This window comes from Gadus macrocephalus, chromosome 2 (genome assembly GCF_031168955.1).
Source record: "Gadus macrocephalus chromosome 2, ASM3116895v1".
Classification (NCBI taxonomy): domain Eukaryota; kingdom Metazoa; phylum Chordata; class Actinopteri; order Gadiformes; family Gadidae; genus Gadus; species Gadus macrocephalus.
The window spans coordinates 9,827,687-9,899,775 of NC_082383.1; the positions used below are offsets into that span (position 1 = coordinate 9,827,687).

Consider the following 72,089-nt stretch of genomic DNA (forward strand, 5'->3'; position numbering starts at 1 on the left):
TGATTCCTGTGCCTTAGCCTTTAGGCTTGAATAAAGTGCCGTTTCCTGAAACCGTCTGCGTTTGGGTCCTACCTGCCTGCTTGCACCCGCAGTCCCCTAACAGAATGACAGCACCACTATGGGACCCAGCGGACGCTCAATTTGGCCGTAAGTTGGAGGATTTTCTAGTCATGTTAAATAAGGCAATAGATCGCTGGGAGTGTTTAGGGAACCACCTGGTTCCTCCTGGTACTCCAGCTCCCGCACCGACTCCGGTCCCCGAGCCCTGTCCTGTTCCTGAGCCCACTCCTAGCCTTCCAGAGGGGGACCGGCCTCTTCGCCTGCTTGAGGTGGTCCGCCCTCCGCTCCTGCCTGAGGGGGCCCGCCCTCCAGACCGTCCAGGGGAGGCACGCCCTCCGCTCCTGCCTGTGGGGGTCCTCCTCCACTCCTTCCCGAGGGGGGTTCCCCTTCAAGGCCTTCCACCAGAGGGGACCCGCCCTCTACCCTGTCCACCAGAGGGGACCCGCCCTCTACCTGGCCTGCCTCCTGAGGGGACCCGCCCTCTACCTGGCCTTCCTCCTGAGGGGACCCGCCCTCTACCTGGCCTGCCTCCTGAGGGGACCCGCCCTCTACCTGGCCTTCCTCCTGAGAGGACCCGCCCTCTACCTGGCCTGCCTCCTGAGGGGACCCGCCCTCTACCTGGCCTTCCTCCTGAGGGGACCCGCCCTCTACCTGGCCTTCCTCCTGAGGGGACCCGCCCTCTACCTGGCCTTCCTCCTGAGGGGACCCGCCCTCTACCTGGCCTTCCTCCTGAGGGGACCCGCCCTCTACCTGGCCTTCCTCCTGAGGGGACCCGCCCTCTACCTGGCCTTCCTCCTGAGGGGACCCGCCCTCTACCTGGCCTTCCTCCTGAGGGGACCCGCCCTCTACCTGGCCTCCCTCTTGAGGGGACCCGCCCTCTACCTGGCCTGCCTCCTGAGGGGACCCGCCCTCTACCGGGCCTTCCTCCTGAGGGGACCCGCCCTCTACCGGGCCTCCCTCTTGAGGGGACCCGCCCTCTACCTCGCCTTCGCCGGCCTCCTGAAGGGTTCCGCCTTCACCGCTGCCGGCCTTCTGAGGGGGTTCTGTGCCACTGCAGGTCTCCTGAGGGACTGAGCCCTCATCGTCCTTACCGCCGGCCTCCTGAAGGGTTCCGCCTTCACTCTGCCTCTGCTTGCCCCCCAGGCCGTCCGCCTGAGGCTCCCTGCCATGCCCTGGGGCAGTTTTCTGGCCGCCCGCCTGACGTCCCTCGGCTCTGCCGCAGTCCATTTTTTTTGATTCCCCCCTCCTGGCGCCCCTCCACCCACCCGTTTTGGGTTTGACTTTCTTTGCTGGTCGTGGGTCGCCTGGGAGTCGACCCTTAAGGGGGGGGTACTGTCAGGGTGTGGGTGTTTCCCTGTGTTTCCCTCCTGTGTTGATTGCTGTTCCCTCCCCTAATGTGTCTCAGCTGTTCCTCGTTGTGTTTGTTATTTAAGCCCTCGTCTTCCTTTGTTCCTTGTGCTGTCATTGTGGTTTGCTGTGGTTGTTGGTGGTGGCTAGTCCTGCGTGTTCCGTGTTCCCTGTCGTCTCCCGAGTTCCCTGTAGTCTCCCGAGTTCCGAGTTGTCTCCCGAGTTCCCTGATTCCTGTGCCTTAGCCTTTAGGCTTGAATAAAGTGCCGTTTCCTGAAACCGTCTGCGTTTGGGTCCTACCTGCCTGCTTGCACCCGCAGTTCCTTAACATCTTCTTAACTTCTAATTTGAAAATGTGCAATGTACTCTGCTCTGATCGCCACTCTCTCCCTGTCCCCCAATCTTCCCTGTCTCACTATCTCCTCTCTCTGTTTCTTTATCTCGTCGGTATCCCTATCTCCTCTGCCTCCCTCTCTGTCTCTCTATTTCCTGAGTCTCTCTGTCTCCCTATCTCATCCCCCTGTCTCCCCATCTCCTCAACTCTCTTTATGTCTTTCTCAGTATCCCCTTTGTCAATCGGCCCCCCTATCTCCTCTGTCTCCCTATCTTCCTTGTCTCCCTATCTTCCTTGTCTCCCTATCTTCCTTGTCTCCCTATCTCCTCTGTCTCTCTGTCTCCCCATCCTCTCGTCTCCAAAATAGGTAAAAGTATCTGGAGGAACGCTGTTCCCTCGCTTACTGCGACACCACCGTCTACAGGCCACAGCAAACACACATCACACCGGGACCCGTTTAGAGGCATAGAAAGAAAATCAAAAAATACAGAGAAACATGAGAAAGGAATTCAGAAAAGTTTTTCTGTTTTAAATTGTCCGCCCAATAAAGCCGCAATAGATGAGTTACGTAATTTATCTCCCCCATTTAAATCTGTACATGTAACCTAAAGATAACTATTTAGCAAGTGTTCCATGTTCTTGAATTCATGCTAGCTGGCGTATTTTTAGGTGGAAGAGGAGGAGGAGCGCTGTTTGAACACGTTAGCGGAGGACAGGGCTGAGCAGGCAGGACCATAAAGCATCACCACAGGCCTAAAAAAGCCTCTTGAAAAGCAGAAGTGAAACTTGGTCGCTTCAGTGGTGCATTAAAGACACCAGGTGCAGGACTAAATATGGCAGCAAGGGAAATATGCTTCACATTTTAATATCAAGAATGATTTACATTACTGACTTTTTGGTGGTTTTGGAATTTTCTGGACCGTTGCCCACAAGCATTTTTAAACTTGTACACTTGTACTGGTTAATTTCCCCCCCCAAAAAAGTTTTGACTAAAACAATTGTTGATACTACAAGTTTCAGTAATAAGCAATGTGGGCAAATCGTTTGCCATAGTGTCTGTAAGGGTGTGTTTATTCTCACAAATCACATGGCTGTAACAAGGTCCATTGCTACACATCACCTTGATGGCTGCTACACTCCATCTAGCTGACTTTTATTGGGCACCTCGGCAATAATGCAGTGTTATCTTGGTGTAAGATTCCATTTTATTATAAATGTTGCGGTAAATGAACATCACAATGGTGCCCAACTGTGTGGGGAGATGACTGGTTTAACTGGTGCACACTGATTACTCAATGTGCAACAGGTGTGCAGCCTAACCCAGCCCCTGAGTTCAGACTCTTCCAGTTAAGGATGCTTAAGCCAGTCATTGTCCACACACTCCCACATACCCCAAAAAAGACCCCCCCATCCAAAAATACTATACATAAACTCGACCAGGGTTACGCTACCCAACTCAATCAACTAACTCTTTTCAGGGTTACCATACCCAAAATAAAAAATAAAAAACCCAATTGTCCCAAAACCTCCCCAGGGTGACCGCCAACCCACCCTCCCCCTCCTTCATTGAGACAACGAGAGGCAGGGGCTGCTGCCTTGACTGGTGGAGTTCTCGGTGGACGTTGCAGGGCTGTCTGGACGGGCAGGGTTAAGGTTCAACTGGGTGTTGGTGGTAGCTTCACCGACGGCCGGAAACAGCATGTGGGAGGACCACCTTCCCCCAGGGCAAAAGGGCCTTTCCCCAACTCCCTCATGGAGCATGGGGTCCTGGGCTGACGTACAGGCTGGCAGAAGTGTGGTATGGCCTGGGCTGCTCCAGGCTGATTTCAAGGGAGGCTAGCCACAGACGTTTGCCTGTTGCTGTTGCTGTTGCTGTTGCTGCCTCCTCCATTGGACTGCACTGTTGGGGAAAAAGGCTGATGCTGGGTGATGGCGGTCAGGAGATTGCTGGTTAAACCTGTGCACACTGATTACTCAATGTGCAACAGGTGTGCAGACTCACACCGACCCATTCTCGGCCAGGTGAGGCTGCTTAAACCAGCCATCAACCACACACACAACCACACATAAACAGTGGCATTTTACTTTCTTTCGCTCCGTATTTGTGAGACCAATCATGTTGCTGGGGGCATATATCTTTAAGCTCCTAATTGGCGAACACAAACTTGGAAAGATTCAAATCAATACTGTACAGACGGTCCACTGTAGAAATACACTTATTAGAATAGAACTTCACTATAAAGTCTCCCTAACGGGAAACAAGCCGAAAAACCCACTCTCACTTTTTGGTTTCCAGCTGAGGCTCTGCAGTCTATCTATAACAAGAGTCGGCCCTCCCTATACGCAAATTAAGCGGCCGCATAGGGCCCCCGACTGCCAGGGGGCCCCCAAGAGCGCTGTAATTTATCTTTTCCTTTTTTTTATACACAAAGCAATTTAATTAACAAGAAATTAAACATTATAAACACACAGCTCATATTCATGATAACCTAAAATGACCTGATTCTGACTGACCTGGCAACCCTAAACATGTTGTTAATGTAATGCTCGGTGTTGCTGAGAGGGCAACAAGCAAGGAACGTGATGTTTGATTCAGCGCAGGCGCTTGCTTGACTGATCCCCAACTGGCAACCGCGATGACGACGATACGGTTCATGACAAAGCTAAACCAAGCTCGCTACCTTTGTCCGACATTGCCTCTCTCCCGCTCTTTCCCCATGGGCCGGTTCTAGCCCTTTAAAATAATTAGGCGGAATGAGTTTTGCGCCTCCCGTTCCCATAGCGAGTGGAGCGTTGCCCTGTTAATTGACTATACTAAACATCCCTGAAGACACATATTCAATGATTTACCTTTACTTTGCTTCGCAGTTTTTCACCCCACTAGACCTACTACGTTGCATTTAAACAATGTGTGATGAATGGACAACAAACAATGGAAAAGTTTCAGAACATTTTCTTTTTAATTACTTTAAATAACTTATATGCATACATAAACAACCTCCATGCATAAATTAAGATGCTCAAGAATATTTTCATGAAATTAACTATTAATAAATGTGCAAAAAGGATCAAATAAATTGCAAGTACAAAAATGCTACAAAGAATGTTCATGGATATTTAACGAATCATGACAATAGATGAACTCCATAAACTGTGCAAAAGCTCTTGAGCACACTGTAAGGACAATTTAATGTTTCCAGTTCATGACCCATACACTGGATTAACTATACACTCAAACTACAAGACAAAAGTCCTATTATGGATACTGTACGTACCACTACAAACAGTTGTATCTGGCTTTTCTATGCACCAAATTGAAGCAGCATTAGAATTTGACTCGTCTAGACTTTATTATGGCAAAAACAGCAACAATAGTACTAGTTGTATTAAATTCAGAGACAGTGAACATGAAGGATCAGGTGTCTTTTCTCCTGCAGGTGCTGGGCTCTGCAAATATTGCCTGAGAGCATCTGGCCCATTAAAAAAACACTGGTCATCATTTTACATTTGCATTCGTGTAGGTTATCAGTGAAGTTATGTTAGCTAGTAATACGTAGCAAGCTAGCAAAGTAGGTTAACAGACGCTAGCTAGCGATAGCTGAGTGGCAGCAATATTAGGTGATGCACAATACTCAGGGACAGCTGATATAAATGGGCTAACAGGGCTAAGCCCTCCCTACACTTTACAGTAAAAATGAAAAAATATTAAAAACCTTAGAACATATTTTTTTATATTTTGGTAGAACCTAAAGCAGCAACAGCACCAAAAAAGTGACAGAAAAACCCAGGATACATGATATATCTTGGTTTTTTTCCTGTGAATGGGCTAAATGTATTCAGCCCAAGCGGAGTAGCGTAAGCTTCCATTCAATTTTGATTGACAGGTATCGTGACACGCCCCCTTCAGCTTCCCATTTGGGCTGAAGTCATTCAGCCCAAGCACAGTAGCGGGCATTTCATTGTGATTGACAGGTGCCCTGACGCGCCCCCTTCAAATGCTTCCAATTTGGGCTAAATTAGTTTATCCCAAAGGCAGATCTTGGGCAGCTAGTACAATAGCTACAGTACAGTGACCTTCGACCAATCACAGCACAGTAGCGCAAGTGCAGCATGGCTTATGTGTAGTATGTGTTTTTAAACATCATCATAATTTATTTATTTAAATAATTGGAAAAACTTTAAATGCACCCATGAAATTTAGTTGTTTCTGTCACACAAATTAATTAAATGCTGACTCATCTATATAACTTTTTATTATTACGCAGTGCATTACGGAACGCACTGCTTTTACTGTCAGGAGTGCGGTCAGAATATGGCCGGTAATAGTGCATTTGTAAGCTGGTCAACAACGTTTCGTATCAAAATATTAAAAAAGCATATGTCTAAATAACCCAACATGACGTGACAAGTGTGTAGAGAAAGTGGCCCCTCTCCCAGCTGAATTTCAGGACAGGCAGTAACAATAAGGTTCTCTAAGGAATCGGAAATGATCACATTTAATGTTGCATACAACATTGCCAAAGAGGAGTTGCCATTCACCAAATTTAAATCCGAAATTATTCTCATGAAGAAAAATGGATTAAACGTCAACCCGACGTATAGCAATGAGATGCATGTGCACAATTCATTGCGGTAATAGGCGACCCCTTAAAGCAAAAGACAGCTGCGGACGTCGGAAACGCCACATACATGTCCTTCATGATTGACGGCAACACAGACGTCTCTACCAAAGAGTGTGTGATCGTCTACAGCCGCATTTTGCCCAAAGGGAGACCAGTCAACATTTTAATTGTTTAATACTTTAAGCACAAAAAAAGTTGTATTTTGCTTAATGGTTTAGTTCGAAATATTCAATTTCAGCTCAGTGAAGCACTTTAAACACCTTATTTTTCTTTTTATTTATAATTGTGCTTCAAATAAAGACACGCATTTCACTACACCTTATTCTTGTTTAAAAATCATTCACACTATATGAAAGTTATGAACAGAGATATAAAGGTGACCTCATGGCGGCTGGAAGCCTGTTAAGTATTGATAAATGTAATGCATTCGTTAGCCCACCCACCCAAAACCACCACCAGCCGTCACTGACAATAATATTAAGTTTGAAACTATAATGGCTGAGGTCACTTACCTCTATACTGGGCTTTCTTTTCTTCTTCTTTTTTTGCGTTTTCGTCCCTGCACACCAGTGTTTAGACCTCTTCATTTTGAGAATCCATATACTGTATGTCAAGCTTGACGAATATGCAGTGTGTAGGCTTTACTTTGACTGTTTCAGTGGGTATACTTAATAAGTAGGAAAATAATTGCGACTAATCGTGTTCAAAGAGGTACGGCTAAAAACCGTAAGGGTTATGAATCAACCGCAAAGCAGGGCCCCAAAATTATCCTGCTTAGGGCCCCCAGGTGGACAGGGCCGGCCCTGTCTATAATACAGTAGCTGCTGGGCTACGGTAGAATAAAATGCTAAGGAAAAAGGCTTCAATGCTTCCTTTCTTATTGAGTATATCAAGTATAGGGTACGCTGGACCATCCTTTAGGAAGGGAAAGGAGCTAATGCCGTCCCACAATTCCTTGCAGCAGGACAATTATGTCAAACAATCATATTAATGTCATAACTGGGATTCATGTCGATAAATATGAATGGACAGGGGGTTGAACTTGAGAAACCATTCACGATGTGACAACCATTTCCGTTCACCTTTGTGCCTATACTTTTATTTCAGATTCTTGGCAATGAAGTTATATATTCTTCTCTGGGTTATATAGCCTGCATGAAGCAACACAGAGTATGAAAATCATCTTAACATGTGCGTTTAGTAGACCATCTTCGGAAAGTTGTAGGTTCACCAGGACAGATCAACGTCAAAAAAGGTACATCTTATGTACTTTCCTAACCTCTTTTCTCGACCTCAATAAAAAAAGGTCATGCCACTTTCATACTTCCGGGTTATTTCACTCAGTAAATTGCCTTTCTAAGCAAAAAACAATGCATCTATCCGTTCGCAGCCCAAGCACCTATGCATTCTCTGTCACATCTTTCCCTGACCTCATGGCGTTTTCCATCAAGGTCAAGGAAAAGAAAGGAAAGGAAAGGAAATAGAATGTAATTTAATTCGACCACAGCCTAAAATAATCTGACTGCATTTACACTAGGCTGCCGTGGTGTAACCACAATGTTCAAAGATGGACTACTCAAACGCATCTTAGAAACTTTGCCCCATGTGTTCTTACTGTGTTGTTGCATGCAGGCTGTATAATGTTTTACTTCACCTTACACAGTTTCTGTAAAGATCTTCTGAGTGGGAACAGGGAAAGATAGCAGCAGTCAGACTTTTACATTTGATAACAAGGCATACAAACAAAAAAATATGTACCTTTATTTTCTTTGAATAACGTGATACTTGTTACATGTTCAAAACATGATAATGAGCAACATAAGACACAAGAACACAGGGTCAAGATCTTGTCTTTGTCCACGCAGTTCCAATCTGAGGGAGCAGAGCACTGTAAGGCCTTCACCCCAGTTCAGTGTGGACCGAAGGCACATATTTTCACATAATCCCTGTGGCTTTAGGCTTTGAGGCAACCTAAAATAATGTGAAAGCACACCATTTAATTGTTTCACCTATATAGTTGCCTTATAGATTTTCACAGGAAACATTGCAGCTGCCAGACATAGATAATTGTTTCACAAGACAGAATACATATTACATGCTGTTTTTGGAGAAATTACATGCTTTACAACATTCCAAATGTAGACCTGCATGTACAATTTAATCAAAAGATAGAAAACAACATTTTGTTAAATAACTAAAAAGGTAGGCTGACAGAAGTTTAGATCTTTAAACAGCCTTATAACAATATAATTAATGATGATTATAATAATATTGTGTAAGTAAACGTACACATTATAAGAAAATGCAAAAATGTGTAAAGGATCTGTGATTCCTATGTCCCATGACACGTAGCATCTCAACCAACATCTGCCACCTCATTTAATTATGCAAATAGGACTGTGGGTCTTTCTCCTCTCGCTCAGCCTTATAAGTTGTCAATTGTAGAACAGCACATCTTCCTCCAGTTCAGCTTCAACACAAACCATGTTCTCTGTAGCTGTACTGCTGCTGCTCCTGGCTGCTGGCTCTGGTGAGGCGTCTTGAGAAATCATCCAACCCATAAGAAAACATATTGATTCATGTTTAAGTAGATAATTTATGACCAAAAGCTTGCATTCTCTGCAGGTGTGAAATGTGAACAGCTTACTCAGCCCGAGTCTCTGACTGTCCGACCTGGTCAACATCTGACCATCCGCTGTCAGGTCTCTTATTCTGTTAGTAGCTACTACACAGCTTGGATCAGACAACCTGAAGGACATGGACTGGAATGGATTGGATGGATTTATACTGGGGGCAAAAAAGTGAAAGACTCCCTTAGTAGTCAATTCAGTCTTGCAGTTGACGGATCCAGTAACACAGTAACTTTGCAAGGGCAGAACATGCAGCCTGGAGACTCAGCTGTGTATTACTGTGCCAGATAGACACAGCATTACAAACTGTTGTGAAGGATGAACAAAAACCCTTCACCGTGAGGTGTTATTACTTGAATCCTCCAGAGGGGGAGCTCTAAACCAAACACATCATTCAAAATAGATTATTTGACTCATGAAAATCTCCTGAGAAATTCAGGGGGAGATGAATGCCAAGCTCTCTGGAACATTTTATTTACTTTGTTATTCATATGTAATTTTTATTCAAGACAGAACATATATGACACCTTATTATTAGACAGGTAACATGCATCCTACAAGACTGAAAATTTAGACCTGAAAATAAAATGGTATAAAAAGGACAGAAAACCTCACGTTATTGAAAACCAAAAAGTTAGCCTTACATATATCATGATCCATACACGACTTACAGCCTACACACTATAACACAAAGCTTACATCTTAAAACGGTCTTTATTTTACCATGACATTTTAAATTATTTACATTTTATTTTTTAATACAAGTAAATATAAACAATGATATGTATGATTATGAATCTTAATAACACTAAAAATAGAAAAAATATTATATTTATATGGTTTAAATAACACACTATCAAATAATGCAAAAACGTGTAAATGATCTGTGATCCTGCCCCCGGTCATGTAGCATCTCAACCAACATTTGACGCCTCTTTGAATTATGCAAAAAGGACTGTGGGTCTTTCTCCCCTCGCTCTGCCTTATAAGGTGTCAGGTGTAGAACAGGACATCTTCCTCCAGTTCAGCTTCAAAACAAACTATGTTCTCTGTAGCTGTACTGCTGCTGCTCCTGGCTGCTGGCTCTGGTGAGGCTTCATTAGAAAATATACAATCAATAAGAAAACATATTGGTTCATGTTTAAGAAGCTCATTCATGACCAAAAGCTTGCATTCTCTACAGGTGTGACCGTGAACAGCTTACTCAGCCCGAGTCTCTGACTGTCCGACCTGGTCAACCTCTGACCATCCGCTGTCAGGTCTCTTATTCTGTTAATAGCTGGACAGCTTGGATCAGACAACCTGAAGGACACGCACTGGAATGGATTGGACAGATTTATACTGGGAACAAATTAATGAAAGACTCCCTTAGTAAATTCAGTCTCACCCTTGACGTGGCCAGTAAAACAATTACTTTGCAAGGCCAAAACATGCAGCCTTTTGACTCAGCTGTGTATTACTGTGCCAGAGGGACACAACATTACAAACTGTCGTGAAGGATGAATAAAAACCCTTCACCCGTGAGGTGTTATTACTTGAATCCTCCAGAGGGGGAGCTCTGAACCAAACACATCATTCAAAATAGATTATTTAACGATTGCCAAATTAATCTTCACAGCTGGACTTGGAAATAAAGCATCAGCCAGACATGTATCATTTTATCACAAGGCAGAACACATGTAACACATTTTTAGACGGATAACATTTCTTAAAAGACTTCAAATTTAGACCTTAAAATAAAATGTATTAAAAGGACAGAAGGCCTGACGTTATTAATAAAAAAAAGAGTTGGGCCTAAAAATATCATGATCCATGCAAGACTTACATCATACACACAATAACACGAAATGTTGATCTTAAAACAGCCTTTATTCTCAAATTACGTTTACAATCATATTACATATTACTTACTTTTTTAAATGCAAGCAATTATAAAAAATTATATGTATTGTGGTACCCCGCTCCCCCAATGAGCCGGGTTCCAGGTACGAATCACACGTTAAGCAAGGTTTAAGCCTCACTCTGCAATTATTGCATACATCTTAGACAGATTATACACCCGGTCTCTAGGGCCTCTGTGAGCCTCTAGTCTCTAGTCTCTAGTCTCTAGTCTCTAGTCTCTAGTCTCTAGTCTCTCGCGGACCCGAGCACTTCCTTCTTCCTCGCTCCCGTTCCCCCCAAATGTCAGTCCTCGTGCTCCTTTTAAAGTCTCTTCCTGGCTGTCCAGCCAGGTGTCTCCTATCTCCCTGATTGGGGTTCGGTAGGTGCTCTCCGTCGCCGGCTGGTGGGTGACGGTAGTATCGGCCGTCCAGGATCAAACCTCGGGTCCGTGCGGACCGAGGTTTAAGGGGCGGGACGCCACACTCCTCCCCCGCTTGATTGGGCCCCCGGTAGTAGGGGAACCCGCCCAGGCAGGTATCGCGTCGGGACAAGGCATCAGCGTCGGTCTGCTCCTGGTGGGCCTCCCGGTGAGGCACGATCTGCTTCTGGTGGGCCTCCCTGTGAGGCCTGATCTGCTTCTGGTGGGCTATCGGACAATCCCTCCCGATCAGGAGTGGCACCGGGAGGTGTGGCACGATCCCTGCCCTAGCCGTGAACACCCCCTGTGGTGTCCGGACGACCACGTGGCAGGTCTTGTATGTCCCGTGTACACACGTCACCTCCATGGGTGACCCTTCCCTTCCCGCCGCCAGGTTGGGGCAGAGGAGGGTGACCAAGTTGCCGGTGTCCAATATGGCCTGCGTCTCTTTGCGCATAACCCTCGCAGGTACGGTTGGGCACCCGGACGCTTCCTGTGCCCAACAGGTCACCAGCATGCAGGGCCGGCCCGTCCCCTCGTCCGCGTAGGCCGACGGCACCGTCACGTCCAAGTATCCCGCTGCGGCCTCGTATCCGGCTGCGGCGGCTGCGGCAACAGCGTCTCTTGCTGCATCGACGTCTGTGTGTGTGTGTGTGTGTGTGTGTGTGTGTGTGTGTGTGTGTGTGTGTGTGTGTGTGTGTGTGTGTGTGTTGTGTTTCATCATGGCTCGAAAGAAGTTTAGGCCCTGCCCCTCCTGCCAAGAACCTAACCAGGTGAGGGAAAAGTGGAATAGAGCATTAGATCTATGTCCAATGTTCTAATATGTGGTTTAATGTGATACATTTCTCATTAGTAGGTCACGTGGACACTAAAGTATGCTCCTACTAAATGACTTTGTATGATATCTGTACTCTGTTCCAAACAGGGATAATGTAAGATGTCTGGATTGATATAAATTTTGATTGCTTGTTTTGAAACAAACGCCATAAGCATCATTGATTAGAGTAGTCTGGGTGCCTCATAGCTCTGCCACTTTCACTGTATGATTATCAATCCTTTGCCATGAACTGTTGTGTACTTACTTAAACTCTGGATGATCCTGTGTCAATCCAGAGATGCATATTCTGAATTGCATTGTGCTTCATTTGTGCCTCTTTCCCGTATACAGCCAAATTAAACGCTGTATCTTGATTGTTCTTCTTCTCTTTGACTGTGGATCTGATGTCTCACTTTGGTATACTTTTACCAACCCAGGTGAGCCTAAAAACCTGCAGCTGTTGTTTCACAGCTCTCTCAAACAAAGGAAAAATAACATCCAAAACGGTGTCCCTGGACAGGAAGTGGGCGGAAGGGGTATAAAAGTTCATATTTCATTAAGCATTAATGATTTGCTTCAATTTCATTAATATTGTGTGATAGGGCAAGTCCCTAATTTTACAAAAAAAATTGTTATCTGTTAGTGAATAAATTTGAGTTAGGCATAGAAGGCATTGATGTTACAAATGATTTATATTTCTTTTTTCATTTGACTGACATGCATGGAATAGACTTTATTTTTGACCGGGCGCTCATGTACATTTATTTACATATACAACCGGCTAGGTTGTAAATAAAACGTATGCGTGCTACTGAACTCTCTGTTTCTGCTAAAGGCAGATCACAGAATTCAGACCCAGTCACTATAAAGCCATTCTTGCATTATTATGTAAGTAGATTACATGCTCCAAAATAGGTCAAAGTATCTGGAGGAACGCTGTTCCCTCGCTTACTGCGACACCACCGTCTACAGGCCACAGCAAACACACATCACACCGGGACCCGTTTAGAGGTATGGAAAGAAAAAAAGGAAAAAATACAGAGAAACATGAGCTAGGAATTCAGAAATGTTTTTCTGTTTTCAATTGTCCGACCAATAAAGCCGCAATAGATGAGTTACATAATTGAATCTCCCCCATTTAAATATGTAACCTAAAGATAACTATTTAGAAAGTGTTCCATATTCTTCCCGTTAGCGGAGGACAGGGCTGAGCAGGCAGGACCATAAAGCATCACCACAGGCCTAAAAAAGCCCCTTGAAAAGCAGAAGTGAAACTTGGTCACTTCAGTGGTGCATTAAAGACACCAGGTGCGAGACTAAATATGGCAGCAAGGGAAATATGTTTCACATTTTAATATCAAGAATGATTTACATTAGTCTTTTTGTCGGTTTTGGAATTTTCTGGACCGTTGCCCACAAACGTATTTAAACTTGTACACACTGGTTAATTTCCTCCCAAAAAAGTTTTGACTTAAACAATTGTTGATATTCAAAGATTTCCTCATTTTACTAAAATAACAAATAAGTTATTTTTGACTGTTTCTGCAAGCTGTAATAATGCCTCCCCTTCTTTTCCCGATCCGACTCCTCCTGCCACACAGCCATGAGGTTCTTTTTGATGATTGACCTACACTCAGTTAACCCCAGCCTCACTTTTACGTCCACCTCTTTCCTTCGTGAAGCCCTTTTCGCTGCCCCATCCGCTAGCTCATTCAGATATCTTTATGAAACTTTACCGGTTGATTAGCCACATGATTAGAAGAAGAAAATACATTGGAAATTTTCTGTAATTGTATGTTAAGATATGCGCAAATGTGCATATATTTTGAAACGAAGAATCGGACCATTGGAAAAAGCCAGGGTCAAAATAATTTTTTCATGTTGTTACTATATTAAATAGAAAAATATTTACAAAGGGGATTATGGATATCTCCTTTCGTTATCCAGTTAATCAGAAAATACTGCCAAAGCCTTAAAAAATGTATTGCCGCCCTATTTTTATGTATAAAATGTCATGTACATCAGGCCAAGAATGATGTATCAACAAATCCCCAAAATCTTCATATAGTAGCTGAGAATAAGATTCTAAAGTTTGGTGTATGTAGGTGCTACAGAAGTGGAGATTCATTGCTTTGCGTGTGAGGAAAAACTCATTTTGAGAAAACGGCCTTTAAAGATTTTTATGGCAAAAGCTAACCAGGAAGCTTGAGAGCATACCACGTGATACATTCGAACCAATCGTCTTGTCGGAAATTGAGTCCAGCCAATCAGATATCAGTTTTATGTTGTGCAGCAGATCGAGTGCTTTCCAACGATACCACATATGACAGAGACCGGCTGTAATTTGAAACGGTGCGTAATAAAGCAAACTTTTGGTGAATCTTCCGTAAAATTCAGAGGCGCAAGTTGACTAACTATAATAAAATAAACACCTAAATGTTTTGTTTTTACTTTTTTCTTCTTTTGTGTGAAACATTACATGTTAATGGTGCAAAATAGTCCAAAATATCAAAATTGACCACTGACTGAAAAATCGATGATTTTGCCTGCCGTGTCTCGCCTTAAGATGCCCGCCAATGTTGCAGTTCTCTCATAAGCTAACACACTTATGCTGCTATCCATTTGGATTTACGAAGTGGTAAAGTCGCAAATCTCCCAGCTTTCTTGCGGCATTTCACTGAGGCACGCCCCCTTTTGGTCGTAGTATCTCGTCGCTTTCAAAGTAGAGCGAGCAGAGCTGTACAACTCGCAAAGAAGATGGCTGCGCCCATAGTTAATGGGGGATGAGATGTATTTTCTTTCTATTTGTACCACGTTGGTGGTTTTAATGTCGTTTTTAAAACCTCTTACACACTTGATTTCATTGCTGCTTTAATCCGGTCACCAATATATGCATTGCACGGTCTTGCTTTGCGTGCAATTCAATGTAAAGTTTTGTTTTGAAGCTGGTTTGCTAAAGAGGCTATGTTGCTAATGATGACTAGCCTGCTACTACTCCCCCTCGTGGCTCGACAGAAACACAAATGGCAAACTGGAAGGCTGGCGCAAGGGAAATACGTCACGTTCTCGTCGTTCGTACCAGCGTACCATCCAAATGGATAGCAGCATTACATCTATCTCTGGCACTGGTAGAACTGGGTGGTGGCAGTCAGGAGATTGCTGGTTAACCCTGTGCACACTGATTACTCAAAGTGCAACAGGTGTGCAGCCTCACCCAGCCCCATTCTCGGCCAGGTGAGGCTGCTTAAACCAGCCATCAACCACACACAAACAGTGGCATTTAACTTACTTTCGCTCCGTATGTGTGAGACCAATCATGTTGCTGGGAGCCTATATCTTTAAGTTCCTAATTCTCAAACACAAACTCTTAAAAAAGAAAGGTTAAACTCAAAATCGTACAGACTGTACAATTGTACCGCTATAAAGTCTCCCTAACAGGTAAGCCGAAAAAAACAGTACTATCAAAAACATGCTTTTTGTTGAAAGATTTTAGGTAGGCGTGTATTTGAGGGGCAGTTTCATGTCATCAAACAGTGAATCAATCAATTAGTTAACGTAAGATGAGATAAAACGTTATTAATCCCCCAGGGGAGAAATTCGGGTGTTTAAGCAGCAAGAAGTAAGACAGCCAAAACGGAAACTGTAGAGATAGATGCCAAAATAGTGCCATAGTATTTCTGTAAAAAGCAAAAAGTATTATTTCCTCATATACATTTAGTTGGCGACCCAATTAAAATCTCCCGCGACCCACATGTGGGCTGCGGGAGATCCAGTCGGTGGTAAAACTGCTCTATGCAGTCTATATATAATACAGTGGCTGCTGGGCTACGGTAGAATAAAATGCTAAGGAAAAAGGCTTCAATGCTTCCTTTCTTTTCGAGTGTATCGAGTATAGGGTACACTGGACCTTCCTTTAGGAAAAGAAAGGAGCTAATGCTGTCCCACAATTCCATTGTGGGACAGCATTAAGAAATAACATTTTAAGAAATTCATCAATCGGCGGTTCAATCAACATGACCGACAGTTATGTCATACAATCATATGTATGTTGTGACGACCCTGGTGAGTCTTTGACTCCACCCTTGCTTTGACTCCACCCTGGCTGTTTGGGTTGCCTGTTCTCTCTCTCTCTTAATAGGTGATGCAGTTCAGGTGTGCCTGTGTTGGCAGCAGGTTAAAAGCCTGCTTTCACAACAGTCATGGTCGCTCCCTCCTCCCGGCGTGTTGGTTTTCTTTGTCCTTTGTTTGGTTACACACAGACTGACTTTTGCATGACACTTTGGGTTACTTTACATTTAACTGATTTACACCACACTTCTTTATTCTATTTAATTATATGTAAAATTATCTTCTTACTATAATAAATTCTTTTATTATTGTAAAACGGCGTGGTCTCCCCCATTTCATGTTGCATGCTAGAGCCAGCATGTGACGTATGGGGGCTCGTCCGGGATCAATTTTCCAAAATTTGGTAAGGTAACTTAATTGTAAGTATGCTTTGTTTTGACTTGGCTGTATAGTTAGATTAGTAGGTTAGATTCTACCGGAGCACACGTGAACCCTCGCTAGGAATAGAGCGCTTACCGCTGTTTGTTTTTTTATTTTTGTGTTTGTTATTTTTGGTGTGTCGAACGCGCTGGGGTTGCTTGCAACTCAATTGCATGAGGGCACACTGAAGACCAGCTAGGAAAGAGCTAGGGCCGTGGTCTGAAGTTAGATGCGGGGCTGCTCTAGTCTTGGGGGGGAAAGGGGTTGGTACACCTGTATTCAGTTGCCGGCTGCGCTATACACTGTCGCGTAATAGCCGTCAGCTTATTTGTCTCCCAACATTGGAAAATAATTGTCACAATATCCATCCGAGCGCTTGTTAGTCAACATTCCTAGTATAAAATGGATTTGGATAAATTTTATGCGTCTCCATCTGAGTCACTGTTTGATAAGTTCACAAAGGAACAGTTAAGGAAAGTGGCTGAACATTATCAATTGACTGATCTGCCGAGAGATCTTAAAAAAGAGGTCCTAAAAAATCGGGTTGGATCTGTGTTAGTAGAGAGGTCCATTATGGAGGTAATTCCAAGTGGGACAAATCCAAATGGCTCAGATGAAGTGTTAATTTCTGATAAAAATGCGGTTAGTTTTGAGCAACAGATGCAGCTTTTAAAATTACAGATGGAGCAAAAGCGGTTTGAGGCAGGCAGAAGGTAGAATTTGTAATTACTGCCATGAGCGAGGGCACTGGAAAAATGATTGTCCTAGACACCAGGTATTGTGAAGAGCTTTGTCTCGTTGTAGAGTTGGTTGGTATGACGATGAATTGGTTGGTATGAAGATGAGTTGGTTGGTATGGAGATGAGTTGGTTGGTATGGAGATGAGTTGGTCGGTATGGAGATGAGTTGGTCGGTATGGAGATGAGTTGGTCGGTATGGAGATGAGTTGGTCGGTATGGTAAAGAGTTGGTCGGTATGGTAAAGAGTTGGTCGGTATGGGAGAAGTTGGGAGTGGAAGTTGGGCGTCACCGTGCTTGTTGGTAGCAAAACCCGACAACACCTTCAGCGATTTAGAAACTGGAGGAAAGCTGACAGACAAACATACTCTGAGGTTGCCAGATATCTGGTTAGTTATTTTGTTCGCTGGTGTTCCTGCCCCACACCCATTTGTTACACAAGGTTCTGTTTCCCTTGAGGGTGTGGATGAGCCAGTTCCAATCACTATCCTGCGGGATACCGGGGCGAAACAGTCTCATATGTGAAGGTGTTTTCCCCTTTTCAGCTCAGTCTTACTCTGGTGCTGACATTATAGCATGGGGGGTGGAGCGAAGTGCTGGACTTGCCCCATTGCATTTCATTCAGTTAACTTCTGGGATTGCGTCAGGAAAATTCAAAATCGCTGTGAGACCCCAGTTGCCAATATCTGGTATTGATCTGATCCTCGGAAATGATCTGGCCGGTGGTAAAGTGTTCCCGTCTCCAGAGATCCAAAATGTCATAAGTCTGGGTCCTACCTGGTAGATGAGGAGGTTCTGCTGCGCCGCTGGAGTCCTCGTTCTGGTCCAGCCTATGGGACTGACTCAGGTGGTAGTGCCACAGCAGTTTCGTCCCCAGGTGCTAGGTTTGGCTGATGACCATAGCATGTCCGGTCATTTAGGTATTAGAAAAAACTACAGCCGTATCCTCCGTTCTTTCTTTCGGCCTGGACTTAAGTCAGATGTTGTGAGATTTTGCCATGATTTGGTCGCCCTTAGTCTGTAGGTTCTTAGTCCGTAGTCCGTAGGTTCTTAGTCCGTAGTCCGTAGGTTCTTAGTCCGTAGTCCGTAGGTTCTTAGTCCGTAGTCCGTAGGTTCTTAGTCCGTAGGTCCGTAGTCCGTAGGTCCGTAGTCCGTCGTCCGTCGTTCGTAGCCCTTCGCCTTAGCGTCGGCCTCTGTAGGTGCTGTCTCTATGCCCCTGTCCCTCTTAGATTACTTTTCCAGGGCCCGGAATTGCTGTGGGTCAGGAGGTTGGGTGACTGATTGTGCGTGAGGAGTGGTGAGAGTGTGTGTATGGGGGGGGTTTGTAGTTGATCCGGTAGGAGTGTTGATGTAACTGGTGTTGGTTGAGGGGATGGGTAGTGCTTATGTGGTTGGGTTTTGTTTTTTTTGAATACCATAAGTGCAGAATCCCACTTAGGTGGGCTTCTGTCTTAAGGGGGGGATGTGACGACCCTGGTGAGTCTTTGACTCCACCCTGGCTGTTTGGGTTGCCTGTTCTCTCTCTCTCTTAATAGGTGATGCAGTTCAGGTGTGCCTGTGTTGGCAGCAGGTTAAAAGCCTGCTTTCACAACAGTCATGGTCGCTCCCTCCTCCCGGCGTGTTGGTTTTCTTTGTCCTTTGTTTGGTTACACACAGACTGACTTTTGCATGACACTTTGGGTTACTTTACATTTGACTGATTTACACCACACTTCTTTATCTTTATTCTATTTAATTATATGTAAAATTATCTTCTTACTATAATAAATTCTTTTATTATTGTAAAACGGCGTGGTCTCCCCCATTTCATGTTGCATGCTAGAGCCAGCATGTGACAATGTCATAACTGGGATTCATGTCGATAAATATGAATGGACAGGAGGTTAAACTTGAGAAAACATTTCACGATGTGACAATCATTTCCGTTCACCTTTGTGCCTATACTTTTATTTCAGATCCTTGGTAATGAAGATATATTTTTTTCCCTGGGTTATATAGCCTGCATGAAGCAACACAAAGTATGCAAAGTATCTTAACATGTGCGCTTAGGAGACCATCTTCGGAAAGTTGTAGGTTCACCAGCACAGATCAACGTCAAAATAGGTACATCTTATATACTTTCCTCCGTTCGCAGCCCAAGCACCTATGCATTCTCCTTCACATCTTTCCTTGACCTCATGGCGTTTTCCATCAAGGTCAAAAAAAGTCGGAATGAAAAGGGAAATAGAATATAATTCCATTCGACCGTAGGCTAAATAATCCGACTGCACTTACACTAGGCTGCCGTGGTGTGACCACAATGGTCAAAGATGGACTACTCAAACGCATCTTAGAAACTTTGCCCCATGTTTTCTTACTGTGTTGTTGCATGCAGGCTGTATGACAATCCATTGTAAAATATATAACTTCATTACCAAGGCTGGAATTCAAATAGAAAAATTGGATAAAGCTTCCCAGTCACAAAAACTAAACAAATTGGTTGATATTTAAAGATGGCAAATATACAATTGGAAAAAATCATACTGCTTTTTTTTCTTTTAGGATGATTTTGTGGTTTGCTATCATAATAATGATTAATGAGTGATTACTGTATGATATTAATTTTTTGCTTCACTTTAAACAGTGTCTGTAAAGGTCCTCTGAGTGGGAACAGGGAAAAGATAGCAGCAGTCAGACTGTTACATTTTATAACAAAAGATATGTACTTTTATTTCCTTTGAATAACATGATACATGATACATACACACGGGAACACAAAGTCAAGATCTTGTCTTTGTCCACGCAGTTCCAATCAGAGGGAGCAGAGCACTGTAAGGCCTTCACCCCAGTTCAGTGTGGACCGTAGGCACTCACCATTCACATATCCCTGTGGCCTTAGACTTTGAGGCAATATAAAGTAACGTGAAAGCACACCATTTAATTGTTTCACCTATATAGTTGCCTTATAGATTTTCACGGCGGGACCAGAAAACATAGCAGCAGCCAGACATATATAATTGTATCATGAGACAGAATACATAAAACATGATATTTTTGGATAAATGACATGCTTTACAACATTCCAATTGTAGACCTGCATATACAATTTAATCAAAAGATGGAAAACAACATTTTGATAGAAAACTAAGAAGGTTGGCCGACAGAAGTTTAGATCTTCAAACAGCCTTATAATAATATTATTAATAATGATTATAATAATGGTGTGTAAGTAAACGTACACATTGTAAGAAAATGCAAAAATGTGTAAAGGATCTGTGATTCCTTTGTCCCATGTCACGTAGCACCTCAACCAACATCTGACACCGCATTGAATTATGCAAAAGGACTCTGGGGTTTTCTCCTCTTGCTCACCCTTATAAGTTCTGAAGTGTAAAACAGGACATCTTCTTCCAGTTCAGCTTGAACACAAACCATGTTCTCTGTAGCTGTACTGCTGCTGCTCCTGGCTGCTGGCTCTGGTGAGGCTTTATGAGAAAATATCCAACCAATAAGAATACATATTGATTAATAGTTGAAAAAGCTCATTCATGACAACAATTCTCAACAGGTGTGGACTGTGAACAGCTTACTCAGCCAGAGTCTCTGACAATTCAACCTGGTCAACCTCTGACCATCCGCTGTCAGGTCTCTTATTCTGTTAGTAGCTACTACACACATTGGATCAGACAACCTGAAGGACATGCACTGGAATGGATTGGAAGGATTTATACCGGGGGCAAAAGAGTGAAAGACTCCCTTAGTAGTAAATTCAGTCTTGCCGTTGACGAGGCCAGTAAAACAGTAACTTTGCAAGGCCAAAACATGCAGCCTGGAGACTCAGCTGTGTATTATTGTGCCAGAGAGACACAGCATTACAAACTGTTGTCAAGGATGAACAAAAACCCTAAACCTGTGAGGTTACATTACTTTAATCCTCCAGAGGGGGAGCTCTAAACCAAACACATCATTCAAAATAGATTATTTAACGATTGCCAAATTATTCTTCACAGCTGGACTTGGAAATAAAGCATCAGCCAGACATATATCATTTTATCACAAGACAGAACACATATAACACCTTATTATTAGACACATAACATATCTTAAAAGACTTCAAATTTAGACCTTAAAATGAAATGTTATAAAAGGACAGAAGGCCTGACGTTATTAATAAAAAAAAGAGTTAGGCCTAAAAACATCATGATCCATACAAGACTTGCATCATACACACAATAACACGAAATGTTGACCTCAAAACAGCCTTTATTCTCAAATTACGTTTACAGATTAAATTTTATATTAATCTTACTTTTTTAAATGCAAGCAAATGCAAAAAGATAATTTTTGTATTATTATAAATCTTAATGACACTTTAAAATAAGAAAAAGAAAATATGAAAAAAAATATTGTAGTAATATGGTTAAGTAACACACTATCAAATGATGCAAAAACGTGTAAAGATCTGTGATTCCTGTCCCCCATGTCAAGTAGCATCTCAAGCACTATCTGCTACCTCATTTAATTATGCAAATAGGGCTGTGGGTCTTTCTCCTCTCGCTCAGCCTTATAAGTTCTCAAGTGTAAAACAGGACATCTTCCTCCAGTTCAGCTTCAACACAAACCATGTTCTCTGTAGCTGTACTGCTGCTGCTCCTGGCTGCTGGCTCTGGTGAGGCTTCATGAGAAAACATCCAACCCATAGAAAAAATATTGATTCATAATTGAAGTAGCTCATTAATGACCAAAAGCTTGTATTCTCTACAGGTGTGAACAGTGAACAGCTTACTCAACCCGAGTCTCTGACTGTCCGACCTGGCCAACCTCTGACCATCCGCTGTCAGGTCTCTTATTCTGTTAGTAGCTACAACACAGCTTGGATCAGACAACCCGAAGGACAGGCACTGGAATGGATTGGCATGTTACATACTGGGGCCAAATACCAGAAAGACTTCCTTAGTAGTAAATTCAGTCTTTCCCTTGACGAGGCCAGTAAAACAGTAACTTTGCAAGGGCAGAACATGCAGCCTGGAGACTCAGCTTTGTATTACTGTGCCAGAGAGACAAAGCATTACAAACTGTTGTAAAGGATGAACAAAAACCTACACCCGTGAGGTGTTATTACTTGAATCCTCAAGAGGTGGAGCTCTAAACCAAACACATCATTCAAAATAGATTATTTAACTCATGAACATCTGTTAAGGAGCTGCGGGTGCAGGCAGGCAGGTAGGACCCAGACGCAGACGGTTTCAGGAAAACTGCACTTTATTCTCGCCTAAAGGCTAAGGCACAGGAATCAGGGAACTCGGGAGACAACAGGGAACTCGGGAGACAACAGGGAACTCGGGAGACAACAGGGAACTCGGGAGACAACAGGGAACTCGGGAGACAACAGGGAACTCGGGAGACAACAGGGAACACGGAACACGCAGGACTAACAACCACAATGACAGCACAAGGAACAAAGGAAAGACGAGGGCTTAAATAACAAACAGCTGAGACACATTAGGGGAGGGAACAGTAATCAACACAGGAGGGAAACACAGGGAAACACACACACCATGACATCAGCTGATAAATAGAGGGAGAGATGAATGCCGTGCTCGCTGGAGGTCGGCATATTTTTGATGATCCATACAAGACTTTGCACACAAACACAAAGTTTACATCTTAAAACAGACTTTATTCTCACATGACATTTTTAATTATATCAATGTTATTTGTTTAATACAAGCAAATATTAATAATATGTATGATTGTAAATCTTAACACTTAAAAATATGTAGATATAAAAAAATGGTTTAAATAACACGCTATCAAATAATGCAAAAACGTGTAAATGATCTGATCTTGCCCCCTGGTCGTGTAGCATCTCAACCAACATTTGACGCCTCTTTGAATTATGCAAAAGGCACTGTGGGTCATTCTCTCGCTGAGCCTTATAAGGTGTCAGGTGTAGAACAGGGTATCTTCTTCCAGTTCAGCTTCAACACAAACCATGTTCTCTGTAGCTGTACTGCTGCTGCTCCTGGCTGCTGGCTCTGGTGAGGCTTTATGAGAAAATATCCAATCAATAAGAAAACATATAGATCCATAGTTGAAGTACCTTATTCATGACCAAAGGCTTATATTCTCTACAGGTGTGAACTGTGAACAGCTTACTCAGCCAGAGTCTCTGATTGTCCGACCTGGTCAATCTCTGACCATCCGCTGCCAGGTCTCTTATTCTGTTAGTAGCGCCTACACGCAGTGGATAAGACAACCTGATGGAAACCCACTGGAATGGATTGGTTATATTCGTACCGATGGCAAAAAAGTGAAAGACTCCCTTAGTAGTAAATTCAGTCTTGCCGTTGACGAGGCCAGTAAAACAGTAACTTTGCAAGGCCAAAACATGCAGCCTGGAGACTCAGCTGTGTATTATTGTGCCAGAGAGACACAGCTTTACAAACTGTTGTCAAGGATGAACAAAAACCCTACACCTGTGAGGTGTTATTACTTGAATCCTCCAGAGGGGGAGCTCTCAACAAAAAACATCATTCAAAAAAGATGAAAATCTCCTGAGAAATTCAGGGGGAGATGAATGCCAAGCTCTCTGGAACATTTTATTTGCTTTGTTATTCATAGATCAGTGAAGCCTACTGACAATCTTTCCGACAAACTTGTTTGAAATACACAAACAGGGATATATTTTGTTAACAACTCATTCAGCTATTTTTTTTTGAAGACGTTTATTTGGTTCGTTATCCTAATTTGTGTAAATTACTTTATGAAACATACTTGTTTTCAATTGTAGTTTGAGTTGGCATATTAATCTTCACAGCTGGACCTGGAAACAAAGCATCAAGACATATGTAATTTTAATTCAAGACAGAACACATATAGCACCTTATTATTAGATACATAACATGCATTACAAGACTGAAAATTTAGACCTGAAAATAAAATGGTTTAAAAGGACAGAAAACCTCACGTTATTGAAAACCAAATAGTTAGCCCTACATATATCATGATCCTTACAAGACTTACAACCTACGCACTATAACACAAAGCTATGATTATAAAACTTAATAAAACTAAAAATATATATAAATATAAAAAAATACTATATTAATGTGGTTTAAATAACACTATCAAATAATGCAAAAACGTGTAAATGATCTGTGATCCTGCCCCCCGGTCATGTAGCATCTCAACCAACATTTGACGCCTCATTGAATTATGCCTCGGGAAGAAGCGCCCGACAACAACCTGATTTTAATTAGTCTTCCTCATATGGGTAAAATGCCACTCGGTGCGCAATACGGCTCTGCCCGCTCGTTGCGCTCTCATTTTGCCACCTAAGAGGCTACCAAACGTTTTTCTTCAGCCACTCAACATGCTATTGCACACTGTCACAATACAAATGCACCAATTCCGAGTGATCGATGACGATACAAATGGTACGTTTTAGGCCTTTGCACGCTTCAAACTCGTGCATGTTACAGAAAATGGAACAGCGGTATTCGCTGTAACAGCTGTTGCCGTAGGCCATGGCTAAAACCTGCTTTGCACATGCCTTCCTTTATCAGAGTCGGACGGGTATCCAACGAGTGACGCTCTTATTCCATCTTGCTCTCCTTGCTTGTCCGCAATCTAGCATGTAGGATCAACTGCTCTTAATTGGGTCCTCGTATGTTAACACTGAAACTCATACATTGCATTTTGCAGCTGAATTTGGCATTTAGAATTTGGGGACGTTGAAAATACGTTCCAGTTAGGGATGCAAATGTGGCGACACGAGGAGGCTTTACTATTTTTTGTCAGAGTATTTTCTCTGTTACCGACAACGCCACCTTGGGTTAGGGCCCAAGGACCTATACACTATGAGTATAATTGTCACCTCTGACGATAAGACTATCAGGTTCGTTCAATCAGGGCGGGCGGGAGACAGAGTTCAAATATAACAAAGCATTTTATTATTATAAACAGAGTTTGGCATAAAAGATGAAAAAGAGAAGTAAGCTCAACTGGGGAAGGACGTAGGTGCAAGCTGAGGCTTACCGGCTGGGAGAGTGATCGTCAGGGGGAAATTGAATCCAACGAAAGAAACAAGGGCACCTCACACACACAGCAAAAACGTGAAGTCCAAACGAATAAAATCTAAAACAAAGCACACGCACACAAAGGATCACCACCACCACCCAGGAGGACCACCGCCACCACCGTCGGCCTTCAGCTCTACGAGAAAGGGGCACACTTAGGAGGGCTCACAACTGACAGACAATATCACATAACAAATCAAATCAATAAACTAAAGAGTATTAATTTGCAATAACCAAAAATCACTCAAAATTAAAGAAAACAAGAAAATTAAAGAGTCTCGGACCAGAGATATCAACTCAACAAGCAATCATAACATATGTTTTAAACAAAAATAAACAAGGGCTCAGATTGAGAAGTTCCCCTTCCAAATGAAAATTAAATGAACAACGACACAAAACTTAAGAGATTAACTCAAAACGCACACACACGCACACACACACTCCAAACCAGGGGTGAGTCCAGGCGGAGCTCGCAGCGGCACACCCGAGCGGCAGCCACACAGGCACACACCGCACCACGCACAGCAGCAGCGGGCCACAGGGCTAGCAGCTGGAGGCAAGCCGACCAGGGGCAGTAGACAGAGCCCCGAACCAAGTCGGCGGAAGTGGCAACGAAGCAGCAGAAATGACAATTAAGCAACAATCAGTAAATAACCAAGGAAGGTATTCTCGGTTTTGGGTTCTTAATCCCGGTTCTCGGTCTGAGCATTATGCGTCCCTTCTAAAGAGGGAGAGGGGTGAAGAGTATCGGCGTAGCGGGGGAGACAGCCACCACGCACCATGCGACAAGCAGACTGTTGAAGGGAGAGGAGCGCAAAGTGAGCCTAGCACCAGACCAACAGGCAAACAACAACAACACGCTCAACATGACTCACCTATGCTCTGGTCAGCGGCGGTAAACGACCCCAATACATTGCCCCGATTGTGATGAGGATCTCGGCAGATCTATTTATAGTAAGGGTTTGAGTTTTAGTAAACCGCTGATGAATGTACGCAACACAGCATGCGGAGGTGAGCCTACCTGTGCTCTGAGGTGAGCGGCGAGGGCAACGACCCGGAAATGGACGGGCCGAAGAGGCAGGAAGCGAGAGTTCAGGAAGAAGGGCACGGCCTACTTTTATCCCCTCGACAAGCAATGATTGGCGAACGGGCCGGAGTGGGCGTGGTGTAATAGAAGCCTGTGTCCAAATAGCCGTATTGCCTCATACCACTACACAAACAATTAATCAATTATCGATTAATTGTCGATAAGAGATTACTCGATAAAAATAAATTACTTGCAATTAATCGCGTTTTTAACTCGTAATTCCCCACCCGTCCACGTGAGGGCGCGCTTGACGCCAGACGTACTTGACGCACACGCGGGAACACAAGCGGGAACACAAGCAAAGCAGGACAAGACAAACGAAAAGCGGGACACTGACACGATGAAGAGGGCAAAACGGAGTGCAGTATGGAGCCACTTTAAGTTGGTTAAAGACGCCAAATGCATAATATGTGGAAGTATTTTAAAGTACAACAACTAAACGACTTTGTTGAATTACCACCTAAATGTGTCACATTCAGAAGGAAATTCAGCTTCTCAGAAGAATTGCCGCTTATCAATTAATCGATCATCGATCGATAAGATGAAACAATCAATTAATGAATTACTCGATAATTTGCATCCCTAGTTCCAGTATTTGGAACGTATTGGGGACGTTCCAGTATTTGGAACGTATTGGGGACAGTGTCGGCGCAAAGGGGGGGCATTTGGGGGCCGTGCCCCCCCTAGCGGTCATTAATGCCCCTCCTACCACAGGTCATTATTTTATTTATTTTCCCGATAATGACCGGCGTTCTATACATTATCCCTTACTTATTACACGGGTCTTCTCAATGCTGTGGAACGCTCCGTTCACTTGCATGGGTCCTTCACAACTTCGGGCCAAGTATGACCGCTGTCAAGGTAAACAAAGGATTTTTTGCCTCTCATGACGTCTTTGGTATCACTCCGAAAGTATTCCGTAACTTGTCAACCCCAGAGTCTTCGGTTGCTTAGCAACGTCTTTGGCGGACTATTTCTCTGCCCTTACATATTAAATGTGCAAACTGTAACTTAAATGAAATAAAATAAATGAACGGGGAAATCACATCAAGTTGGTTGTGCATGCATTGCAGGTTAGGCTTGGTTAATGCTCACTGGTTGCTGAGTAAACTTGTTACTATTTCTCTGCCCTTACATATTAAATGTGCAAACTGTAACTTAAATGAAATAAAATAAATGAACGGGGAAATCACATCAAGTTGGTTGTGCATGCATAGCAGGTTAGGCTTGGTTAATGCTAATTGGTTGCTGAGTAAACATGCTACATTTGATTTCAAAATAACGTTGTTGAGCTGCAGTGCGCAGCCGCAGAATCCTGGTATTAATCGAAAATTACAGTGGTCCTCCATCATAGACGAAAGTTTGCCTAACTAGCTAATTATCACCAAACATAGATTTACGAAAATGGCTTAGACCTCCTGCTCCTCCTCAGCCAGTAGCAGACTATGACACTCCGGCCACCACCACTAGTAAAGCCACGGTCTCTGAAAGCCGAGCTGGCCCTTCTGCTAACGCAAGCTCCGGGCAACCGCCAACGGATTTAGCCCGCGCAGCCATAGAGCAAATATGATCTACAAGCCCCCCAAGTCAGCGGACAGCGGTTGATGATCTCGGGACTGACAGGCCTGTCCAAACTGTGTTAAAACAGTATCCTGTAACTCTTTACAATGGTAAGGGGAGATGTTTTCCGGTTGTTAATTTATTCACTTCTTGAAGCCAGCCCTGGCTTTCATTATAAGGCCTACTAAGCAGGTAAATTGTTGATTAATGTTTGCTTTGTCTATCTATTGGTGTTTAATAGGCTTGTATACGTATGGCATTGTGTCATTTCTGCCTGGTGCGTGGCTTGTTCAATAGGCTACTTTCTGCCACAATGCGTGCCTTCTGTCAGCGGTCCTGTTCTGTTATATGTTGTCAGGGGTGTTTTTGATTATTGTGGAGGCTGTTCTCTAAGGTTTATAAACAGTGCCAGGCCTACTTAATGTTTTTTTGGAGGTTCATAAACTGTTGATGTGAATAAACTATTTATGACATAGCAGAGGTGGTTAAACTGCACTTATTTGCGTTTAGCATCCATGACAGCCCTCCCCCTTTTTTTGCGTTAAAATATTTCACAAACGGCAATGCCCCCCCGCTGGCGACCCATGCCCCTCCAGTAGATCTGCTCTGGAGCCGACTCTGATTGGGGACGTTCCAGTATTTGACAATACTGGAACATTTTTTTCTTTTTGTTTTGACAACACAGGAACTCTATTTTTTTTCTTTTTGTTTTGACAACACCGGAACACTTTTCCTCTGAGGAGGGCAGCGATCCGTCTAAACCCAACCTCAGGCAACTATGCTTAGTTACCAATCCAGTCACCAAACATGTCAGGAGCTCTGCGGATCCTCCGGGGTCGACGCTGAGGGGTTCAAAAGAGGATGAGCAACTTCTCCCCTGGCCGTACACGGGGTCCAAGCCTCCTCCAGTGAAGGCTCAGTGGGGTGGCAAGGGAGCTGGCTGCTGCTCGGTGATGGTGGTGGAGAGAAGAGGCCTGGAAGGGCCTCCACAACAGGGTCCTCCGTCTCTGGTGACGTGCCCCAAAGGTCAAACGTCCGAACAGCATCATGTTAGGCGTCAGGCTCGTGGAGCTGTGTTTGGATGCACGGTAGGCCCTGACTGCATATGGGGTCATAATGTCCCAGTCCCAGTGACATCGTTCTGCAGTGGTGGCTATGATTTTCCCCAGGGTGGCATTGAAACGTTCTACTTGGCCGTCTGTCTGCGGCCGAAACGGTGTTGTCCGTGTCTTGTAGATTCCCAGCAGTTCGCACATTCTCTGGAACACAGCTGACTCGAAATTGGTACCTTGGTCGCTGTGTAGGCACTGTGGAGCTCCGTACCTGCACACCCACTCGGAAACAACTTTTTTTTGGCCACTGTTGTTGCTTGTTCATTGGGAACCGGGTAGGCTTCCATCCATTTGCTGAAATAGTCTTGTACTAGTACTATGTAACGGTTGCGCCTTTCGGTTTCATTTAGGGGTCCCATTTTATCGACTGCGATGCGTTCAAAGGGGGCACCAACTCGCACTGTGCCCATGGCGGCTTCAGGTGTTTTCTTTGGGCGGGCTTTTGCAGCACAGCTGGTGCAGGTGCGGCACCAAAGAGTGACGTCATCCCTCATATTGTACCAGTAGTACCGGGCCTTGAGATGTGCGAGTGTCCTTTCTCCTCCAAAGTGGCCACCGACTGGGCCAGTACTGTGACCAGTAGGCTTTGGTGGCATCCCTCCCCTCGTCCATCCACTTCCTCACTTTTGCTATATCTGGGTCAGCTTCTTGGGCACTGATTAACTGCTCTTGGGTCCAACCACCGACCAGGATGGTTTGTGCAGGCTCACTCACCCTGCAGACACTTGGACGGAACAGTGAGCCAGCTTGTCACTGAAAGCGTCCGCTACCCCCACTGGAAGATAATCAAACTTGACTGCGGGGCTGCCTCTAAAGCTGTCTTCGGAAACCACTACCCCCACTGGAGGCTGCCCTGCAGGAGTTTTTCCGGCATCTTCTTCAGCTGGACTCCCGTCCATGTTGCGAGTCCCCTTGTGCTGGGGCTGGTTACTGAGGCTCTGGCACTGTGCATGGGCACGATGTCCTGCAGGGTCTTCTGGAGAGCGCATCCGCATTTTGGTGGTGTCTCCCTGGACAATGGATCACCTGGAAATCGTACTCCGCTAGTTTTTCAAGCCAGTGAGCGAGCTGGCCCTCAGGCTCCCTCATCCGGGTCAACCAGCGCAGGCTGCTGTGGTCAGTCCGAATGATGAATGATCTCCCTAGCAAGTACTGCCAGAAATGAGAGGTGAACTTGACAGCTGCCAGAAGTTCTCGTCTGGTGGTACAGTAGTTTTGCTCAGTGGCCGACATTCGCCTGCTCCCATAGGCTAGCACTCTTTCCACACCTTCCTGCACTTGGGAGAGGACTGCTCGGATTCCCCAGTCACTGGCGCCTGTGTCGAGGAACAGTTGGCCACTGTCGAGGGGATAACCCAGCACCGGCGCTGACGTCAACAGGCTTTTCAGCTGCTCAAACGCCTCCTGGCATTCATCCGTCCAGTTAACATGTGCATCCATTTTTGTGAGTTTGTGGAGGGGCTTGGCAACTGTGGCGATATCTTTGACGAAACGTCGGTAGTATGAAGCCAGGCCGACAAACTGATGCACTTCAGAGACGTTTTGGGGTGCGGGCCACTCAGTCACCTTTTGGATCTTTTGGGGATCAGTGGCGACACCTTTGGCGGAGACGATGTGCCCCAGGCAAGCCACTCGCTCACGGAACAGGAAACACTTTTTAAGTTTAAGTTTCAGGTTGGCTGCGCGTAGTCTGTTGAACACTTGGCTGAGCCGCTCCAACATTTCGGTGCTGTCCCGCCCCAAGAAAATGATGTCGTCGAGTTATACCAAACAGGTCTCCCACTGCAGACCACCCAGGACACGGTCCATGAGCCTGGAATGTGGCCGGCGCATTGCATAGTCCGAAAGGCATCACATTCCATTTGAACAGGCCCTTACGGGTGCAGAAAGCAGCTGCTTTTCGGGCTCTCAGCGTCATTTCCACCTGCCAGTATCCTGATGTTAAGTCCAGCGTGCTGAAGTACCTGGCGGTGGACAATGTGTCTAAGGTGTCCTGGATGCGGGGCAGTGGATAAGCATCCTTAATGGTTCACTCATTTATAGGCCTGTAGTCGACACATAGTCGCGAAGTCTGGTCCCTCTTCCTCACCATAACGATGTCCAGGCTCTGCTGCACCTGCTGGTCTGCTGCAGTTTGTTTGTCTCTAGCCATCCTGTGTGGTAGCTGTTTCACCGGTGGACCAGGGGTGGTGAGGATGTCGTGCTGCACGAGGCCAGTACGGTCAAGGTCAGTGGGCCCCGTACAGAAGACGTCACTGTATGACCGTAGCAGGCGGGCCAACCTCTCATGGTCCCCCTTGGGCAGACTAGCACAGCACTCATTATACAGGACCTGCAGGTGGTAGGGTAAAGAAGCAGAGACAGAGTTAATTAGCTCAGAATCCGGTGGGGCGAGGGGTGGCTGGGGATCCAGATTCTCCAACAGCGTTGATGGTTGTAGGATCCCTGCCACAGCGCCTCTCTTCAATGTGACAGGTAAGGCTCCAGGGTTGAAGACTATGATGGGAACGCTGGTGGACCGCTGCGCCTGTACGATGATGTGAGCCACTAGAACGTGGTGTTTTTTTTCGATGAAACCTTTAGTTTGGCTCAGCATCAGGTCTCTGTCAGCAGCATGGCGGAGGTCGGCGGTGCCGGGGACTACATACTCACACCCCGATTCCAACACTGTTGTGCGGGCCACTCTGACAATGTGCAGCCGGGACTGATGGCTTGGGTTAAAACAAGGTACCTTCTCTCCGCAGAGGGTTATCTCACGGCGACCATAGTCCAGCTGGGCACTTGTCTGATAAGTTGTCTAGAAAAGGGTGCCCCAGGATAACGTCGGTGCTCTCTGCTGTGTCGGCCATAATAAAGTTGACATTGGTAGCTCGTCTCCCAACTTGTACTGGTAGGTTGACTTCCCCCAGCACTGCCAGACCACCGGGGCCGATGCCCTGCAGGAACTGCGCGACAGATGGCTCTATTGGGGGTCTGGACTCTGTGGGAATGGAGTTGAAAAGATGGAGGGGCAACACATTCCTCCGAGCTCCAGAGTCAAGCAGAGCACACATTTCCAGTCCATATATCAATATTTTAACACACATGTCATCTCCCTGACTTGCAGTACAGGTCACCACTATGCCTATGTCGGGTGCGGTGTTCTTAATGACTGTCCGAGCTTGCTGTCAGGGTCGATGGGGTGAAGGGCGGTTTCTCTGCATATGCCCTAGACCGGAGCAGTTGTGGCACTGAACATACCCCATAGGCATTTTGACATTTGTATCTTTCTTCTGGCGCCACTGCTGATTAAATTTCGGAGCCCTCTCTGGTGAGGCGACGGACCAGACAGCTACCCCCACTGGCTCCAAACAAGCTGGCATGCTGTTATTTTCACGTGCCGTGGCGGCCCTGGTTCTCTGATTTACAATGCCAGATTTTTACAATGTTGGCCAGGCTGCATGAATTGTGTGACTGTTCTGGCGGCGCTCCTGATGGTCTCGTAGCTGTGCGTGATGTCATATGCTCTGGACAGAGTGTGCGGCTGCTTCTCCAGTAGTTCACACTGATGGCGTCCTGCTCCAGCTCTGTACGGTCAGCATACACGATGGACACTTTCTCGTAGATATCATCCCTTAAGAGGTGCAGCGCTTCGTTCTGCCCCCTGACCCGCTGTCTCAATTCAATGCCGATGGCTGCTGCATGCTCAGAGCGCGGCCCGTAGGCAGTCTCTATTCCAGCAACAATCTGCCGGTAGCTCCAGCGGTCAGATCTGGGATTTTTATGGACGATAGCTCCAGCCGCGCCATTCAGGCTGAATCTCAGTTGCACCGCCATTGTTGCATCTGACCAATGTGCCCTTGCACAGCTTTCCAACCGGTGAATAAAGTCTTTCCAGGAGCCCGTTCCATCAAAATGACCTGGCTTCAATATTGGAATTCTCTCTCTGTATCCATAATGTGACTATTGTCCATTGTCACAACATCTGCCGCTGTGTGTGATGGCCGTGGCGCCGACTTGGCCCTTCTCACAGCTGACTCGCCGTATTGGTAGGTGTCGCGGGGTGGGGCATAGTTATCATCATAGCTTATTACTCCACAATGTTCCACGGGCTGGGGCATAGAGGGTGGAAAAGGTGTTGATGTGAACTGGGGGAACAGTACATGGGCCGGGCAGAAGGGTTTTGCGCCGTACAATTCACGGGGGTGAACGGGTTAGATAGCTGGTAAGCGGCATGTGGGGCAAACATTTGACCAGGGCTATTTTCCGACCCGTAAGGTAAAGCTGCAACCGGGTTGGCTACCATATGTTTGGAGCAGTCACAGGTTTGCCTATTAAAGTACTTGGACTCACCATTTGCTTTATATTCCAGGGGCGTTAGGAACGGGTTAGTCAACCGTGATGGCGGTGGCGTGGGCGGCAAAGCTGGGTCGAGCGACGGCGTCAGGCTGTGAACCATCCCTCCGTCCGCGGCTAACGTTAGCTCCATGCTAGCCACGAAGGGGTTAGTGCCGTCGGCATATCGGCCATCCATGTGGTTAACTGGGTCCATATCAGTGTCTCTTACATCCATTAAAAATGTGTTAGTGCTTACTTTTGAGTACTCCATCTCGACAGGCCTCCTATTCCAAGCATTAGCATTTGAGGTACCTTTAGCTTTAGCTCCGAGCGCTGTCATTCTGCGTCCGACCGTCCAACTTTTTCTTTTCCTATCACTTTTCTTCTTGCTTTGTTTAATCCCGGACAAGCCCCCAGTGTTACCTTCACAGCTTCCATGCTCCGAACCGTAGTTGGGAGCGACCTGGTCGCATACTAATGACTTGGCTCGTTGCAGGTAACTTGCGTCTAGTGGTCCGGGTTAAAAGAGCCGAAGCACAAACGGTGAGGCGTTGGTTGGTTGCAGCAGTGAACTAGGCTTTATTCCTTCACAGTGGTACATTTAAAAGCAACAAAGGCACTTGCTTGCTCGCTTTCAGCTGGATATTGGATTACACTTCTATCACATTGCACCGTAGACTCAGACTGATTCCCGCGCTGTCAATCGTTCTTCCCTACCCACAACAAACCTGTTCCACTACGTCACACACATGCGCTCTACACACACATTTTCCCAACAAGCCGCCAGTGGGAGGCAGAGATTGCAACCTGTGTCTTTCTTTACAATTTATTTATTACCAGCATTCGTAGTGTTGATCAGCAGAGAAATAGTCTGCCAAAGACGTTGACTGCTTAGCAACCGAAGACGCTGGGGTTGAAAAGTTACGAGACTACTTGAGGAGTGGTACCAAAGACGTCATTTTAGGCAAAAAGTCCTTTGTTTTCCATGACAGCGGTCAATTATACTTAGCAAAGGTGAATTATCAAATATAATTCACCGCCGGAAGTTGTGAAGAGCCCATGCAAGTGAACGGAGCGTTCCACGGCATTGAGAAGACCCATGTAAAAATCCATAATAATTCAACTCAAATTTCTTTTCTTCTTTATTTACAAGTGGTGGGTACAAAATTAATCCTGACACAATCTGGTAGGGACGCGTCCCCGGCGTAATCGACGCCTATGGCCAACTCATGATGCGATACAGTGTTCAGCTGTGCAACAAATATTTTTTTCTTTTTCAATCTTGACGACTTTTGTAGTGCTGTGTGTAGCCACACGTTTGGCCCTTCTGAACTTAAACACAGTTATTTTCCTTTCCTAGCTCCTCTTGTTTATGTTGTTACCTTAGCCATGTCATGTCACGTTGTCAACATTGGATACATGCAGAAGAACATAGTGGGTCATATGTCCGATGCTTCTTGGAAACGTTTTCTTCATAAAACGTGCCAGACAGATTTTGTATACATTTTATTCCTTAGTAATTAGCTACATGGGTATGCCGTCTTTCAGAACCTTTCAGCACTAAAGAGAGAAAACAGAGGGCATCCTCATTGTACCCAGCACTTCTGAAAATGCACTTCCAAATGCGTCTCTGTCCCCAGCACATTTCAAACTAAACTGATGCCAATGCACTCAGCACGAGAATATTAACATAATTTGGATTATCATTGCTTCGTTGTGAAATCTGACAATGGAAGGGCCGTTTTGACCAAATCAAAATATGGTTTGGCAACGTTGAGAAGCTATACAATAATTAACGTCACTTGATCATTTGGTCAAAAAGTTAAGAACTTACTTACTAAATTTTTACATTTTAATGGTAAAATACATTTCTGTTCTCAAAATGACGGTTAACGTGTATAGATTGTCTGGCAAGGACCAGGCAAAAAATAGCACTAGCCAGACATATCAGATGTTTAAATTTGAATATTTATTGGCTTTTATTTTCAAAGCTGAACCTGGAAACATTGCAGCAGCCTCATATTGTATTTCAAAATAGAATACATGTAACATGGTACTATTACATAAATAACACGCTTTTCAAAATTCCAAACGTAAACCTGCCTATAAAATGTAAAAACTAAAAACTAGGCCTATATATAACATGTTACATACAAGACAGACAGCATACAACAATAACACAATGTTAAGATCTTAAAAAAGACTTTACTCGCACATTATATTTGAAATTATAATGCTTTTTTAAATAAAAGAAAATATCAATAATGGTTTTCATAACAATGAATCTTAATTTGCCTAAAAAGGAATGGTTGTAATAATAGTGTGTATGTAAATGTCCACGCTATAAAAAATGTGTAAATTATCTGTGATCTGTGATTCCTGTCCCCCATGTCAAGTAGAATCTCAACCACCATCTGCCATCTCATTTAATTATGCAAATAGGACTGTGGGTCTTTCTCCTCTTGCTCACCCTTATAAGTTGTCAAGTGCAAAACAGGACATCTTCCTCCAGTTCAGCTTCAACACAAACCATGTTCTCTGTAGCTGTACTGCTGCTGCTCCTGGCTGCTGGCTCTGGTGAGGCTTCATGAGCAAACATATTTATTCATTTTTTAAGTAGCTCATTCATGACCAAAAGCTTGTATTCTCTACAGGTGTGAACTGTGAACAGCTTACTCAGCCAGGGTCTCTGACTGTCCGACCTGGTCAACCTCTGACCATCCGCTGTCAGGTCTCTTATTCTGTTAGTAGCCACTATACAGCTTGGATCAGACAACCTGATGGAAAGGGACTGGAATGGATAGGCGATGAAGGAAATCTGAAAGACTCCCTAGGGAGCAAATTCAGTCTTGCCGTTGACGGCTCCAGTAAAACAGCTACTTTACAAGGACAAAACATGCAGCCTGGAGACTCAGCTGTGTATTACTGTGCCAGGCGCCACAGCGTTACAAACGGTTGTAAAGGATGAACAAAAACCCTTCACCCGTGAGGTGTTATTACTTGAATCCTCCAGAAGGGGAGCTCTGAACCAAACACATCATTCGAAATAGATTATTTTACTCATGAAAATCAGCTGATAAATAGAGGGAGAGATGAATGCCAAGCCGTCTGGAACAATTTATTTACTTTATTGTTCATTGATCAGTTAGGCCTCATTACTAACTTACTGAAAGACTTGTTTGAAACATACAAACAGGGAAAAATACAACTCATACAGCAATTTCTTCTGACGATGTTTACCTGGTTCTTTCCCCTAATTTGTGTTAAATGATCATTGTGAAACATGTATTATTTTTGTTCTTCATTTGCATTTTAATCAACAGAATAGGCTTATTAATCATCATAGCTGGACCTGGAAACAAAGCATCAGCCAGACATATATAATTTTATCACAAGACAGAACACATATAACACCTTATTATTAGACAGATAACATTTCTTAAAATAATCCAAATATAGACCTGAAAATGAAATGTTATAAAAGGACAGAAAGCCTCACGTTATTAAAAAACAAAAAAGTTAGGCCTACAAATATCATGAACCATACTAGACTTACTGCATACGATACGCACAATAACAGAAAATGTTAATCTTTATTCTAAAATTACATTGGAAATTCTATGAATGTTTTTTAAAACGTATATGGATGATTATAAATCTTGATAACCCGTTAAAATAAGAAATTATAAATAAAAGAAAAATATATAATGGTAATATGGTTTAAGTAACACACTATCAAATAATGCAAAAAAACGTGTACATTATCTGGGATTCCTGCCCCGCGGGTCACGTAGCATCTCAACAAACATTTGCCTTCTCATTGAATTATGCAAATAAGACTGTGGGTCTTTCTCCTCTCGCTCTGCCTTATAAGTTGTCAATTGTAGAACAGGACATCTTCCTCCAGTTCAGCTTCAACGCAAACCATGTTCTCTGTAACTGAACTGCTGCTGGTCCTGGCTGCTGGCTCTGGTGAGGCGTCATGAAAAAACATCCAACCCATAAGAAACTTATTGATTCATGTTTAAGAAGCTCATAAGCTAATAAATACAGAAAGTCAAACTCTGAAGAACAAACAATGACGTTATTAGTTGAAAACATAAACAGGGCAAATATATGTATTAATCAATCCTACAGCCATTTGTATTCTGGAGATTATGTACTGGTTTGCTATCAGAACCTTTTTTATTAGAATTAATACATTTTCATTAATTCATTAATCAAACTTTTAGAAACCGCCGTATAAAGATCTGAGTTGCTGCTGGAAAAGCAACGGCAATGTTATTACAAGAAATTTACATTTAGGGCATTTAGCAGACACTTTCATCGAAAGCGACTAACAATAAGTACATCAGAAAAGTGAAACAATATATCGCTGTTGGTACAATAAGAATGTTCATAGAACCCAGTGCAAAGCACCAACAATCACTAGGTTAACCCATCCCCCGTATTCAACAAAGATAGATATGTTAACATGCTACATAAGTAAGCACTGTAACAAAATATGACATATACACCTGCATCCATTACAGCTATGGCAGATAAGTTATCTGGTTCACTTGCACCTCTTTGTAACTATAGTGGTTAAGTGGAGTGCCTTACTGATGACCTCAACATTGCCTTGTCTGTTGCCATTGATTCAGTTGCTCCGAACGTAACTAAAAAACGAACATTGAAAAAACCAGCCCCCTGGTTTAATGCAGAAACGCGCATTCTGAAGCGAAGCTGCAGGATCCTTGAATGCAAATGGCGCTCGACTAAACTTGAGGTCTTTCATCTTGCATGGCATAACAGTCTGCTCACCTATAAGGGTGCGCTGACTATTGCCAGGAACGCCTACTTTTCCAGTATCAACAACTTGAATAGAAACAATCCTAAGTTTATTTTTGACACGGTGAGGAGTCTCACTCAGAAACAGACTCAGACCGTAGTTTGCTCGATCGTGGCAGGTGAATTAATGGATTTCTTTGAGAATAAGATTCAATCAATTAGAGAGGAAATTGACGTTTGCCGTGGGGCTTGTCCTACACATCCTGTGGGGCAGGATGGGGTCCTGCCAAGTAGGATGGGGAACTCTAACGGAACTCTCTTGGAGTTCAAGGCAATTCCTTTGGTGGAACTTGAAAGGGTGATAAAGGCATCAAAGCCAACCACTTGCATGTTGGATCCTCTCCCTTCCAGGGTTCTTAAGGAACTTCTTCCCACGGTGGGGCCTGCAATCCTCTCACTTATGAATCTTTCGTTTTCAACAGGAATTGTTCCTTCCAATTTCAAGGCTGCAATGCTAAAACCGCTACTCAAAAAGCCTGGCCTAGATCCTGAATTAGTCAGGAACTATCGGCCTACATCGAATCTGCCCTTCCTGTCCAAGGTATAGGAAAGGATTGTAGCGAAGCAAATCGTTGATTATCTGACGAGGAACAATCTCTTCGAACCTTTCCAGTCGGGGTTCAGGAATTTCCACTCAACTGAAACTGCTATTACAAGAGTTGTAAATGACATCCTTCTTGCTTTGGATAAAAATACAAGCTCAATGCTTGTGCTGCTGGACCTGAGCGCTGCGTTCGATACGATCGACCACAGCACTCTTCTTTACCGTCTTGAGCACTATGTTGGTTTCGGGGGTACGGCTCTTGGTTGGCTTGAATCGTACTTCACTTCACAGATAGAACCCAATTTGTGCTTCATGAGGGTTCAGAATCAAAGCACTGTAAATTACGCTTTGGCGTACCACAAGGGTTGGTTCCCTTGTCCATTACTTTTTGCAATCTACATGCTTCCCCTGGGCGACGTTATCTGCAGCTTCGGAATTAGTTTCCATTGCTACGCGGATGACACCCAGCTCTACATTCCTGTAGATTCCGGGGACTCGGCCCAGATTCAAAGGGTTGAGTCCTGTCTGGCTGCAGTGAATGGCTGGATGTCACAAAATTTCCTACAGCTTCACACTGGGAAGACAGAGCTGATAATTATCGGCACGAAGCGGGACCGGGAAGAGTTTGAGGATGTCTCTCTGTGGTTGGATGGCTTCGCCATCCCACAGAGTGCGTCCGTCAAAGATCTTGGTGTCCTGTTTGACCCTCAACTATGCTTTGACCAACATATCAGAAGTATAATTAGAATTGCCTTTTTCCATCTGAGAAACATTGCAAGAATCAGACCAATGTTATCTGTAGTGGATGCAGAGACACTGATTCATGCTATTGTTTCGTCAAGACTGGACTATTGCAATGCACTGTTCTCGGGATTACCGAACTCTACCACAAAAAGTCTACAGCTGGTACACAATGCGGCAGACTGCTGACCGAGAAAGTTTGATCATATCACACCTATTCTCGCCTCTCTGCACTGGCTACCAATAACTTTCAGATCAGACTTTAAGGTGCTATTGTTAACCTATAAAGCCTTGCATGGATTATCTCCATCCTACCTGAAGGACCTGATCATTCCTTATAGTCCTTCTCGGTCCCTCCGGTCTTCGGGAGCCGGCCTTCTTTCATTGCCGAAGGTTAAAAAGAAATCGGCTGGACGGGAGCGTTTGCCTATCGAGCCCCCTCCTATGGAATAGGCTGCCATCAGCGATCAGGGAAGCTGACTCTGTGGACCTATTTAAAGGAAAGCTCAAAACGCACCTCTACAATCTTGCATTTGGAGTTTAAAAACGACAGATGCGAAGTGAAGACCACTCTGTTTGCTTGTGCTTTTCTTATTACATTATACATTCCCACTATGTACTTTTCCGTTCTAATTCACTATTCTGTGTGTTCTAGCGTATTGCGGGTACTGGACTGGATGCCTGGACTCTCCTCATGGATAACCGGCCAGAACCCCATCACGTATCATGTATTTACCTGTATGTCAATTGTGGCACCCATTGCACTCCTGACCATCCCTGGAAGAAGGGATCCCCCACAACGCGTTTCTTCTCAAGATTTCTTCCTTGCTGATTTCGAGTTTTTTCTTGCCCGTGTGGGGGCATGGGTAAAGGGGGGTGTCGCAAATATTTGGCCTGCTAAGCCCTTTGAGACTGTAATGGTGATTAAGGGCTATACAAATACAATTGAATTGAATTGAATTGAATAAGTAAGTACATTAAGTACCAGGATGTACAACTAACCCAGTGTCACAGAACAACACAGTCTCACTCCCTACTCGTCAAATGTGTGACGCATGGCCATGGATCCCTGGCCTCAAATTCCGACGAAAAATGTGTACCTTTTGCGTTGATTTTCGACGTGGGGGTCCGTCAGACAATCATGTTAATGCCTCACTGTCGAATATACGAAAGGAAATCAATGTCCATCAACGGTGATGCCGTCACGTTATGCAACTATTGATTTGTTTGACATGATCTAAAAAAAAAATATGCAGACCATCAGAGCCATCTACCTTAAACAGAAGAGGATTACGGCCACACATGAAAAAAATAAGTAAAAAATCTGACTTTATTCTCAGAATTCTGAGAAAAAAGTCAGAATTCTGACTTGAATCTCAGAATACCGACATTAATCTCAGAATACCGACATTAATCTCAGAACTCCGGGTACCTGTAAGGACCAACCTCTGTGGGAGAGACACTTTGCTTCATGCAGTAGGAGGAAACCACATGCAGAGTAGCCAGTAGCCCTAGCCTACTTGTGCCGAGATGTCTTCCTTTAGTGACTTCTTGCGGGTTCGAGGGGTTCCCAGAAGAAGCCATTTCGTTAATGGAAGACCAAAAGTTGAGTGAAACTGGAACATGTGTTGTTTTGGTGCCAATTTCACTCACCTTTTGGTCTCCCATTAACAAACCGGTTAATTGTACCCGTAGTTCTGACTTTAAAGTCAGAATTCTGAGGAAAAAGTCAGAATTTTGAGATTAAAGGCAGAATTCTGACTTTTTTCTCAGAATTCTGAGAACAAAGTGTGGCCCTCATCCTCTTCCCTAACCTTAGGTTACTTTAATCTTTCACAATTGATCTTTCACAATTGTATTCAGCTCTGGTATAGGTAACGTAAGGTAAAACAAATCATAATAATGATGAGGATGATGATATAATAATAACTATAATCATTGAATATTCTCACTTTGTGTATCTCTGTTGGCCAATCAAGTCCATCATCAGCGATGCCGTCAATCTATGCGCCAGGATCATTGCGCTTCTGAACTCAGCAGTAAGTACAGCTCTGACTTTGGCTTACAAAAATGCGAATTAGAAAATGACACATGAAAAATTAAAAAAAAGTTTTGTTTGTTGACAATCTCGAAAGTGCACTGTTAAAAATACATGGGATAGAGATGGATATAAGTGGTCTAGCTGCTAAATCAATTCTGCTCAAATTAAGATAGCATTTAAGGAAATAATCGATTTTATAATAATCACATTTTGTGTGCGTGTGTGTGTGCTATTTTCTGTGGGCCAGCCTTTTTGCCTCTGAAATCTCTTCATCTGTTCTTTGTTAAAAAATATATCATGTCTACCTGATGTTGTTTTGTGTGTGTGTGTGTGTGTGTGTGTGTGTGTGTGTGTGTGTGTGTGTGTGTGTGTGTGTGTGTGTGTGTGTGTGTGTGTGTGTGTGTGTGTGTGTGTGTGTGTGTGTGTGCGCGCGCGTGCGTGCGTGCGTGTTGCGTAAATTTCATCATGGCTCGAAAGAAGTTTAGGCCCTGCCCCTCCTGCCAAGAACCTAACCAGGTGAGGGAAAAGTGGAATGGAGCATTAGACCTATGTCCAATGTTCGAATATGTGGTTTAATGTTATACATTTCTCATTAGTAGGTCACGTGGACACTAAAGTATGCTCCTACTAAATTACTTTGTATGATATCTGTGCTGTGTTACAAAACAGGGATAATGTAAGATGTCTGGATTGATATAAATTTCGATTGCTTGTTTTGCACCAAACGCCATATGCGTCATTGATTAGAGTAGCCTGGGTGCCTCAAAGCTCTGCCACTTTCACTGTATGATTATCATCCTTTGCCATGATCTGTTGTGTACTTACTTAAACTCTGGATAATCCTGTGTCAATCCAGAGACGCATATTCTGAATTGCATTGTGCTTCATTTGTGCCTCTTTCCTGTATACAGCCAAATTAAACGCTGTATCTTGAATGTACTTCTTCTCTGTGACTGTGGATCTGATGTCTCACTTTGGTATACTTTTACCAAACCAGGTGAGCCGAAAACCTGCAGCTGTTGTTTCACAGCTCTCTAAAACAAAGGAAAAATAACGGCCAAAACTGTGTCCTTGGACAGGAAGTGGGCGGAAGGGGTATAAAAGTTAATATTTCATTAAGCATTAATGATTTGCTTCACTTTCATTAATATTGTGTGATAGGGCAAGGACCTAATTTTACAAAAAAAAGTGTAATCTGTTAGTGAATTGAAGTGTAACAAATTATTTGACTGACATGCATGGAATAGACTTTATTTTTGACCGGGTGCTCATGCACATTTATTTACATATACAACCGGCTACGTTGTAAATAAAACCTATGCATGCTACTGAACTCTCTGTTTCTGCTAAAGGCAGGTCACAGAATTCAGACCCAGTCACTATAAAGTCATTCTTGCATGATTATGTAAGTACATAACATGCTCCAAAATAGATAAAAGTATCTCGAGGAACGCGGTTCCCTCGCTTACTGCGACACCACCTTCTACAGGCGACAGCAAACACACATCACACCCGTTTAGAGGCATAGAATGGAAATCAAAGAATACAGAGAAACATGAGAAAGGAATTCAGAAATGTTTTTCTGTTTTCAAATGTCCGCCCGATGCAGCCGCAATCGATGAGTTGCGTAATTCATCTCCCCCATTTAAATCTGTACAGGTAACCTAAATATAACTATTTAGCAAGTGTTCCATATTCTTGAATTCATGCTAGCTGGCGTATTTTTAGGTGGAAGAGGAGGAGGAGCGCTGTTTGAACACGTTAGCGGAGGACAGGGCTGAGCAGGCAGGACCGGCATAAAGCATCACCACAGGCCTAAAAAAGCCTCTTGGAAAGCAGAAGTGAAACTTGGTCGCTTCAGTGGTGCATTAAAGACACCAGGTGCAAGACTAAACATGGCAGCAAGGGAAATATGCTTCACATTTTAATATCATGAATGATTTACATTACTGACTTTTTGGTGGTTTTGGAATTTTCTGGACCGTTGCCCACAAACGTTTTTAAACTTGTACACTTGTACTGGTTAATTTTTTGACTAAAACAATTGTTGATACTTAAAGATTTCCTAATTTTACTAAAATAACAAATAAGTTTCAGGCATAAGCAATGTGGGCAAATAATTTGCCATAGCGTCAGTAAGGGTGTGTTTAAACGCTGTTTTGGGGGCCCGGTGCACGCTAGGGGGCCCCCAAATCACATGGCTGTAACAAGGTCCATTGCTACACATCACCTTGATGGCTGCTACACTCCATCTAGGTGACTTTTATTGGGCACCTCGGCAATGATGCAGGGTGATCGTGGTGTAAGATTCCATTTTATTATAAAAGTTACGGTGAATGAACATCACAATGGTGCTCAACTGTGTGGGGAGATGACTGGTTTAACCGGTGCACACTGATTACTCAATGTGCAACAGGTGTGCAGACTAACCCAGCCCCTGAGTTACTTACTTGGGTTACTTGGGTTGGTTTTGAGCTGGAGGGCTCAGGCCAAGATGTCTCTCATCTCCACCGCCAGTGTTGTAGCAACATTACAGACACGTGCTACCGGCCCACTCCAACATTGAGTTCCTGTTCTGTCCAGTGTACCCAGGTGTTGGTGGAGTGTCAGGGAAAGTGTGAAGGAACGCATCAAGTGCTGACTTGAAAGTAGCCAGAGATGTGTGCACTTTGATGCTAGGAGGGACCACGTTATACAGTGCTGAGGCTCTCGAGGCGAATGAGTGGAACCTCAAGGTGTTAATGCTGCTGTATTTCGATGATCCTAGTGGCCGTATGCAGGAAGTGCCGTGCCGTGAGGTCTCGCGAAAGTCGAGGTTCACAGCATTCGGGATGATGTTGTTGTAGATCTTCCAAACTAGGATGATGGTGTATCTCTCACGCAGCCGTTGGAGGGAGTACATGGATAGGCGATGGAGTCGATCCCAGTAGTTTGACGATCCAAGTCCCTGAATCTTCGCAGTAAAGGATCTTTGGACTGCTTCAAGTTGGGTAATATCGCACTGCAGGTGAGGAGACCACAGTGGACAGCAGTATTCCAGGTGGGACCGCACATAGGATTTGTAGAGTAGTATCATGGTGGCTACATCCCTGGAGGTGAAAGTGCGTAGCACCCAGCTAGCCATGTTCTTTGCCTTGGAGGATTTCATAGCTATGTGTGTTCTCCAATTGAGGTTGACATCAACATAGACGCCCAGGTCTTTCACATGGTCGGAACCATGGAGGACTTGTCCAGATGGTAAGGTGTAGGGCTGCTTCCAGTCAGGCAGTTTGCCGTGCTGCAGAAGCTGGAACTTTTCCTCGTTAAGTTCCATGTTGTTGGCCTCTGCCCAGTTGACCACAGAGAGGAGATCTTCTTCGAGAAGGATGCGATCAACATGCGAGGATATGTCTTTGTGGAGCTTAGAATCATCTGCAAACACTTTGATTTTGCTGTGTTTGACAACAGAGAAGATGTCATCGATATAGATGAGGAAAAGAAGGGGGCCTAGGACGGTACCCTGAGGGACCCCACTGATGACTTCTATGGTTGAGGACCTGACTCCATCTACGATGACGTGCTGCTTCCGGCCCGCCAAGAAGCTGGCAATCCAGTCGTAGAGCTTGATGTCCTCGATGTGATGAAGGAGCTGGGTGAGGCAGTTTTTTCCGGACTGAAACCCATGCTGGTTAGGGTTGAACATGTTGTTCCGTTTAAAGAAGCTAACCATCTCTTTGCGAATCATGCGTTCGCAGAGTTTGATGAGATGCGAGGTCAGGGAGACCGGTCTGTAGTTGGCCGCCACGGCCTTACTGCCCTTCTTGAAGATGGGGATGATACTTTGGGAGCGGAACATATCGGCGATGTTTGAAGTATCAAAGGACAGCTGCCAGAGTGTCGCTATGGATGGAGCTAGAGCGTCTTTACATTCTCTCAAGACGAGAGCAGGGAACTGGTCTGGGCCAGGAGCGGAGAACTTCCCTGTTTCCCTAATGGCTGTAAGGACGTCGTCAATTGTGAATAGTATGCTGGAGAGTTCTTCTGCAGGTGCTTCTCCGAGTTGCACGCTTTCAGCGTCGACATTATCCGGATTGCTGAAGGCCTTCTGGTATTGTTTCTGGAGGATGTTGCCCATAACAGTGGGGTCAGACTGCAGGTTGTTTTCCTCGTCGGCAAGAGGACCGACTGGCGACTTGAATTTAGCCGATTTTTTGGCAAAGGAGTAGAAAGCCTTGGGGTTGATTCTCATCTTTCCAATGGCGGCAATTTCCTGCCGGAGTCTCTCGTGCTTGATGTCTTTCTTCATGAGGAGCTCGATAGTAGCACGCTCCTTGTTAAGGTTATCGAGTTTAGTGCTGTTTCTTGGGGTTCGACCGCTGTGTTTGATGGCGTTGATTCTAGCATTCAGGCGGTGTTTTTTCCGCAGCAGTTCTCTTCTGGGCTTAGGGATGGAGGACTTTGAGGATGCTTGGATGTTGCTGCTGTGTGAAGGTGCATGCTTACAGCAGATAGATGCTATGGTGTCTTCAAACAGTTTCCATGCTGTGTCTTGATCTTTGCTAGGGTCGGTGATGGCATCCCAATTCACCTCGTGGAGTTCGGTGTTGATGGCATCCCAGTCTGCTGAGCCGAAATTGATATCAGCAAAGGGACAGGATGGGCTGAACACAGGTCTTTCAGTCATCTGCGAAGGAAGGAGGAGTTCCGGGTGAAGGAGGGTACAACTCACTACATCGTGGTCAGATAGCTCTGTCTTAGCTACTGCAATACTGTGGATCGAGTCTGGGTTGTTGGAGAACACCAGATCCAGAATATTGTTGTTGCGGGTAGGCTCAAGAATTACTTGCTGGAGAAGGGACTCCTCCGCGAAGTTCAGGAGTGCGAGAGCAGCCTGGCGGTCTGCTAAGGAGATGTTGCTTCCAGTCTCTATCAAAGAGGTCGACCAGTTGATGAAGGGGAGATTGAAGTCTCCTGCGATGTGGAGTTCAGGAGTGTGTTCGATGCTGCTAATGAATTGTTGAAGGGCAACGAGACATTCATCGAACTTGTCGAAGGGGGCTGAAGGCGGTCTATAGATTCCCGTGATTACCATGTTTACTTCTTTGCTGTAGATGCAAGCAAGTTCGCAGTAGGTGTTGGAGAAAATCTTGGATTCTTCTGCTGTGATGGAGTTGTGGAGGTAGATGGTGGTTCCGCCACACGCACGGCTAACACGGTCCGCCCTGTAGCAGGTGTAGCCAGGGATGTGTATCTCTGCATCCAGGTGGTATGACTTGAGGTGGGTCTCCGTTAGGATGAAGAACGGCGTGTGTATTGGGTTGGATTCAATACACTCTTGGAGGGCTTTGATCTTCCAGCGCTGGTTTGCAGTGCCGGGGTTCGTCCCTTGGATGTTGAGGAGAAAGGAGTTGGAGATCGGTAGGTTCCTTCTCACTAAGGTCTGTGCTGGAGGAAGTGAGCCTGAGGGGCTTACTGGAACTGAGCCTGAGGGACTCGCTGGAACTGGGGCAGCTGAGATGGGTAAAACATCGGAGGAGGTGGTTGCTGCTGAACCTGCTGAACGGGGACTAGGCGAGGGGATGTTAGGAGGTTCTGGAGAGAAGAGTGGACTATTGCGGCTATCTCTTTGCTCAAGTCCGCTTTCATTGAGGAAAGATGCTTCAAAAAATCTGCGTTGGAGTTGGGGATGTGTGATTCGTTGAAGCTAACCGCCCGTGTGCGGTTCGACCCGGCAGAGATGGGTGGAGTTGAAGAGCTACTCTCCATCCTAGTTCTGCCTTGGCGGGGACCTCGATTGTCCTTATCCTGGGGTCTTGGCCTTTTGTCGTTTCTTACGTTGGGAGGTTGACGGTTTAATTGAGATGGGGCTGAGCGTTGGTGGCCTCTTGGCGCCCTCTGCTGGAGATCTTTCTCAGTAGTGATGGTGCCTCTGATGTGCACTTTTCTACACAGTTTGTTCAGACAAGCACCTGTAGAGACAGCGTTCTGGCAGAGCAGTGGGTGAAAGAATCTGCATTTATCGTCCGCTTTGTGACAGCCTCGCTCGCCACCTCTACCGTTGTACTGGAATCTGGAGCACCATGGAGGGTGGTAGGAGGTGCAGTTCTTTCCAGATATACCATGAGAGCAGTTCCCTTCGAGGAGTAAGGGGCATACGGCTTTGGAGTGGTCGTAGCAGGGCTTCTTCTTCTTGGAGTCTGTTTTCCCTGTGCGATCATTTCCATTTACCGTGGGGCTCCTAACAGCTTCGGTGTTAGGATGTTCGGTGATGACAGGCTGGTGGTGGGCGTATTCGCTTTCAGCCGCGTGTTCAGCCGCGATGGTGGCGGCTATCAGAACTGGAGGTGGTGCTACATGCTCGGGAGCAATCTGAGATCCTAGACAGCAGGGACAGAGGTAGACTACCCCGGCTTCAAGGTCTAGTACTGAGTCTGAGTAGCACCCTAGGTGACTCGGGTTGTGGCAGAAATGGCAGGTAACTGCGCTCCCGGTGTTGGTGGAGGAGAAGGGGATGTAGTCGGAACTGCATTTCAAGCATTTCGACTCCCGACATCTGCGGATGAATCTGACGATATCGGCGGCAATAAGTTCCTTGTTCTTTGCCTTCGAAGCAGATATCTCCTTTGCGGGTAGAGGGTAATCTTCATGTAGACTGCAGAGGAGTTCGGCAGCAGCCTTGAGAGTGGGCAGCTTGATAGTGGCTGACTTGCCAGTTCGACATTTCTATCAGTGGTTGCATCAGGGTCATAGGCGTCGAGAAGTTCCTTGATTTCGGTTTCCGTGGAGATGGTCTTCAGTTTGCCGATGAACAAAGTGTCACTGTCAAAGTCCAACATGGTGTGGAAGCGCGATAGAAACGCTTCAGCGCGATAGTGTGTGTGCGGGTGTCTCGCAGCGTCCGCGGGGGAGGACGAGACTATCGATAACAATGTGAATGTCTCACTTCTCACTTCTCAGAGTTCAGACTCTTCCAGTTAAGGATGCTTAAGCCAGTTATTGTCCACACACTCCCACATACCCCAAAAAATCCCCCCCATCCAAAATACTACACATAAACTCGACCAGGGTTACGCTACCCAACTCAATCAACTGACTCTTTTCAGGGTTATAATACCCCCCAAAAAAAAAAAAAAAAACATTGTCCCAAAACCTCCCCAGGGTGACCGCCAACCCACCCTCCCCCTCCTTCATTGAGACGACGAGAGGCATGGGCTGCTGCCTTGACTGGTGGAGTTCTCGGTGGACGTTGCAGGGCTGTCTGGACGGGCAGGGTTAAGGTTCAACTGGGTGTTGGTGGTAGCTTCACCGAGGGCCGGAAACAGAATGCCGGAGAACCACCTTCTCCCAGGGCGAAAGGGCCTTTCCCCAACTCCCTCATGGAGCATGGGGGGTCCTGGGCTGACGTACAGGCTGGCAGAAGTGTGGTATGGCCTGGGCTGCTCCAGGCTGATTTCAAGGGAGGCTAGCCACAGACGTTTGCCTGTTGCTGTTGCTGTTGCTGCCTCCGCCATTGGACTGCACTGTTGGGGGGAAAAAGGCTGGTGCTGGGTGGTGGCTGTCAGGAGATTGCTGGTTAAACCTGTGCACACTGATTACTCAATGTGCAACAGGTGTGCAGCCTCACACCGACCCATTCTCGGCCAGGTGAGGCTGCTTAAACCAGCCATCAACCACACACACAACCACACATAAACAGTGGCATTTAACTTTCTTTTGCTACGTATTTGTGAGACCAATCATGTTGCTGGGGGCATATATCTTTAAACTCCTAATTGGCAAACACAAACTTGGAAAGATTCAAATCAATACTGTACAGACGGTCCACTGTAGAAATACACTTATTAGAATAGAACTTCACTAAAGTCTCCCTAACGGGAAACAAGCCGAAAAACCCACTCTCACTTTTTGGTTTCCAGCTGAGGCTCTATGCAGTCTATCTATAATAAGAGTCGGCCCTCCCTATACACAAATTATGCGGCCGCATAGGGCCCCCGACCGCCAGGGGGCCCCCAAGAGCGCTGTATTTTATCCTTTATTCTTTTCTTTTTTATACACAGAGCAATTTAATTAACAAGAAATTAAACATTATAAACATACAGCTCATATTGGTATATGAAAACAATGGTGAAATTAAGAATTTTGACAGTCAGTCCCATAGACTGTATAGAGGTCGATCATGATAACCGAAACATGTTGTTAAGGTAATGCTCGGTGTTGCTGAGAGGGGAACAAGCAAGGAGCGTGATGTTTGATTCAGCGCAGGCGCTTGCTTGACTGATCCCAAACTGGCAACCGCGATGACGACGATACGGTTCATGACAAAGCTAAACAAAGCTCGCTACCTTTGTCCGACATTGCCTCTCTCTCGCTCTTTCCCCATGGGCCTGTTCTAGCCCTTTAAAATAATTAGGCGGAATGAGTTTTGCGCCTCCCGTTCCCATAGCGAGCAGAGCGTTGCCCTGTTACTTGACTATACTAAACATCCCTGAAGACACATATTCAATGATTTACCTTTACTTTGCTTAGCAGTTTCCCCCCCCACTCGCCCTACTATATTACATTGCATTTAAACAATGTGTGATGAATGGACAACAAACAATGGAAAAGTTTCAGAACATTTTCTTTTTAATTATTTTAAATAACTTATATGCTTACATAAACATACATAAACAACCTCCATACATGAATGGAAGATGCTCAAGAATATTTTCATGAAATTAACTATTAATAAATAAGCAAAAGGATCAAGTCTAATAAATTGCACGTGCAAAAATGCTACAAAGAATGACAATAGATGAACTCCATAAACTGTGCAAAAGCTCTTGAGCACACTGTAAGGACAATTTAATGTTTCCAGTTTATGACCCATAAACTGGATTAACTATACACTCAAACTACAAACAAAAGTCCTATTATGGATACTGTACGTACCACTACAAACAGTTGTATCTGGCTTTTCTATGCACCAAATTGAAGCAGCATTAGAATTTGACTCGTCTAGAGTCAAATTCTTATGGCAAAAACAGCAACTATAGTAGCATTAAAATTTAGAGACAGTGAACATGAAGGATCAGGTGTCTTTTCTCCTGCAGGTGCTGGGCTCTGCAGATATTGCGTGAGTGCATCTGGCCGATTAAAAAACCACTGGTCATTTTACATTTGCATTCATGTAGGTTATCAGTGAAGTTAGCTAGTAATACGTAGCAAGCTAGCAAAGTAGGTTAACAGACGCTAGCTAGCGATAGCTGAGTAGCAGCAATATTAGGTGATGCCCAATACTATTTAGTTTGAAACTATAATGGCTGAGGTCACTTGCGTTTTCGTCCCTGCACAACAGTGTTTAGACCTCTACATTTTGAGTATCCATGTACTGTATGTCAAGCTTGACGAATATGCAGTGTGTAAGCTTTACTTTGACTGTTTCAGTGAGTATACTTAATAAGTAGGAAAATAATTGTGACTAATCGTGTTCAAAGAGGTACGGAAAAAAACGTCAGGGTTATGAATGCATACAGTTCCTTGTTCTCTGTGGCAAAACTACTCTATCAACCGCAAAGCAGGGACACAAAATTATCTTGCTTAGGGCCCCCAGGTGGACAGGGCCGGCCCTGTCTATAATACAGTAGCTGCTGGGCTACGGTAGAATAAAAGGCTAAGGAAAAAGGCTTCAATGCTTCCTTTCTTATTGAGTATAGGGTACACTGGACCATCCTTTAGGAAAGGAAAGGAGCTAATGCCGTCCCACAATTCCTTGCAGCAGGACAATTATGGCAAACAATCATATTAATGTCATAACTGGGATTCATGTCGATAAATATGAATGGACAGGGGGTTGAACTTGAGAAACCATTCACGATGTGACAACCATTTCCGTTCACCTTTGTGCCTATACTTTTATTTCAGATCCTTGGCAATGAAGTTATATTTTATTCTCTGGGTTATATAGCCTGCATGAAGCAACACGGAGTATGCAAATTATCTTAACAAGTGCGCTTAGTAGACCATCTTCGGAAAGTTGTAGGTTCACCAGGACAGATCAACGTCAAAAAAGGTACATCTTACGTACTTTCTCGACCTCAATAAAAAAATGTCATGCCACTTTGATACTTCCGGATTATTTCACTCAGTAAGTTGCCTTTCTAAGCAAAAAACAATGCCTTGATCTGTTCGCAGCCCAAGCACCTATGCATTCTCTGTCACATCCGTGACAGAGAATGCCGTGCGGCATCCGTGGCATACTGGTGCCGTGGGGCATCCGTGGCATACTGGTGAAGGAGTTGGACTGGTAACTGGAGGGTGGCCAGTTCGAATCCTGAAAAAAATCCACGGATGAGGTGCCCTTGAGCAAGGCATCTGAAACCCCCACCTGCTCCCCGGGTGCTGCACCGCGGTAGCCCACTGCTCCGGTAGTGCCGGTGTGCCCCCATGTGTATGCCCCCATGTGTGTGGACCTCTGTGTGTGTATGTGATCACCGGCTACCCGGATGGGTCAAAAGCAGAGAAAGAATTTCCCCCTAAAAAGGGATTAATAAAGGACTTAACTAACTTAACATCTTTCCTTGACCTCATGGCGTTTTCCATCAAGGTCAAGGAAAAGTCGTTAGGAAAGGAAATAGAATGTAATTTAATTCGACCATAGCCTAAAATAATCTGACTGCATTTACACTAGGCTGCCGTGGTGTAAGCACAATGTTCAAAGATGGACTACTCAAACGGATCTTAGAAAATTTGCCCCACGTGTTCTTGCTGTGTTGTTGCATGCAGACTGTTTAATGTTTTACTTCACTTTACACAGTTTCTGTAAAGATCTTCTGAGTGGGAACAGGGAAAGATAGCAGCAGTCGGACTGTTACATTTGATAACAAGGCAAACAAACAAAAACATATGTACCTTTATTTTCTTTGAATAACATGATACATGTTACATGTTCAAAACAGGACAATGAGCAACATACACACAAGAACACAAAGTTAAGATCTTGTCTTTGTCCACGCTGTTCCAATCTGAGGGAGCAGAGCACTATAAGGCCTTCACCCCAGTTCGGTGTGGACCGTAGGCACACATCATTCACATAATCCCCGGGGCCTTAGGCTTTGAGGCAACCTAAAATAATGTGAAAGCACACCATTTAATTGTTTCACCTATAAAGTTGCCTTATAGATTTTCACAGGAAACATTGCATCAGCCAGACATATATAATTGTATCACAAGATAGAATACATATTACAAGCTATTTTTGGAGAAATTACATGCTTTACAACATTTCAAATGTAGGCCTGCATATACAATTTAATCAAAAGATAGATAACAACATTTAGTTAAACAACTAAAAAGGTAGGATAGATCTTTAAACAGCCTTATAACAATATTATTAATGATGATTATAATAATAGTGTGTAAGTAAACGTACACATTATAAGAAAATGCAAAAATGTGTAAAGGATCTGTGATTCCTGTGTCCCATGACACGTAGCATCTCAACCAACATCTGACACCTCGTTGAATTATGCAAAAGAACTGTGGGGTTTTCTCCTCTCGCTCACCCTTATAAGTTGTCAAGTGTAAAACAGGACATCTTCTTCCAGTTCAGCTTCAACACAAACCATGTTCTCTGTAGCTGTACTGCTGCTGCTCCTGTCTGCTGGCTCTGGTGAGGCTTTATGAGAAAATATCCAATCAATAAGAAAACACATTGATTCACGTTTAAGAAGCTCATTAATGACCAAAAGCTTGTATTCTCTACAGATGTGAACTGTGAACAGCTTACTCAGCCGGAGTTTCTGACTATCCGACCTGGTCAACCTCTTACCATCCGCTGTCAGGTCTCTTATTCTGTTAGTAGCTACTACACAGCTTGGATCAGACAACCCGAAGGACATGCGCTGGAATGGATTGGCATGATAAAGACTGGGGGCAAACACCAGAAAGACTCTCTTAGTAGTAAATTCAGTCTTGCCGTTGACGGCTCCAGTAAAACAGTAACTTTGCAAGGGCAAAACATGCAGCCTGGAGACTCAGCTGTGTATTACTGTGCCAGAGAGACACAGCATTACAAACTGTTGTCAATGATGAACAAAAACCCTTCACCGTGAGGTGTTATTACTTGAATCCTCCAGAGGGGGCGCTCTAAACCAAACACATCATTCAAAATCGATTATTTATGAACATCATCTGAGAAATAGAGGGAGAGATGAAGGCCGAGCTCGCTGGAATATTTATTTACTTCTTTATTGATTGATCAGTTAGACCTACTGACTAACTTACCGACCAATTTGTTTGAAATATATAAACAGGGAAAAATATATTTAGTTAACAACTTATGCAGATATTTATTGTGAAGATGTTTAAATGGTTCATTATCCTAATTTGTGTTATATGATATCATGCAATATATTTTCTTTTTGTTTTTCATTGTCATTTTAATTAAAAGATTGCCGTATTAATCTTCACAGCTGGACTTGGAAATAAAGCATCAGCCAGACATATATCATTTTATCACAAGACAGAACACATATAACACCTTATTATTAGACAGATAACATTTCTTAAAAGACTTCAAATTTAGACCTTAAAATGAAATGTTAAAAAAGGACAGAAGGCCTGACGTTATTAATAAAAAAAGAGTTAGGCCTAAAAGTATCATGATCCATACAAGACTTACATCATACACACAATAACACAAAATGTTGATCTTAAAACAGCCTTTATTCTCAATTTACGTTTACAATTGTATTAATGCTACTTTTTTTTAAATGCAAGCAAATATAAAAAATGATATGCATTATAAATCTTAATAACACTTTAAAATAAAAAATAAAAATAATACAGTATGGTTGCACTGCTGAATTCAATTTAATTGAATATGTATATATATTTTTTAATTTTAATCACTATCTACTGTGGTGCTCTCTGAAATGCAATGCACAACATGCAATTTGTCCTTATCTCAATTTTTAAAACATTTTATATTTTTTATTATTACTATTTATTGTGCTGCTCTCTCTCTCTCTCTCTCTCTCTCTCTCTCTCTCTCTCTCTCTCTCTCTCTCTCTCTCTCTCTCTCTCTCTCTCTCTCTCTCTCTCTCTCTCTCTCTCTTTGTATTAATACTGTACTTGACTTGGGAAGCCCTGCACAAGAATTTCAATGTGTTTGAACTGTCTGGTTTATGCACAAATGGCGAATAAAAACCTTTGAACTTTGAACTTTGAAAATAAGAGAAAATAAAATAATATTTAAAAATATTCTAGTAATATGGTTAAGTAACACACTGTCAAATAATGCAAAAACGTGTAAAGAGCTGTGATTCCTGTCCCCCATGTCAAGTAGCATCTCAAGCACTGTCTGCTACCTCATTTAAATATGCAAAAAGGACTGTTGGTCTTTCTCCTCTCACTCAGCCTTATAAGTTGTCAAGTGTAGAACAGGACATCTTCCTCCAGTTCAGCTTCAACACAAACCATGTCCTCTGTAGCTGTACTGCTGCTGCTCCTGGCTGCTGGCTCTGGTGAGGCTTTATGAGAAATCATCCAACCCATAAGAAAACATATTGATTCATAAGTGAAGTAGCTGATTTACGACTAAAAACCTAAATTCTTTACAGGTGTGAAATGTGAACAGCTTACTCAGCCAGGGTCTCTGACTGTCCGACCTGGTCAACCTTTGACCATCCGCTGTCAGGTCTCTTATTCTGTTAGTAGCTACAACTCAGCTTGGATCAGACAACCTGAAGGACATGCACTTGAATGGATTGGACGGATTCGTACGGATGGCAAAATCGTGAAAGAATCTCTTAGTAGTAAATTCATTCTTTCCCTTGACGAGGCCAGTAAAACAGTAACTTTGCAAGGGCAAAACATGCAGCCTGGAGACTCAGCTGTGTATTACTGTGCCAGAGAGACACAGCATTACAAACTGTTGTCAAGGATGAACAAAAATCCTTCACCGTAAGGTGTTATTACTTGAATCCTCCAGAAGGGGAGCTCTAAACCGAACACATCAGTCAAAATAGATTATTTATGAACATCAGCTGACAAATAGAGGGAGAGATGAAGGCCGAGCTCGCTGGAACATTTTATTTACTTTTTTATTGATTGATCAGTTAGGCCTACTGACTAACTTACCGACCAACTTGTTTGAATTATATAAACAGAGAAAAATATACTTTGTTAACCAGGGCCGTGCAGAGACCTTTTGAGGAGCTGGGACTCTGATTAAAAAAAGGGCACAAAGAACAAGATTCACCTTTGTGAATTTTGTTCTTTGTCACCTTTATTTTAAATAATGAATTACCCTTTTTGAAACAAAATGTATTGTGTAATCTTACATACAATCTTACATAGTAGCATTCATACTATATCCCCACAGACAATTTACATAGTAATAAATCCACAATTTTAACCTAAACTTACAACTAAAAATTAAACATGGGGCCTATCATCGGACTCCATTTACATGAATAAAATATGCAACCGTTATAAAAACAAAGTGTAATTTTACACACAGTATTAATACTATAGAAGGGCTATATCAAATTTGACAAAATACTAAATCGACTATACTGTACACCTTAGAATGAAATAAGGAGCCTTGCATAAGACTACATTCACATTAATGTTATCCATCCAAAATCCAACAAACAGACATCGTACTATGTGATTGAAATAAAAATGTGTGCTAACTACTACAAATCACAATGAGAAAAGGTTTTTTAAAGATTTTTGCTAAATATTTTAAACTATTAATTGCAGACTGATTCACTATAATGTGAGATATCGTTAAAGTGTTACCTGTAGTAAGTAGCAGCCCACAATTTGCAAATACTACAGCAATCAGAATAAGAAAATGTATTTTTATTGATTTGTGGTGATTTCTTGCCTGAAACAATTCCATGATAAAGTCTATGCCACCAGTCTGTGGGGTGTAATTTAGACAGATAGCAGCCGGAAAGTAGATCAAAGTGCTGTTCTCGCCCAGATATCGATGGTAACAATTAATGTTGTTGTGATTTTTGTCGATACGGTGTTCTAAACAGTCCTCAACCTACCACACCCGTAATGCACTGAAATTGTGTTGATGAATCCGATTCCGGATTAAGTAAAAACCGAATATCCGGCAAATATCAAACCTGTTGCTAACTTTTACCCGCTACAAAACGCAATAAATGTTTTTTCCATCGGACCCCCCCCCTGCCTCCCCACCAAGTCGGGACAGAGAAGGGTCACGACGCTGCCGGTGTCCAGAAGGGCCTGCGTGTCCTGGTTCATCACCCGCGCTGGTATCGTCGGGGTCCCGGGAGTCCAACAGGTGGCCAGTAGGCAGGGTCGGCGCGTCCCCTCGTCCGCGTAGGCCGACGGCATTGGAATGTCCCGGTCTCCTGGGCAGAATCGTGCTATATGCCCCGTCTGACCGCAGGTGTAGCACCGCCTGCCCTCGCGACCCTCCTGGGTCACCACCGGTGGTTCTGGTGGGAGTGGACGCGGCGAGGTCGTGGGTTGAAAAATAAATGTATTTTTCAACATCTAAATGGTTTTGAAAACAAAATGCCTGTAGTAATCGTACCCTGCTTTTAACCGTCTCTTAAAAGAACAACAATACAATGCGCATCTTGCAGGCATGCAAACGTGAAAGGTCACGTTGATAGCCTATGACGTCACCTACCGGCAGCGCAGGTAGACGGAGAGGCACCTGGCTGCAGACCTCCACTGTGAGGTTGCTTCCGGTGCAGGCTCCACTGTCAGTACACCTCCACTTTCAGGACGGAAGTGCAGACTTTTAAACACCCATTTAAATTCAAATTGCATTTGAATTCGAGGGAGACCAGCGACAGCATGTGTCCAGAGTACCGTGAGTTGCTGAATTAGCTTATCCACAAAAAGTAAATGCAAACCGAATGTAACATGTCGGTTTGGGTTGTCGTTTTGAAGCTAAATTAGATTACGTCAAAGTGAATTTTCACCAATGGCGGTTAGTATCAACACTTTAAATTCTCAGGGATTATTAACTTTTTGGTGCATAACGTGAAGCAACTGTTTATGTTTGTATGTAACATTATAAAACATTTTTGTAAACTCTCCATGCATAGCTGGGCATCGTCACAAAGTTGAAAACATGTCTTTCTGAACTCACAGATGTGATATGTGTTCATGAACTATAATTCAAACATGATGCATTTGATATCCTTTTTAGATGCATCATTAAATTGTAACATGTGGTGGAAAGCCTGCAGTGGAACACTGCACAACATGCTGCAGTCAGTTCCACTGCCCCCTTTGTCCAAAAGGCATGTTTAATCCATGCCGACCAGTCAGACTTCAGCGGCATTTGGAGGTCCACGTTAAAAATGCCATTGCATTTGAAGGTAATGCGGTTGTTTGATCTCTTTTTGTTATGGGTTATCAAATAAACCTTGATCATTATTAAACTAGAATCACGCCTCCGTCCTCCCTCATTGTCTGGTTACCCTGCCTAGGCCATGACAATGTAGACACACCAGTTGGTGCAGCAGCTTTGGTTTAGGGTGAAAAGGAGCCGGCACCACGCCACTTATGAGATAACAAAAAGTGAATGTGTATTTCTCTCATAACTTTTTGTCATTATTAAAGAGAGGCCTGATTCTCAGATATGCATGTTGGATGGCTAAGGTGTAGTAGGTCTGGGAAGAAATTCAGGCTAAAATCTTGCAAGCGAGCCACTGGGTGTGGTGCAACGAGATGGAGCACTTGCTGAGTCATTTCCTGCAGGGCTGTAGCCACAGGTTGATGCGTATGCATCCTTTGAGACCCCTTTTGATACATAAGAGACCCCAAGGTACAGCTTACTTGTTCTCGACTCAGTCACCTATTGCATCACTTCCTTTAGGGCTCTGGCCTCCTAATAGATCATTGTCGTATAATTGAATGCCCTCTTTCATATACATGATACCACCACCACTGGGACATGGCAAAAATTCTCCAAATCCATATGGGGAGGGGGGGGGGTGCTTGTGGACAGTAGGGGTGTACACGAGACATAAATAGGAAGCAAACACAGAAGGAATGACCTCTCAAACATATTCAATTAATTGTTTCAAATAACCCTGCCTCGTTAAATCAATGAGCTTGGTGTTTTGCTTTCAAAAATAGTTGATAGATGAAGTCAAAACTGCAGAAAATAAAAACAGCCAACGTGGCTTTTAAGGATACCTTGGAATATCCGTCTATTTTTTAACCATCGGACCCTAGTTTACGACAAAAACAACACAATTGACGGCAGCTCCTTTGCCGCTTGGTTTTTAGAGCCATGTAAGGATTAGAGGGGGTGGTCGATAGCAACCACCATAGCAACCATGACAGTCAAGTGACGTGGACGAAGCCCCATTGGAAAAAAGTAGAATACATACCCTACACACTCTGGAGATTAATTATATTTAAATTATTATGACCATGGAGCCTTTATTTGCATGGGTTACATTTTTACATTTCGTTCTGTGTAGCATGGAAAAATTGGAGAAACACTCCCATTCAGAATGGATTGGTTTACATTTCGTTATTTGGAGCACTGTTATTTTTTATTTATTCTCAGTTTTTGAGGAGGTGCTTCAAAAATGCAACATTTTCTGCAATCATCCAAAATCCAATGGAAAAACCTGTTGGCTTGTTGTCAAGGGAACCCAGGGCGACGCTCACTTCCGGGTTGGCCAACATACGTCATCCCTCCACCACTCACCACCCAAAACACATGTTCAAGTTGAATGATAATGCATGAATTTATTCTTTATTCTGCCATAGTATTTTTTGTTGTCGTTTTAGCAGCGAAATGCATTGTGTGTGTGTGTGTGTTGTGGCAACCCGCCCCCCATCAGAGGGCGGGTGGTGGAGGGCGTGTACCGCCTCCACCCACGTGCCAGGGACAGGGAGCGCTCTCCAGCTGGTCCTCATCAGCCGGATGGGAAACACCCGGCGAGAGGAGCGCGTGGAGGGGTTAAAGGAGAGTCGAGGACTTACTGGAGGGAGGCGACCCACCGACAAAGGAGAAGGAGGCGTGCAACCCAACGACGGCTACGAGGCTCGCGGAGACCCTAGCCAGGAGACACTTACGCATTGCCTAACCTACCCTGTTTCTAATAAACGGCGAGTTCGGCTTTATACTCGCCTTAAACGTGTTTACTTACCGTGACTACCAGCCTCCCAGCCAACCGGGTTGCCACATATGGTGGAGAATGCAGGTACTCGGAACGCACTGTGACCCACGGGGAAGTACACACCACGGACATGCAAAACCCAGATGGAGCCGCCGCCGCCCAGCGCCAACAGCAGATCCAGGGGCAGGTCGCCGCGGCACAGCGGGACTCTGCGGAGAGCCTGGCCCTGCTCCGCGAAACGGTGCTCCGTCTAACCCAGCACGCCGTTCGCGACTCCCCGATCGCCGCCCCGACCAGCCGGCTCACCAAGCTAGGTCCGGATGATGACGTGGAGGCCTATTTGGAGGTATTTGAGCGAACCGCCCGGAGGGAGAGCTAGCCGGAGGTACAGTGGGCCCACATCCTGTCGCCCTTCCTCACCGGGCCGGCACAGCAGGCGGGCCAGGACCTCTCGGCCGAGACCGCCGGCCAGTACCCCGCCCTCAAACAGGCCATACTGGCCTATTACGGGCACAACCTCGCGGCCAGGGCTCTCTGGTTCCACTACTGGCGCTTCGATGTCCGGGGACCGGTGCGGACGCAGATCGCGCAGCACGGTCGGCTGGTGAGGAGGTGGTTGGCTACCGGAGAGGGACCCAGCGCACTCGACCGGGTGCTCATTGACAACACCATCCGCACGCTGCCGCCAGTGGCGCGGAGAGTCCTAGCCCACTACCATCCGGACACGGTGGCCGACCTCATCCGACAGATGGAGAACTGGCAGGTGGCCCAGCAGCTGAGCGCCAGCCCCAGGACTACCCCGTGACCTGCAGAGCCCCGCCGGGACCAGAGGGGACCCACGACCTCTCCGCGTCCAACCCCACCAGAACCACCGGTGGTGACCCAGGAGGGTCGCGAGGGCAGGCGGTGCTTCACATGCGGTCAGACGGGGCATGTAGCGCGATTCTGCCCAGGAGACCAGGACGTGTCAATGCCATCGGCCTACGCGGACGAAGGGACGCGCCGACCCTGCCTACTGGCCACCTGTTGGGCGCCCGGGACCCCGACGATACCAGCGCGGGTGATGAACCAGGACACGCAGGCCCTTCTGGACACCGGCAGCGTCGTGACCCTTCTCCGTCCCGACTTGGTGGGGAGGCAGGGGGGGGGGTCCGATGGAGGTAGCCTGCGTGCACGGGGACACCCGTACCTATGAGTCCTTTCATGTGGTCTTCCGGACCCCCTACGGCGTGTTCACGGTCCGTGCGGGAATAGTGCCCCATCTGCCGGTACCGCTCCTGATTCGGGACTGCCCGATGTTCAACCGGCTTTGGAACCCGGGCCTCCCCGCCGAGCCGGAGGGAACGCTCGACCAGCCTACGGGGCCACGTGGCGCCCGGCGACCCCGGGGGAGACGTCAGCCGAGGACCAGGTTTCCGACGGGAATGGACCCACCCCTCCGGGTTCCCTGGTCCACACCGCAGGGGCGTCCGCCCAATGCGGTTCGCAGGGGCTTTCACCAGGCACTCCGGACACCCTGACGGCGTCCGAGCGGGACGCACCGCCCGAGAGCTCCCCGCTCACCGAATTCTCGGATTTTCTGCCAGCAGGGGGAGAGGGAACTACCTGGCCGGGCCAGTTCGCCAGTGCGCAGCTGCAGGACGACGCCCTGAAACATGCCTGGAGCCACGTCCTCGCACATGACGGTTAGACCCGTGACTCCGTGAGTTGCCTACCGCACAGACACTTCATCACCAGGGGGGGGCTGCTCTATAGGGTAGTGGAGAAGGAGGGGGAGGTAACGGAACAGCTAGTGGTCCCACGACCATAGGTCAGCAAGGTACTCTTCATGGCACACACCCACCTCCTTGGGGCGCATTTAGGGATGGACAAAACCCGTGACAGGGTCTTAGCTAGGTTCTACTGGCCGGGGGTGAAGAGGGACGTGGAGCAGCACTGCCAAGGGTGTCCCGAGCGTCAGCGGGTAGCCCCTAGGTCCACGGTCAGGAACCCCCTTATCCCTATGCCCATGATAGAGACCCCGTTCGACCGGATAGCCCTGGATATCGTGGGTCCCCTCCCCGAAACCAGCCGGGGACACGGTACATCCTGGTGCTGGTGGACTACGCCACCAGGTACCCAGAGGCCCTACCCCTAAGAGCAGCCATAGCCAAGGCGGTAGCTAGGGAGCTTATGCTCCTGTTTAGCCGGTTGGGGATAGCCAGAGAGGTGTTGAGCGATCAGGGGTCGTGTTTCATGTCCCGTGTGCTGAAGGAGCTGCTTAGCCTTCTCCAGGTCACGCGGCTCCGGACGTCGGTGTACCACCCTCAGACGGACGGCCTCATGGAGCGATTCAACAAGACCCTCAAGCAGGCCATGAGCACGGACGGGAAGAACTGGGACCAGCTGCTTACCTTACCTTTTACTTGAGGTACCCCAGGCTTCCACCGGGTTTTCCCCGTTTGAGCTGCTCTATGGGAGAAGACCACGGGGTATCCTGGACATCGCCAAGGAGGCGCGGGACCATCTTCGGTGAGCACAGCAGGCCCAGGCGAGGGTATACAACCGGGGAGCCCAGCTACGCGTCTTCCGACCAAGAGACCTGTTACTGGTCCTGGTACCGACGGCGGAGTGCAAGTTCCTAGCCAAGTGGCAGGGCCCATACGAGGTGGTCGAACGGGTCGGAGAGGTCAACTACCGGGTACGACAACCGGGGAGACGTAAGCCCACCCAGTTATACCACGTCAACATCCTGAAGCAGTGGAAGGGGGGAGTGGATCCCCCGGAACCGGTACCCCTGGCGTTGGCGGCACGAGGCGGAGTCCCGGTGTTACCGGTGGTGGAGGACCTCAGCCCGGCACAAAAGCACGACCTTGATGACGTCGTGATGCAGCACAGGGACGTACTCTCGGAACTCCCCGGGCGAGCGACGACCGCCCACCACGATATCCGGACGGCGCCAGGGTTAACGGTGAGAGTCCCTCCCTACAGGGTTCCGGAGGCTCGGCGGAACGCCATCCAGGAGGAGGTGGGCCGAATGCTCCGGCTCCGCGTCATCGAGGAGTCACGCAGCGCCTGGTCCAGCCTGGTCATCCTCGTGCCTAAACCTGACGGGACGTTCAGGTTCTGTAATGATTTCAGGAGGCTGAACGAGGTGTCCGAATTCGACGCCTACCCCATGCCCCGGGTGGACGAACTGATCGAGCGACTCGGGCCGGCCCGGTACCTCACCACCCTGGACCTGACCAAGGGGTACTGGCAGGTGCCATTGACCCGGACCGCCCGGGAGAAAACGGCGTTCGCGACACCGGGGGGTCTCTACCAATACACCGTCCTCTCCTTCGGCGTTCACGGGGCGCCGGCCACTTTTCAGAGAATGATGGACCAGCTCCTATGGCCCCACCAGGCCTACGCCGCGGCCTACATTGACGACATCATCATCCACAGTGACAGCTGGGACGTCCACATCAGGCACCTGCGGGCCGTGTTGGGGGAACTGCGGAAGACGGGCCGCACAGCCAACCCGGCCAAGTGCCGACTAGGTCTGGAAGAGACGGCCTACCTGGGGTACCGGGTAGGACGGGGGAACATCCGGCCGCAGGAGAGCAAGGTGGCGGTCATCCGGGACTGGCCCCGCCATACGACCAAGAAACAGGTGAAGGCGTTCCTGGGGTAGGTAGGGTACTACCAGCGGTTCATACCCGGCTTCGCTACGCTGGCCAGCCCACTCAACGACCTGACCCGGAAGGCCCTGCCCGACCGGATCAGGTGGTCAGAGCTTTCGGGACGCTGCGGGGGGACCTTTACTTGTAACTCCTGATTTCGCTTCCCCCCTCATTGTGCACACAGACACCTCGGAAGTGGGGCTAGGAGGAGTTCTGTCCCAGATCCGGGCACATTAACCGGAAGCTCCTACCGAATGAGAAGAACTATTCCACCGTGGAGAAGGAGGCCCTGGCAATCAAGTGGTCACTTGACAAACTGCGTTATTACCTCATAGGTCGGGAGTTCACCCTGGTCACCGACCATGCGCCACTGAAGTGGATGGCGGGCGCTAAGGACACCAACGCCCGGGTGACGAGGTGGTTCCTGGCACTCCAGGACTTCCGATTTAAGGTGGCCCACCGACCGGGGAAGGAGCACGCCAACGCGGATGCCCTGTCACGTCGGGACGCGTGTCTGGGATGGAGACCGGCGGCTTTGTCTAACGGTGGAGGAGTGTGGCAACCCTCTCCCCACCAGGGGGCGGGTGGTGCAGGGCGTGTACCGCCTCCACCCGCGTGCCAGAGACAGGGAGCGCTCTCCAGCTGGTCCTCATCAGCCGGATGGGAAACACCCGGCGAGAGGAGCGTGTGGAGGGGTTAAAGGAGAGTCGAGGACTCACTGGAGGGAGGCGACCCACCGACAAAGGAGAAGGAGGTGTACAACCCAACGACGGCTACGAGGCTTGCGGAGACCCTAGCCCAGAGACACATAGGCATTGCCTAACCTACCCTGTTGCTAATAAACGCAGAGTTCGGCTTTATACTCGCCTTAAACGTGTTTGCTTACCGTGACTACCAGCCTCCCAGCCAACCGGGTTGCCACAGTGTGTGTGTTTGTGCGTGCGTGCGTGCGTGCGTGCGTGCGTGCGTGCGTGCGTGCGTGCGTGCGTGCGTGCGTGCGTGCGTGCGTGCGTGCGTGCGTGCGTGCGTGCGTGCGTGCGTGCGTGCGTGCGTGCGTGCGTGCGTGCGTGCGCGTGTGTGTGTGTGTCCACTGCCCAACCCCGCCCATCCCCTGGTGTTTAATAGTTCTGACTGAGTTTTCATAAAGATTATACAAAACATATTACACCCCAACTGTTTCTGCGGTGGGTTTTGAAAGTACCCAAGAAAACCGTGACCCGCGCCTTGGAGGTTTACACCCGCGACTCCGTTTTTAAAACAACCCGTGAAGCTTGCAACCCTGCATCACCGTCACCTTCGCCGTACTGGCAGCGATGGGAAGTTTCCAAATAATTATAATTTAGCCTATGTATTGTATATAACCAGGAATTTATATATTTTATAACCTTGTTGGTTGTGCTTTCTTCAGTCTCCTCCACAGCGCTACGAGCGGATACAGTAGGTATGCCACGCTATTTTAGGTTGAAATGCAACGTTATCCAGTGTTCATGAAAACGTACACTGTCAGCGTATGCTTTTGGAGACTGGGTTGCCCAGATACACAAAGTGAGGTTAATATTCAATTATTATAATTATTATTATTATATCATCATCATCATTATTATGATTTGTTTTACCTTACGTTACCAACACCGGAGCTGAATAAAATTATGCAAGATCAAAGTAACCTAAGGTAGATGGCTCTGATGGTCTGCGTTGTTTTTTTTTAGATCATGTCAAACAAATCAATAGACAATAGTTGGATAACGTGACGGCATCACCGTTGATGGACATTGATTTCCTTTCGTCTATATCCGACGGTGAGAGATTAACATGAAGGTCTATTTGATTGACCCCCGCGTTGAAAAACGACGCAAAAGGTATAACATGAATGTCTATCTGACGGGCCCCCGCGTTGAAAAACGACGAAAAAGGGACCCATTTTCCGTCGGAAATTGACGCGAGGGATCCTTGGCCATGCGTCACACATTAGACGAGTAGGGAGTGAGACTGTGTTGCTAGAGGGGGAGCTCTAAACCAAACACATCATTCAAAATAGATTATAAACTCACATTTTATTTACTTTATTATTCATCGATCAGTTAGGCCTACTGACTAACCAACCAACTTGTTTGAAATAGAAAACAGGGATATATTTTGTTAACAACTCATGCAGCTATTTCTTGTGAAGATGTTTAACTAATTCATCATTCTAATTTGTGTTAAATGACTTTCATCAAACTTACTTTATTTTTATTTTCAATTGTAGTTTTAATTAACATATTTGGCATATTAATCCTCACAGCTGGACCTGGAAACAAAGCATCAGCCAGACATATATCATTTAATTCAATACAGAACATATATAACACCATATACTTAGACATTCATTACAATACTCCGAATTTAGGCCTGAAATTAAAATGGTATAAAAGGACCAAAAAACTCACGTTATTGAAAAAAAAAAAAGAGGCCTAAAATATCATGATCCATACAAGACTTATGCTACGGCCACACCAATCGCGTTGCTCGCGGTGGATACCGCGAGTACCGCGCCTAACCTGACGCTTGATCGGTGTGTGGTGGTTAAACGCTTCCACCGCGTCACCGCGCCACCGCAGCTAGATGAGTCCATGTCCATGCAAGTGAACGGAGCGTTCCCTCTTCGTCATAACTATCAAACCAAACATCCTTCACATTCACTGAGCAAAAATTATGAAATTAAAATGCACATTTCTCGCTAAAAATGTTTCCATAAATGCATTTAATGGCGGAACTATGTAACTATTTCCACCCAGAATAAAGAAAGATGTCGGCCGTGGCTGCGCTGGAGTCCGAGGTAGGAAACCCAAACGCCGCGTTTGGGTGCATGATAGAGTTTAGATTAGGGTTAGATTAAATAATCTCGGATATAAATAACACTAATCGGGTTAAATAACTTCACATGGTGTGTCTGGTGTGTTTCCAGCATTCGTAGTGTTGATCAGCAGAGAAATAGTCCGCCAAGACGTTGAGGTTGCTGAGCAACCAGAGACTCTGTCCATGCAAGTGAACGGAGCGTTCCCTCTTCGTCGTAACTATCAAACCAAACATCCTTCACATTCACCGAGCGAACATTCTGAAAGTAAAATGCACATTTCTCGCTAGAAATGTTTCCATAAACGCATGTAATGGCGTAACTATGTCACTATTTCCACCCAGAATAAAGAAAGATGTCGGCCGTATGCTTCTGTGCAAGCTCACTACTCTCTGCCAGTGACGTCGGGTCAAGCTCCACGCTGATTGGCTACCGTGGCTTAGCGTCACGCGTTGAAGCGGTGAAAGTTCAATTTTCTGAACTCCGGGCGTTGGTGCGGTGGGCGCAGTACTGCGTTTACGTGCGTAATTACGTGCAACTTCCGCGCCTAAAGCCCCCAACGCAACGCTTCACCGCTTCACCGCGTGTACCGCGCCTAGACCAATGGTTCCCTATCAGGGCTCTACAGTGCGCCCATTTCACTCGCATTTGCGAGTTAATATTTCGGCGTGCGAACGAGAAAAACAAAACAGGAGCACGGGTGCGAGTGACTTCTCCACAGCGCACAATACTGTGCGTTCACACCAAACGCGAAGGGGCGAAACGATTCCATACAAAGCAGCGATTCCATTTGCAGCGCGACACTTTTGCCCGGCACGGGCGAGCGCGTTCACGTGGATTTCAGGTGGATGAAATATTTAAACTTTGCCGCGACATTCGCGTGATGACAGCCAATCAGCGTTCAACAGCGTGGCCACTGAGTGACGAGCGTAACGTAACAGCCAATCAGTTTTCAACCGGCCAACCGTTCCCTGCAGTGCAGTCCAGGGTGAACCGCAGCATGGAGGAGAAAGTGATTGTTGCCGTTTGCGACTCCCAGAGCTCTATATAGAATAGTATATAATATAATATTATTGTATTGTATAGATAATATCACGGCCAAAAGCTCTGTGCGCCTCCGGATGGCCGTAGCGAGGGGAGCGCTACGGGAGGGTTTAGCAGGGTTTGTTGACCTACGTTGCTATGGTTACCAGTCTTGTGTGTTCCAATGGTTTATTAGGTATCTAAATCGCTGTCTAATCAATACTTCATTCACTGCCTCATCCGTGGTCATTACAATATTATGAATAGACTGCGTGGAGAAAGTTAATGCTGTTAGACGATAAAGTCTACAAATTCAACCCCCGACTGGTTGAAGGATTTCGGGTGGCTAGTTTATGATGCTAAGAACATGAAAATGTTCTTTACATTTTGTAAGGAAGCCCCATCGGCAATGGCAGGCTCCTCTCTGTTTATAACGGGGAACCCTAATCTGAAACGCGATTCTGTGGTGAAACACATCGAGTCCACTAGGCATTCTCGCTGTCCCAATTTCTATATAAATCGCACCCAGCCCAATAACCCTGGTACGGTGGAAGCAGAAATTGGTGCTGTTTTGTGTAGCCTAAATGTAATCTTGTCTATTTATTTGTCTTAATTTTTCTTTAGTAAGTTGGTGCTGTTGGTGTGTGCAATTTCTGCACGCTAATAAATGTTCTAAACAAAAACCTATTGTGCCCCCATTTTTTTTTTCCTGCGCTCCTACATTTTTTTACTTAGGGGCACGAGTGATCCTGAAAAAAAAACTTAGTGTAGAGCCCTGTTCCCTATGCAAAAATGCCGATTTTCAACGCCCCTACCGCGAGCAACGCGGTTGGTGTGGCCGTACCTTTACAGCATACGCACAATAACACAATGTTTAGATCCAAAAACAGCCTTTATTCTCCCATGACATTATAAATTATATTAATGTTATTTTTAAATGCAAGCAATTATTAATAATGACATGTAAATCTTAATAACCCTTTAAAATAAGAAAATATAAATATTATAAAGAATTATTATTGTAATATGATTTGAGTAACACACGATCAAATTATGCAAAGACGTGTAAATGATCTATGATTCCTGTCCCCCGAGTCGCGCAGCACCTCAGCCACTCTGTGGCGCCTCATTGGGTTATGCAAAAAGGACTGTGGGTCTTTCTCCTCTCGCTCTGCCTTATAAGTTGCCAAGCGTAGAACAGGACATCTTCCTCCAGTTCAGCTTCAACACAAACCATGTTCTCTGTAGCTGTACTGCTGCTGCTCCTGGCTGCTCACTCTGGTGAGGCTTCATGAGAAAATATGCAACCCATAAGAAAACATATTGATAGATTAAGAAATACTTTATTCTCACATTATATTTGAAATTATAATGCTTTTCTAAATAAAAGCAAATATCAATAATGGTTTTCAGAATAATGAATCTTAATTTGCCTAAAGAGGAATGATATATAATGATTATAATAATGGTGTGTATGTAAATGTACACGCTATAAAAAATGTGAAAAATTATCTGTGATCTGTGATTCCTGTCCCCCATGTCAAGTAGCATCTCAACCACCAGCTGCCACCTCATTTAATGATGCAAACAGGACTGTGGGTCTTTCTCCTCTCGCTCAGCCTTATAAGTTGTCAATTGTAGAACAGCACATCTTCCTCCAGTTCAGCTTCAACACAAACCATGTTATCTGTAGCTGTACCGCTGCTGCTCCTGACTGCTGGATCTGGTGAGGCTTTATGAGAAAACATCCAACCAATAAGAAACATATTGATTAATAGTTGAAGTAGCTCATTCATTACCAAAAACGTTTATTCTCTACAGGTGTGAACTGTGACCAGCTTACTCAGCCAGAGTCTCTGACTGTCCGACCTGGTCAACCTCTGACCATCCGCTGTCAGGTCTCTTATTCTGTTAGTAGCTACAGCATACATTGGATAAGACAACCTGAAGGAAACTCACTGGAATGGATTGGATGGATTGATGACGGGGACCAACACCTGAAACTCTCTTAGTAGTAAATTCAGTAGTAAATTCAGTTTTGCCGTTTACGGCTCCAGTAAAACAGTAACTCTGCAAGGGCAAAACATGCAGCCTGGAGACTCAGCTGTGTATTACTGTGCCAGAGAGACTAAGCATTACAAACGGTTGTAAAGGATGAACAAAAACCTTCACCCGTGAGGTGTTATTACTTCAATCCTCCAGAGGGGGAGCTCTTAACCAAAAACATAATTCAAAATAGGTTATTTAACTCATGAACATCAGCTGATAAATAGAGGAAGAGAAGAGATGAATGCCGAGCTCGCTGGAGCTCGCTGTAGTTTTAATTAACAGAGTTGGCATATGAATCTTCACCGCTGGACCTGGAAACAAAGCATCAGCCAGACATATATCATTTTAATTCAAGACAGAACAAATATAACACCTTATTATTAGACAAATAACATGCATTACAAGAATCAAAATATATGCCTCAAAATAAAATGGTATAAAACGACAGAAAACCTCACGTTATTAAAAAAATAAAAGTTAGCCCTACATATATCATGATCCATACAAGACTTTGCACAATAACACAAAGTTTACATCTTAAAACAGACTTTATTCTCACATAACATTTTTAATTATATCAATGTTATTTTTTTAATACAAGCAAATATTAATAATGATATGTATGATTATAAATCTTAATAACACTTAAAAATATGTAAATATAAAAAAATAGTATATTAATATGGTTTAAATAACACGGTAACAAATAATGCAAAAACGTGTCAATGATCTGTGATCCTACCCCCTGGTCATGTAGCATCTCAACCAACATTTGACTCCTCTGAATTATGCAAATAGGACTTTCTCCTCTCACTCTGCCTTATAAGTTGTCAAGTGTAGAACAAGACATCTTCCTCCAGTTCAGCTTCAACACAAACCATGTTCTCTGTAGCTGTACTGCTGCTGCTACTGGCTGATGGCTCTGGTGAGTTTTCATGAGAAAACATCCAACCAATAAGAAAACATTTTGATTCATAGTTGAAGTAGCTTATTTATGACCAAAAGCTTACATTCTCTACAGGTGTGAACTGTGAACAGCTTACTCAGCCAGAGTCTCTGACTGTCCGACCTGGTCAACCTCTGACCATCCGCTGTCAGGTCTCTTATTCTGTTAGTAGCTACGAGACACATTGGATAAGACAACCTGAAGGAAACTCACTGGAATGGATTGGATGGATTGATACCGGGGACCAACGCCTGAAAGACTCTCTTAGTAGTAAATTCAGTCTTGCTGTTGACGGCTCCAGTAAAACAGTAACTTTGCAAGGGCAGAACATGCAGCCTGGAGACTCAGCTGTGTATTACTGTGCCAGATAGACACAGCATTACAAACTGTTGTCAAGGATGAACAAAAACCCTTCACCGTGAGGTGTTATTACTTGAATCCTCCAGAGGGGGAGCTCTAAACCAAACACATCAATCGAAATAGATTATTTAACTCATGAACATCACCAGAGTAATAGAGGGGGAGATGAATGCCAAGCCGTCTGGAACATTTTATTTACTTTATTATTCATTGATCAGTTAGGCCTACTCACTAACTTACTGACCAACTTGTTTGAAATATACAAACAGGGAAAAACGTATTTTGTTAACGACTCATCTTGTGAGGATGTTTACCATGTTCATCATCCTAATTTGTGTAAAATGAGTCATGACTATTTTGAAACACACTTTATTTTTGTTCTCAATTGTAGCTTTAATGAACAGAGTTGGCATATTAATCTTCACAGCTGGACCTGGAAACAAAGCCAGACATATATCCTTCAATTAAAGACAGAACATATATAACACCTTATTATTAGAGAGATAACATGCATTGCAACACTCCAAATTTAGACCTGAAAACAAAATGGTATAAAAGGACAAAAAAACTCACGTTACTGAAAAAGAAAAAAATAGGCCTACAAATATCATGATCCATACAAGACCTACAGCATATGCACAATAACACAAAGTTTAGATCTTAAAACAGCCTTTATTCTCACATGACATTTTAAATTATATTGATGTTATTTTTTAAATACAAGCAATTATTAATAATGATATGTATGTAACCCCTTCCTGTCGCCGGAAGTGTAATTATTATTTAAGGTTACTATATAAATGTGTTAAAGGCACCCAGTGCAACTTTCGAGGCTTAAAAATAAACATTCAATATCTAGTCTTTTTTACACGTAGTAAGTTTCAATAACTCCATACCATTACATACCGACATTCAAGCAGCAAAGATGAGACGTCGTTGTGTGGTGAGAACTGATAGAAAATCGATAACAACAACAATGCCGCCATTTTCTTTATTTTTTGTAACCTACAATAAATAAAGCAGGCTTCCAGTCAATGGAAAAATGGCTTCTCCCCACCGGCGATTGTTGTTGTTTACGATTTTCTATCAGTTCTCACCACACAACGACATCTCATCTTTGCTCCTTGAATGTCGATATGTAATGGTATGGAGTTATTGAAACTTACTACGTGTAAAAAAGACTAGAAATTGAATGTTTATTTTTCATTGAATGTTTACATAAAGTTGCACTGGGTGCCTTTAACGAACAGGATCCTGAATGCTTAGCAGTTGATGTTGAATTAGCTAAATCTCCTGTTTAGGCAATAGATGTTATTCAATGAAATGTTCAGGACAAACAAATAAAGATACAACATATATCAAAGTCAGTACTCATGTACGAGAAAAACCCTTGAACAAAATAACAAAATGCACGTAAAATATAATTGTATTTTAAACCACAATAGCATATGAACACAAATAACATGAACTGATTTACCTGCGGTGAACCGGTTCAAATTTATCTATT

The 72,089-nt window shown here is 44.9% G+C and overlaps 1 long non-coding RNA gene across 1 annotated transcript; it reads right to left on the bottom strand.

Moving 5' to 3' along the window:
- Positions 1–23,866: 23,866 nt before the first annotated feature.
- On the bottom strand, positions 23,867–26,474 carry LOC132448420 (uncharacterized). Its single transcript, XR_009523358.1, has 3 exons — positions 26,416–26,474; positions 26,270–26,339; positions 23,867–25,530 (listed from the first exon to the last, which is right to left on the bottom strand). It is a non-coding gene; the product is annotated as an uncharacterized LOC132448420 (long non-coding RNA).
- Positions 26,475–72,089: the final 45,615 nt, after the last annotated feature.